The 72,089-nt window shown below is 43.7% G+C and overlaps 4 long non-coding RNA genes across 4 annotated transcripts; all 4 read left to right on the top strand.

Annotated features, from left to right (window-relative positions):
- Positions 1 to 35,182: 35,182 nt before the first annotated feature.
- LOC139836078 (uncharacterized) lies at positions 35,183 to 36,388 on the top strand. Its single transcript, XR_011752016.1, has 3 exons — positions 35,183 to 35,658; positions 35,726 to 36,057; positions 36,145 to 36,388. It is a non-coding gene; the product is annotated as an uncharacterized lncRNA (long non-coding RNA).
- Positions 36,389 to 38,434: 2,046 nt separating this feature from the next.
- Positions 38,435 to 39,237, top strand: LOC139835220 (uncharacterized). The gene is made up of 4 exons (XR_011750986.1): positions 38,435 to 38,571; positions 38,686 to 38,784; positions 38,893 to 39,037; positions 39,166 to 39,237. It is a non-coding gene; the product is annotated as an uncharacterized lncRNA (long non-coding RNA).
- Positions 39,238 to 39,255: 18 nt separating this feature from the next.
- On the top strand, positions 39,256 to 40,670 carry LOC139835219 (uncharacterized). The gene is made up of 5 exons (XR_011750985.1): positions 39,256 to 39,286; positions 39,385 to 39,471; positions 39,576 to 39,625; positions 39,925 to 40,029; positions 40,395 to 40,670. It is a non-coding gene; the product is annotated as an uncharacterized lncRNA (long non-coding RNA).
- A 526-nt stretch (positions 40,671 to 41,196) lies between these two features.
- Positions 41,197 to 42,619, top strand: LOC127321916 (uncharacterized). The gene is made up of 5 exons (XR_007864408.2): positions 41,197 to 41,293; positions 41,422 to 41,631; positions 41,733 to 41,808; positions 42,010 to 42,172; positions 42,320 to 42,619. It is a non-coding gene; the product is annotated as an uncharacterized lncRNA (long non-coding RNA).
- Positions 42,620 to 72,089: the final 29,470 nt, after the last annotated feature.

Below are 72,089 nucleotides of genomic sequence, written 5' to 3'. Positions count from 1 at the left end.
CGAGGATCCTGGCTGGCAACCTTCAGGGTAAGTGCATTCCACCATGTTAACGGCGGGGAAGGGTTGGGTGTCGACCTTCATGGCGTACTGGTTGAAAATCAGACGTCCTTTTTCTATCGCCATTTGGATCTGCTGACGCCACACCCTGCAGTCGTTGGTGGCATGGGAGAGCGAGTTATGCCATTTGCAGTATGGCTTTCCGTTCAGCTCTTGTACCGTGGGGAATTTGAGATCTTCGGGAATCGTCAACTGCTTCTCCTTGAGCAGGAGGTCGAAGATTTGCTCAGTTTTGGTCACGTCAAAATTAAACCCCCTGGGCGGGCCTGGTGGCTTTACCCATTTGCAGGACACGGGGGTTGCCCCCCGAGTCCATTCAGCAACTGCTACCTCTTGATCTCCCGCAGAAACTTCGTCTTCCTCTGCCTCGACCAGGACTACTGCACGCTTGAATTTGTCCTGGTACAGGTCCGGGTGGCGCTGTTCATATGCCGATAGTTTCTGAACCATGTGCGCCAGTGAGGGGTAGTACGCAGGAGGCCATGTCCTTGAGCGGTGTTGCAAGGCCCGCTCATCGCCAACTCGACTGCTTCCTTTTCAGTCACACGAACCGAATAACATCGGTTCCTAAGATTCCTGAAGCGCTGGATGTATTCTGTCACAGCTTCTCCACGCTTCTGACGTATTTGTGCTAGATCGGCAAGGCCAGACTCGGAAGCCTCTGAGTGATACTGCATATGGAACTGTTCTTCCAACTGCTTCCAAGTCCGGATCGAGTCTGGTGGCAACGAGGTGTACCACCCGAAAGCCGATCCCGTGAGGGACTGTGAGAAGAACCTCACGCATAGTGAATCCGACACTGAGGCCGTTCCTAGCTGTGCCAAATATCGGCCCACATGCTCGATGGAGCTGGAACCATCTGATCCACTGAATTTGGAGAAATCAGGGAGCCGATATTTAGGTGGTAGCGGGATCAACTCGTAGTCGTCGAGTACGGCTTGGAATAGCCGATTGCCCTCCTTTCGGCACCATGCCGAACTGGTCTCTCGTATGGTGCTGATCTGATCCGCCGTGTCTGGCTGCAGGAGTTGAACTACGAAGATTCGCCGGGGTGGCGTACTTAGCCAGCCATGTTTGCTTTTCCAGCTACGAGCCAACTGCAGGAGCTGAGCTGCGGAGGTTCGTCGGGGTGGCGTACTTAGTTAGCCACGTGCGCTTCTCAAGATCTGTCGGCGACGTCCCTCTGTTTTCCCAGAGGTCCCTGATGTTGTGGCCTGGTTTGTGAGCGCCCAGTTACCGCAATCTGGCACATACGTGCACGTGTACCCATGAGGGATCTCCTTAGGCGCCTCATGCAAGAACTGGCAGTCACTAGGGTCACCACCAATCTTGTAGACGACGAATGCCGGTGAATTCGGCACTTCTGGTGCTGCCAACGCAAATGGCAGTGGTGGACGGGACTGGAGTGGCAACTCTCCTTGATGCGTCCCGAGAGCTGGTCCTGACGGCGAGTACTGGTGCCTCATGATCTCCTGGATCACCCGAAGAGCGACACGCTCCAACGTGTTTACCAGGTTCTCGGAGTGGCGGTGTAGCGAGTGAGCCACCAAGAAGTTGATCTCTGCCCGCGGGGACCTGGTGCGTTCTTCGACGGGGCAGAGAGGTCTATCCCATCGAGTGCACCATCAGGCGAGAACCCCTTCCACCTGATGCCATGTGAACGGGTTCTGTGGAAAGAGCCGATGAGGTCGGCTTCGAGGATGGCTTTGACCTCGTCATACTTCTTCTTGAGCTCATCGGTCAGATCCTCGTACGTGACTGGAGTGCCGTCCGCCATCTCAGATGTAGATGGCGATGTGGTCGATGACGAAGCTTGTCCCACCGGGCGTGCCAGAATGTGTTGCGGTCAAAACCCACCGGCGGGCAGCGACGGGCAACACAGTAGAGCCGGGAACAACCTAGGGCTGCGGCTGGCCCTGGTCCCTCCGAGCGACGGCCCGCAAAGCCTCTGGTACACACGTCCGATGCTGATGCAAGGGCGTGCCACCTGACCTATACCTGGTCAGGAAGGTGATGGAGATGCCTCGCTTAGTTTCCTGCATGGCATACACGTAAACATTAAATACGAGCCTCGATCGGCTCTCAGGTTATCCTGTGAATCGGCTCAAGGAGCCGATCCACCCATGATTCGTACGAGGTGCACGAATATATGGTGGTCCTGCTTGATCAAGATAAAGCTAATGCGATCTACGATGATTTAGGGTTTTCACCGCATAATCGGATCATCCTACTCACGATTGGGCCTCGCGGCCACGCACGGTGATCGTAAGCCGATCCTTGATAGGGCCTAAAAACCAACACGAGGTTGATCCCCGGAACATCCTGTCTAGGACTAGCAAACGACACCCTACGTGCCGCTGGATCCTCCAACCCTTTGTAAGGCCTAACTATTGCAGATATTAAACTAATCCTTGTAGAACAAGGAGCAACCGTAACGGATCGGATCTACTAAATAATGATCAAGCGGGGTGCCGCCCCTACACCTAAGATAGGTGTAAGGGCGGCTAGATATGCAAGGGCTGCACTACGATAGCATGTTATACGAAGAACTATGCTAACCCTAACGCATCTATGATAACTACGTTGCTCGCCATCAAAAAGGCTTCAGTACGAGCAACGCATGAACAACATGAAGCTTATGCTGCCTAGATCGCAAGATGCGATCTAGGCAGCATGATGCTTACCGGTAGAAACCCTCGAGACGAAGGAGTTGGCGATGCACCGAGATTGATTTGTTGGTTGAACGTTGGTTGTTGTTTATTCCATAAACCCTAGATACATATTTATAGTCCAGGGGACTTTCTAACATGGGAATAATCCCCACCGTGCACGAGGCCAACTCTAACTTCTAATCTAAGATGCAATCTACTATAACTAAAGATACACGGGCAATCTAGCCCAAATTCTTCGTGCAAGGCCGCTTCAGAGATCTTCCACGTGTAATCTTCCAAGCCCATCTCCCTTACGGCCCACCTCCTGATTTGGCCAAAATCTGGTGATAACAACTGTTCTACTGTATTTGTACTGTCTGCAATATTACCACCATCAATCACACGCCAGTCCTGGACAGCAAAGCACTTTTCTGGTGCTGTTGCTACTGCTCATATTTATTCATACCACCTGTATTTCACTATCTCTTCGCCGAACTAGTGCACCTATTAGGTGTGTTGGGGACACAAGAGACTTCTTGCTTTGTGGTTGCAGGGTTGCATGAGAGGGTTATCTTTGACCTCTTCCTCCCTGAGATCGATAAACCTTGGGTGATCCACTTAAGGGAAACTTGCTGCTGTTCTACAAACCTCTGCTCTTGGAGGCCCAACACTGTCTACAAGAATAGAAGCACCCGTAGACATCACCCTTCCGCCTACAAATAGTCTTCGTCGCGAAACCCCCAGTACCGAGAGCCACGATACGGAAAACCTTCCAGAGACGCCGCCGCCGCCAATCCCATCTCGGGGGATTCAGGAGATCGCCTCCGGCACCCTGCCGGAGAGGGGATTCATCTCCCGGAGGACTCTACACCGCCATGGTCGCCTCCGGAGTGATGAGTGAGTAGTTCACCCCTGGACTATGGGTCCATAGAAGTAGCTAGATGGTTGTCTTCTCCTCATTATGCTTCATTGTCGGGTCTTGTGAGCTGCCTAACATGATCAAGATCATCTATCTGTAATGTTATATGTTGTGTTTGTTGGGATCCGATGGATAGAGAATACTATGTTATGTTGATTATCAATCTATGTGTTGTTTATGATCTTGCATGCTCTCCGTTACTAGTAGATGCTTTGGCCAAGTTGATGCTTGTAACTCCAAGAGGGAGTATTTATGCTCGATAGTGGGTTCATGTCTCCGTGAATCTGGGGGAGTGACAGAAGCCCCTAAGGTTATGGATGTGCCGTTGCCACTAGGGATAAAACATTGATGCTATGTCCGAGGATGTAGTTATTGATTACATTACACACCATACTTAATGCAATTGTCTGTTGTTTGCAACTTAATACTGGAAGGGGTTCGGATGATAACCTGAAGGTGGACTTTTTAGGCATAGATGCATGCTGGATAGCGGTCTATGTACTTTGTCGTAATGCCCAATTAAATCTCACAATACTCATCATATCATGTATGTGCATTGTCATGCCCTCTCTATTTGTCAATTGCCCAACTGTAATTTGTTCACCCAACATGCTATTTATCTTATGGAAGAGACACCTCTAGTGAACTGTGGACCCCGGTCCATTCTTTACATCCAATACAATCTACTGCAATACTTGTTCTACTGTTCTCTGTAAACAATCATCTTCCACACTATACATCTAATCCTTTGTTACAGTAAGCTGGTGAGATTGACAACCTCACTGTTACGTTGGGACAAAGTACTTTGGTTGTGTTGTGCAGGTTCCACGTTGGCGCCGGAATCCCTGGTGTTGCGTCGCACTACATCTCGCTGCCATCAACCTTCAACGTGCTTCTTGGCTCCTACTAGTTCGATAAACCTTGGTTTCTTACTGAGGAAAAACTTGCCGCTGTACGCATCACACCTTCCTCTTGGGGTTCCCAACGGTCGCGTGATGTACGCGTATCAAGACTGTTTTCTGGCGCCGTTGCCGGGGAGATCAAGACACGCTGCAAGGGGATTCTCCACATCCCAATCTCTTTACTTTGTTTTTGTCTTGCTTTATTTTATTTACTACTTTGTTTGCTGCATTATATCAAAATACAAAAAAATTAGTTGCTAGCTTTACTTTATTTACTGTCTTGTTTGCGCTCTATATTAAAAACACAAAAAAATTAGTTACTAGCATTTGCTTTACTTATTTCATCATGTTTCCTTTTAATTTTACTGTAAAAGATATACCGGTGGGGCAAGGGTCTATAATTGGAAGAGATAATATAGAAGAATTTTTCACCCATGTTAGTATGCATGAAGATCTTAAAGATATACCCCTTGCAAAAGCTGTCCCTACTTATGAAGATGCCTCTGTTTGTTTGGTACGCATGATGGAAGCTAGATTTATTAGTCTCAACCCCATGATACAACACATGTTTCTTACACTTTCTGATATGGAGAGGGGAGAGAAGAGAGATTTTGTTCTAAAAGTCCTAGTGCGAGAATTTGAGGATATAGCCAAAGAAGCTAGAAAAGTTTTTAGTAAGCATGAGAGGCTTGGTATGACCACCGACTTTAAAAGAACACTTGAAAAGATGGATATGGATAGAATTAAGTACACTAATAATGTTAACGAAGGTGGGGAGATTAAAGCACCAATACCTTGTAAGCTCCTAGCTATGCATGAAGCTCTAGATAATAATTATGCTTGGCTTGTTCCTGAAAATTTGTTTGATGAGAGTAGCAAGCCCAAGACTAATGAAAAGGGAGCCTCTGAAACTTATGTATCTAAAATACTATGCATGGTTGAGAAAACTCCACACCCCGCTGTAGATGCTCCATCTCTTGATAATACTTGATACACACTTTCTGCGCCTAGCTGAAAGGCGTTAAAGAAAAGCGCTTATGGGAGACAACCCATGTTTTTACTACAGTACCTTTGTTTTATATTTGAGTCTTGGAAGTTGTTACTACTGTAGCAACCTCTCCTTATCTTAGTTTTGTGCATTGTTGTGCCAAGTAAAGTCGTTGATAGTAAGGTTCATACTAGATTTGGATTACTGCACAGAAACAGATTTTTTTGCTGTCACAAATCTGGGCCTAATTCTCTGTAGGAAAATCATAAAATTATGCCAATTTACGTGAGTGATCCTCAGATATGTACGCAACTTTCATTAAATTTGATCATTTTCATTTGAGCAAGTCTGGTGCCTCAATAAAATTCGTCTTTATGAACTGTTCTGTTTTGACAGATTCTGCCTTTTATTTCACATTGCCTGTTTTGCTATGCTTGATGGATTTTTCGATTCCATTGACTTTCAGTAGCTTTGTGCAATGTCCAGAAGTGTTAAGAATGATCATGTCACCTCTGAACATGTAAATTTTGATTGTGCACTAACCCTCTAATGAGTTGTTTTGAGTTTGGTGTGGAGGAAGTTTTCAAGGATCAAGAGAGGGAGATGATACAATATGATCAAGGAGAGTGAAAGCTCTAAGCTTGGGGATGCCCCGGTGGTTCACCCCTGCATATATCAAGAAGACTCAAGCGTCTAAGCTTGGGGATTCCCAAGGCATCCCCTTCTTCATCGACAACATTATCAGGTTCCTCTAGTGAAACTATATTTTTATTCCATCACATCTTATGTACTTTGCTTGGAGCGTCTGTTTGTTTTTGTTTTTATTTTTGTTTTTGTTTGAATAAAATGGATCCTAGCATTCATTGTGTGGGAGAGAGACATGCTCCGCTGTTGCATATGGACAAATATGTCCTTAGGCTTTACTCATAATATTCATGGCGAAAGTTTCTTCTTCGTTAAATTGTTATATGGTTGGATTTGGAAAATGCTACATGTAGTAGTTGCTAAAATATCTTGGATAATGTGATACTTGGCAATTGTTGTGCTTATGTTTAAGCTCTTGCATCATATACTTTGCACCTATTAATGAAGAAATACATAGAGCATGCTAAAATTTGGTTTGCATAATTGGTCTCTCTAAGGTCTAGATAATTTCTAGTATTGAATTTGAACAACAAGGAAGACGGTGTAGAGTCTTATAATGTTTACAATATGTCTTTTATGTGAGTTTTGCTGCACCGCTTCATCCTTGTGTTTGTTTCAAATAGCCTTGCTAGCCTAAACCTTGTATCGAGATGGAATACTTCTCATGCATCAAAAATCCTTGAGCCAACCACTATGCCATTTGTGTCCACCATACCTACCTACTACATGGTATTTCTCCGCCATTCCAAAGTAAATTGCTTGAGTGCTACCTTTAAAATTTCTATCCTCTACCTTTACAATATATAGCTGATGGGACAAATAGCCTAAAAACTATTGTGGTATCGAATATGTACTTATGCACTTTATCTCTTATTAAGTTGCTTGTTGTGCGATAACCATTTTCCTGGGGACGCCATCAACTACTCTTTGTTGAATATCATGTGAGTTGCTATGCATGTCCGTCTTGTCTGAAGTAAGGGAGATTTACCACTAAAATGGTTAGAGCATGCATAATGTTAGAGAAGAACATTGGGCCGCTAACTAAAGCCATGATCCATGGTGGAAGTTTCAGTTTTGGACAAATATCCTCAAATCTCATATGAGAAAATTAATTGTTGCTACATGCTTATGCATAAAAGAGGAGTCCATTATCTGTTGTCTATGTTGTCCCGGTATGGATGTCTAAGTTGAGAATAATCAATAGCGAGAAATCCGATGTGAGCTTTCTCCTTAGACCTTTGTACAGGCGGCATAGAGGTACCCCTTTGTGACACTTGGTTAAAACATGTGCATTGCAATGATAATCCAGGTAATCCGAGCTAATTAGGACAAGGTGCGGGCACTATTAGTATACTATGCATGAGGCTTGCAACTTGTAGGATATAATTTACATAACACATATGCTTTATTACTACCGTTGACAAAATTGTTTCTTGTTTTCAAAATCAAAGCTCTAGCACAAATATAGCAATCAATGCTTTCCTCTTTGAAGGACCTTTCTTTTACTTTTATTGTTGAGTCAGTTCACCTATTTCTCTCCATCTCAAGAAGCAAACACTTGTGTGAACTGTGCATTGATTCCTACATACTTGCATATTGCACTTGTTATATTACTCTATGTTGACAATATCCATGAGATATACATGTTACAAGTTGAAAGCAACCGCTGAAACTTGATCTTCCTTTGTGTTGCTTCAATACCTCTACTATGAATTATTGCTTTATGAGTTAACTCTTATGCAAGACTTATTGATACTTGTCTTGAAGTACTATTCATGAAAAGTCTTTGCTATATGATTCATTTGTTTACTCATGTCATTTACATTGTTTGGATCGCTGCATTCATTACATATGCTTACAATAGTATGATCAAGGTTATGATGGCATGTCACTCCAGAAATTATCTTTGTTATCGTTTACCTGCTCGGGACGAGCAGAAACTAAGCTTGGGGATGCTGATACGTCTCCGATGTATCGATAATTTCTTATGTTCCATGTCACATTATTGATGATATCTACATGTTTTATGCATACTTTATGTCATATTTATGGATTTTCCGGCACTAACCTATTAACGAGATGCCGAAGAGCCAGTTCCTGTTTTCTGCTGTTTTTGGTTTCAAAAATCCTAGTAAGGAAATATTCTCGGAATTGGACGAAATCAACGCCCAGGGGCCTATTTTTACACGAAGCTTCCAGAAGACCGGAGGACTAACGAAGTGGGGCCACGAGGCGGCGCCACAGTAGGGCGGCGCGGCCCAAGCCCTGGCCGCGCCAGCCTAGCGTGTGGGCCCCTCGTGACTCTCCTGACTCTGCCCTTTCGCCTACAAATAGTCTTCGTCGCGAAACCCCCAGTACCGAGAGCCACGATACGAAAAACCTTCCAGAGACGCCGCCGCCGCCAATCCCATCTCGGGGGATTCAGGAGATCGCCTCCGGCACCCTGCCGGAGAGGGGATTCATCTCCCGGAGGACTCTACACCGCCATGGTCGCCTCCGGAGTGATGAGTGAGTAGTTCACCCCTGGACTATGGGTCCATAGCAGTAGCTAGATGGTTGTCTTCTCCTCATTATGCTTCATTGTCGGGTCTTGTGAGCTGCCTAACATGATCAAGATCATCTATCTGTAATGTTATATGTTGTGTTTGTTGGGATCCGATGGATAGAGAATACTATGTTATGTTGATTATCAATCTATGTGTTGTTTATGATCTTGCATGCTCTCCGTTACTAGTAGATGCTTTGGCGAAGTTGATGCTTGTAACTCCAAGAGGGAGTATTTATGCTCGATAGTGGGTTCATGTCTCCGTGAATGCGGGGAGTGTGAGAAGCCCCTAAGGTTATGGATGTCTTGTTGCCACTAGGGATAAAACATTGATGCTATGTCCGAGGATGTAGTTATTGATTACATTACGCACCATACTTAATGCAATTGTCTGTTGTTTGCAACTTAATACTGGAAGGGGTTCGGATGATAACCTGAAGGTGGACTTTTTAGGCATAGATGCATGCTGGATAGCGGTCTATGTACTTTGTCGTAATGCCCAATTAAATCTCACAATACTCATCATATCATGTATGTGTATTGTCATGCCCTCTCTATTTGTCAATTGCCCAACTGTAATTTGTTCACCCAACATGCTATTTATCTTATGGGAGAGACACCTCTAGTGAACTGTGGACCCCGGTCCATTCTTTACATCGAATACAATCTACTACAATACTTGTTCTACTGTTCTCTGCAAACAATCATCTTCCACACTATACATCTAATCCTTTGTTACAACAAGCCGATGAGATTGACAACCTCACTGTTATGTTGGGACAAAGTACTTTGGTTGTGTTGTGCAGGTTCCACGTTGGCGCTGGAATCCCTGGTGTTGCGCCGCACTACATCTCGCCGCCATCAACCTTCAACGTGCTTCTTGGCTCCTACTGGTTCGATAAACCTTAGTTTCTTACTGAGGGAAAACTTGCCGCTGTACGCATCACACCTTCCTCTTGGGGTTCCCAACGGTCGCGTGCTGTACGCGTATCAATCCCCGGAAATAATTGCAATGGGCCTATTTTTACAGAAGACCCACGGAGCCAGAAGACATGATGGAGGGGGGCCACGAGGCGCGCACACCACGTGGCGGCGCGGTGGGCCCATGGCCGCGCCGCCACATGGGGACGCCACCTCGGCTAGCCCTCGGCGCTCCCCTCTGGACTACTTAAAGCCCTTGACCTAAAAACGCACGGGGCTTCGACCAATTTTCCAGAAGACATCCAGAACTCCGCCGCTATCGAAAACCCTATTTCGGGATCAGAAACTCCGTTCTGGCACCCTGCCGGGACGGGGAATTGGAGGAGATCATCGCCATCATCGCCACCGACGCCTCTCCATCGACCATCCATGTTTCCCCCATCCATGTGTGAGTAAATCCCCGCTGTAGGCTGAAGGGGATGGTAGGGATTGGATGAGATTGTTCATGTAATAGCCATAAGATTGTTAGGGCATGGTGCCTAGTATCCGTTGTTGGTACTTTTATGATATTGTTGCAACTTGTTATGCTTAATGCTTGTCACTTAGGGCCCGAGTGCCATGATTTCAGATCTGAACATGTTATTGATTCATGATGATATTCATTGTTTTATGATCTTACCTGCAAGTTGTATACACATATTGCTGTCCGGAACCCGAGGCCCCAAAGTGACAGAAATTGGGACAACCGGAGGGGAAGGCTGTGATATGAGAATCACATGTGTTCACGGAGTGTTAATGCTTTGCTCTGGTACTCTATTAAAAGGAGTACCTTAATTACCAGTAGTTTCCCTAGAGGCCCGGCTGCCACTGGCTGGTAGGACAAAAGATGTTGTGCAAGTTTCTCATTGCGAGCACGTACGACTATATACGGAACACATGCCTATAGTTATTTAGTACTTGGATACTGTTTTATTATTATCTGCAAATGCCTTGTCTTGATTATTACATGAGTTATCTTATCCATGCAGAGCCCGTTCATCCATCCCTATGCCTACAGTATTTTAATCCTGCTGTTTACTATAATCACTACTGCTGTCTTTATTACACTGTTGCTTATATTTCACTACTACTACTGCTATAAAACTGTTGCTACTGATAAACTATTGTGAGCAAGTCTGTTTCCAGGTGCAGCTGAATTGACAACTCTGCTGTTAAGGCTTACAAATATTCTTTGGCTCCCCTTGTGTCGAATCAATAAATTGGGTTTTACTTCCCTCGAAGACTGTTGCGATCCCCTATACTTGTGGGTCATAAGTCCTTCCCATGGAGGTGAGAGTTTGTGGCGCCCTTCAGTGTGCTGCACTAGGCGTAGCACCAGGTCCCCTTCCCGGAACACTCTCGGATTAACTTTCCGGCTATGATAGCGTCTCAGGTTCTGTTGGTATATGGCTGTTCATGCTAGTGCCAGTTCTCTTGCTTCCTCGAGCAAGTCCACATCATTTTCCCGGGCCTCTTTTACCTCTTCTTAGGTATAGAGTTGAACCCTTGGCGAATCATGAATAATGTCGGTTGGGATCACGGCTTCCGCCCCATAAACCATGAAGAATGGAGTGTATCCGGTAGACCGGTTCGGTGTTGTTCTTATGCTCCACAACACTGATGGTAGCTCATCAAGCCAGCATCCCGGTGTCTTTTCAAGAGGTTCAATCAGCCTTGGCTTGATACCGGAAAGCACCAGAGCGTTGGTTCTTTCCACTTGGCCATTGCCCTATGGGTGTGCCACTGAACACAGATCCAACCGGATATTGTTATCCTCACAGAATCGTTTAAACTCCCCTTGGGCAAAGTTTATCCCATTGTCAGTGATGATGCTATGCGGATATCCATACCGCAAGATTACATCTTTCAGGAATTTCACCGCCGTATGCCCATCACACTTTGCGATAGGCTTTACCTCAAGCCACTTGGTGAACTTATCCACCATCACTAGGATGTGAGTCATGCTTCCCCTTGCGGTTTTGAATGGGCCAACCATGTCAAGGCACCAAACAGCAAATGGCCAAGTTAACGGTATAGTTTTCAGACCGGATGCTGGGGTATGATTTTGCTTGGCGTACCTCTGGCACCCGTTGCATTTTCGTACCAGATCCTCAGCATCTTCTAGTGCAGTGGGCCAGTAGAACTCATGCCGGAACACTTTTTCCACCAACGCCCTTGATGAAGCGTGATGTCCACATTCTCCTTGGTGAATCTCCACAAGCATCTCTTTTCCCTCTTCCGGTCCCACACATCTTTGGAGGACACCGGTAACACTTCTCTTGTATACCTCGCCGTTGATGATAGTATAGGCCTTGGACCTCATTTGGATCCTTCTTGATTCATTTTCGTCAACCGGCAGGGTGCCGTTGATCAGGAATTCCTTAATAGGTTCAACCCAAGCTGGTGCTTCCCGAACCAAAAATACCGGTACGTCTATCTCCATACTATCCACCAACATAGTTTCCTCCGGCTTCGACCCCGCAGTCCCCGGGTTTGTTGGAACAGTCCCCGGGTTTCCTTCGTCAATGTCCATTGGCACAACGTGTGACTCCGGTACGAAAATGGATTCAGATTCATGACTTGGCTTGATCGATGGCGCCCTTAGGTGAGCCAAAGCTATTCCGGGAGGAATTTCCTACCTGGAGGAGCCCAACTTAGAGAGCGTATCCACGGCCTCATTTTCCACTCGCGGCACATGGTTAAACTCGCATCCTTTGAAAAATCCGGCAATCTTTTGCACATTGAACCGGTATGAGGCCATGTTGGCATCTTTTGCGTCCCAATCTCCGGAACATTGCTGCACCACAAGATCCGAGTCACCGTAGCAAATGATCCGGTGCGCCCCGATTTCTTTCGCGACCTTGAGCCCGTGGATCAGAGCCTCATATCCAGCGACATTTTTTGACGCTCTGAAGTGTACTTGCAGAACATACCGGAGGTGATCTCCCTTAGGTGAAGTGAGAACCACACCGGCACCTAGACCCTCTTTGAGCTTGGATCCGTCAAAGTGCATCTTCCAGTATTCTATTTTTTGTTCCGGCGGTTTGTACTGCATCTTCGCCCAATCGACCAAAAAATCAGCCAAGGCTTGCGATTTTATGGCATCTCTTCTCTCGTATACCGGTACGTATGGTGATAGCTGAATTGCCCATTTGGCGATTCTGCTGCTAGCATCTTTGTCGCACATGATATCTGAAATGGGTGCCTCACTCACCACCTTCATGGGGGGCTCTTCAAAGTAATGCTTTAGTTTTGTGGCGGCCATGAACACGCCGTAGGTCATTTTCTGGAAGTGAGGGTAGTTTTGTTTTGAGAGGGAGAGCACCTCGCTCAGGTAGTATACCGGCCTCTGCACGGTTTTTCCTTCCTCTTATTTTTCTACCACCACCACAACACTCACGACCCGGTTCGTTGCTGCGATGTACAACAACATGGGTTCCCTTTCGAGAGGCGAAGCCAATACCGGTGCAGTCGCTAGCATCGTTTTCAGCTCTTTAAATGACGCGTCTGCCTAAGGTGTCCAGATGAAGGTATCAGATTTTTTCATCAAAGCATAGAGTGGCAGAGCCTTTTCTCCCAATCTTCTTATGAACCGGCTTAGCGACGCCAAGCTTCCGGTAAACTTTTGCACGTCTTTGAGATCTTGCGGTATAGTCATTCTTTCGATGGCCCGGATTTTTACCGGATTAACCTCTATACCGCGGCTTGATATGAGGAAACCAAGCAGTTTTCCGGCAGGAATGCCGAAAGTACATTTTGCCGGATTGAGTTTCATCCGGAACCTTCTCATATTGTCAAACGTTTGCCTCAGATCATCGATCAAGGTTTCTTTTACCTTAGTTTTTATCACGACATCGTCTACATAGACTTGCACATTTTTTCCAATTTGATCAAACAAACACTTTTGCATACAGCACTGGTACGTTGCACCAGCATTGCGCAAACCGAAAGGCATAGTGACATAGCAATAAGCCCCGTGCGGGGTAATGAACGCAGTTTTTATTTGATCTTCCTTTTTCAGGGGAATCTGGTGGAAGCCGGAATAAGCATCCAGGAAAGATAACAGCTCACAGCCCGCAGTAGAATCAATCACTTGATCGATCCGGGGTAAGGGGAAAGGATCTTTTGGGAAAGCCTTGTTCAGGTTGGTGTAGTCGATGCACATGCGCCACACCTTTGGAGCTTTGGGATCTTCCTCTTTTTTCTTCTCGACCAGCACCAGATTGGCTAGCCATTCGGTATGCAGTACCTCCATGATGAAACCGGCAACCAGTAACTTTGTCACCTCCTCTCCAATGATTTTTCTCCTGTCTTCATCGAACCGGTGTAACGGCTGCCTTACCGGCCTCGCATCCTTCCGGACATTCAGAGAGTGCTCAGCCAACTCCCTCGGAACACCTACCAAGTCATCAGTAGACCAGACAAAGATATTCCGATTCTCACGGAGGAAGTTGATGAGTGCGCTTTCCTATGCATCACTCAGGCCGGCACCGATACGACGGTACGCTCAGGGTAGGCCGGGTCCAACACGATGTCCTTTGTCTCCTTGGTCAGCTTGAATGCCGGTGTGCCCAAGTTGCCACTCATTGCCGCTAAGCTCAACTGTGAGGACTGAGCCAGCACAACTGCGGTTTGTATCCTTCTTTTTTCCTCTGCTATCACCAGCGATTCTGCCAGGTTTGACCCGGCGGAAGCGGTTTCGAGTGAGATCTTATAATTTCCCACCACGGTCAAGGGTCCACGGGGTGCCGGCATCTTCATTTTGTGATACGCCGCATGAGTTGAAGCCATGAACGCTGCCAATGCCGGTCTGCCCAGCAATGCATGGTAAGGACTGTCTAGGTCCACCACCTCGAACAAAAGATTTTCGACCCGGCAATTATCTCGCCCTCCAAACGATACATCCACCCGGACTTTTCCCATAGGCGAATAGGATAGGCCCGGAACGATTCCGTGGAAAGTGGTGTGAGTTGGCTCTAGCATGTTTTCTGTTATGCCCAGCGTATGCATGGTGTGTCGGTACATAATGTTTATGCTGCTCCCATTGTCTATAAGAACCTTGCTGAACTTGACTCGGGTTGCTGGCCCATGCATGATTGGGTCTACGACAAGAGCATAGCCACCCAGATTTGGCATTATCTTTGGGTGATCCTTGAACGACCATACCACAACATGTATTTTGGAATTGCCGGCATCACCGCGTTCACTTCCATGGAACGGCGATGCACACTTTGTCTGTCTGTTCGCTCAGTAACGAACACAACACAGCAGAGGTGCGGATCCTTGTAGACGTTCCAGCCCAAAGGTGCCGGCGGTGGTGGTTGGCCATTGCCATCTTCCACCTGATGAACTTGTTGTTGTTGCTGCCCGTTTGGCTGAGGCTGTACCGGTAACACATTTGCTCCAGTAAGAAGGGTGGTGGCGGTAGCCTTCCGGTACCTTGGTCCCTTGCATCTTTCATCATGCCTCTTTCCATTAACCTTTTGGTCCAAGTGCAATCTTTTGTCAAATGGTTCGCGGACCTTGCTGGGTTTGGCGTGTGCCAGCGGCACGGCTGGTCCATAGCGGACTCCATGGTGTACCTCTCGCCATTTTGCCACGGTTTCTTTTCAACCCATTATTTCTTAGGACCCGCCCATGGTTGCGATCCGGTTTTTTGCCTCTGACTCCCGCTGGCGCCAGAATTATCCTGCACCGCGGCCACTTGCTGCGGACCATACCTTCGATCCGGAAAATCTTCCCTTCTTTTGTTGTGCTGGTTGTCCCGGTATTGATCTTGGCGCGGTTGACTCGTTTGCGCCGGATTAGCTTGAACCACTGGTTGCATTGGGTCTAACAATGCGTAGCTATCTGCCACACGTATCATTTCTGCCAAAGTTGCCGGCATGTTTCTCTGCAGGTTTTGCCACAACGGCGAACCTCTTCTGCACCCATTACAAAACCAAGCAATGGCTTGTGCCTCGATCACTCCTTCACAGGAGTTCCTTGTGGAGTTCCATCGGGTTAGGTAATCCATGTCAGTTTCATTGGAGCTCTGCACGCACAAGGCGAGCTGTTGCGGCCTGTTTGGCCTCCGGTACTTACTGCTGAAGTTGCTTACGAAAGCTTCCTCAAAATTCAACCAGCCGTTTATGCTTCCCGCGGGCAAGTTGTTTAGCCAAATGCGTGCCGGTCCTACCAGGAACGATGGTACGATTCTCAGGGCCCAACGCCGGTTTCCTCCTCATGTCACGGTTCCTCCGCCGCCAGCGACGTATACTGTGGTCACATAGTCTGCAAACCAGTCTTCCGGCTTAGTGGTGCCATCATACGTTTTTGTGTCACGGGGCAACTGGAAGTTGCGAACCGGTGGTTCCTCTTTCATGAGCATTTTGGACCCGAAGGACCTTCTGCCTCGATCATCTCAGATAAGTACACCCTATCCAGCCTGTGCCTCGCATTCCGGTCTGGCAGGCATCTTTCTCCCATGCGTTCCCCCAAAGGGTTCCGGTAGGCTGCGATTCTTTCAGTTCCTGAATCAGCTTCATCATAATGTTCCGGTACCACGGCTCTTGCCTGCCGGTACCTTGGCGGAGGCATTTCCTCCTCAACATACGCTGCTCTTGCTGCGCGATAATTTTGCCCGGTTTCACCCTTACCGGCATAATCATTTCCAGCGTAGCCATTTCCGGCATAGCCACGAACAGCCCCTTGGCTTTTTCTTCCGGCCTCATGTCGCCCGGCTTGTTGTTTTCCGGAAAGAACCGGATCATACACAGTCATCTGCTGCGCATTCACTTCTTTTTCTTTTCTTCTGTCTGGATGGGGGGACGATGCCTGCCCATGGGACTTGCTTCCAGCATTCTTTACCGAACGCGCTGATTTTGATGCTGCTGCCGCTTTGTGTACCTTAGTGAGCTCAGCGTTTTGTTCCTGTATCATGTCAAGCAACTCCCTAACACGCTCTTGCTGTTTCGCCAAAGCATCTCCGGTAAGCGAGTCGCACAGCTCTACCGCAGCCCTAGCAGCTTTTATGGTATTATCTGGACTGCTGTACTTAGGTTTCTCTACAATGCTCAAGGATGCAGATATGCTTTTTTAGGCAAGAACTTCCTTACGCAGATCCTGGTCTAGGTTGTGATCCTTAAGCCGGTTTTCCGGTACTCTAGCAGGCTGAGCGCTAACAGAAGCAAAGCCATGGGCAGCGTTATACTCACGTAGGGTTAGGTTCAGCTCGCGCTGCGCCCGGATGATGTCCGCGCCATTCGCGAGCAGCTTTTGTCGTTGTGCCTCCAGCTCCGCCTGAGCCGCTGCTGGGTCGATGTTCTGCGCGATGGACGTCGCCAGCACGCTCATGGCCGCTTGAAGAGGAGTCTCCGGTAGTGCTGCAGATGCACCCGCAACCACCTGGTCACGCTCGGTCGGAGGCTTGGCCGTGCGCGCGGACTTTGTCGGTCCAGCGCCTTCCGCCGCGACCTCCTTGCCGGCGTCAGTTGCGCCAACCACCAGCACCTCCACGCTGCCGCCGGCGTGGCTGCTGTGAACTGCAGATCTTGGCGGGTCCGGCGCAACCAGCACCGGCGAGAGGCACTGGCGCTCGGGGACGGTGCCGTAGTAGACGCGGAGGCTGCCAAACTCGATGATGCGGCCGTTCTTGCGGAACTTACCGCCGTTGGCGAAGCAGCCTGTGTTGTCGTTGATGAAGTCCATGGAGAGGACGCTGTCGACGAGCGTAGTGACCACGCGCTCGCCGGAGATGGTGAGGAGGCCCGCCCGAATATGAACTCCAGCAAGCGCAGCTGCTGGCCCCACAGTGGGCGCCAACTGTCGTCGTGGTGAACAGACAGATGCCATAGGATGGCTTAAGTTGGGGCCGAATGTGCGCTAGAGGATTCGGGGGAGGGTTTTTGGTAACTACGGGATGGATTCCGGATGGATTGCCGGTATGTTTCCTGTCGAACTTGGCCTTGGCTAGAGGTTGAAGAAGAAGAACACCAGCTCTAACTCAACTTTGGATCTCTCTATTCCATGCTCGAATCAGGTTACAGGTTCTCAGACACTAGAGGGACGTACCCGCGTTAGGGTGTACGCCCTCTCCTTATATAGTGGAGAGGGTGGCTTACTGAGCAGGAAACCCTAATGGCATCTTTGACTAGACAAAGTACTTTACAAAGCCACTTTGGCCTAGGTGACACTGGTTATGACTTTAATCAGGAGGTGGTGACCTCTGCCGGTATCTTTTACTTCATCTTCAGCTTTAGCCTCAGAGCTTCGATTAAAGCTGAAGTGCTTCGCTCATCCTTGTCCTCTAGCTCTTGAGAGAATCTTTGACGAGCCTGCCGACGTGCTACAGTGTAGCCCATACCGGTAGTCCGGTACCTTCTTAGCCTATTCCGGTATACCCCTTCCGGGATACCGGCATAGATTCACTTAGCCACAAGCTTAACTCCATTGTCCGGAATAACCTTTAAACCGGTACCTAACCAGCCTAAACTAGGCAAGTTCGGCATGCCTTTGGCATACCGGGGGTCATCCCCCCAACAATGGGAACCGAATTTTTGTGATTATGACTTGATGTGACCCTAGGCCTTGGATTTTTGAACATATGTACTGGGCCGATGCACCTTTTTCTATTAGTATTATCATCATTTCCACTATAACCACGATCAAAATCAAAATCTCAGTGGAGCAGCAAAACCTCCCGCCAACTAAACCCGAAATATTTCAGACGCGTTTTTGGCTTGGAGTTTGGAGAACATGGAAGTAACTTATTTGATATCTGATGACTTGATGTGATTCCTGACCTAAAATTTATGAGTAGAGCTACTACCATGATCTACCATTTTTATATTAGTATTATTATATATTACTTTGGACCATAGCCATATTCGAAATCAACTCGCAGTTGAGAGGCCAAAACTCCCAGCAATTCTAAAATATTTCAGGCGCGTTTCTGAATTGGATTTCAAAGATAGATCATGATCATGGTAATAAATTTTCAACATGATGATGTTTTTATGTGAAAATTGGCATTCAATTAGTGAAGAGAGGTACTAGTACGGACTCACAATTTTTTATCATTATACTTGGACCGTAGCCATATTCAAAATCTCATTCCAGCGGCAAAACTTCCCGCCCACAAAATACAAATATTTCACACGCTTCCAAATTCCCATTCTACCCCTGTGGAGATGACATCAAAGTCGGTTGGTGGGGGTCTGCCCATCATTTTTTTGTTGACCACCTCCCTAGCCCCGGAAACCCTCTGAAAAAATTCATTTCCCTCAGTCTCTCCTTTGAGACCACCCACCAGAACTTCCCATGTCCCTCCCTTTCCCACCTCCACGAACACCGCATCGGAACATAACCGCCGCACTTCTCTGGCCTACACGAGGCTGCGTGATACCGCATCCTCCTCATCCGGCTGTCTGCCAGAGCCGCTTCATCGACGCCGTCATCAACCAGGCCGGATCATCCCAGCCAAACCTCGGAACCATATACTCATCCATCAGTCTACCGCAGTCGCTTCAGCTGCGGTATCGTCCACCCCACCAGAGCCGCTTTGCTGGATCCGTCGTCCACCGCATTGGATATAGCTCGTCGACTCCCTCCTCCACCACACCTGACCGGCTTCACCGGCACCGCCGTGCATGAACCGGATCTTCTTCACCAGTGCCGCGCCTGATGCTCAGATATCTAAACTCGTCTACTGTCGCTTTTCTATTGCTGCCTACAAGTTCTTGTTTAATCTTGGGGGAACCTGTTCGTGCTAATGATGTGCCGTTACGTTTTTGCTGATGAGATGAGTAACCATGAAGTGTAATGACTATCTCTCCAAACCCCAAGTAGCAGATGTAGTGTACTTCATCACCAGATCTATCAACCCCGAGAATATCTGCAGTGACACCCATAAAGTGCTTCTCCTAATGTAAGTCCCTTGTTTTAGCGCCATGTTCTGGGTTCAGATGCTTGTTTTTCTGAAGCTCTTTAAGTTCATTCCTAGCTATGACAGTAACACCCTGTTATTTTCTAGTACATTGCTTACTTTAAGCGACTGAATATTTTGGTTTGCATTCCCTGCTCTGAAGATGTAGTCATCATAAGTTCTATCTCGCTCAGTCATTGTTACAAAAATTATAGTCTGCTACTATTTTGTTCATGTCAATTTTGTACTCCCAGCATATGTTGGTTTGCATTCTCTGTACTACATGTGATGCCATTTTTATTTCTATCTACTAAGCTAACAAAGTAACCAACTACTATTAGCTCCTGCATGCTACCGCTCTGCTATCCTGCAGTACAAATTTATTTAAACTCGCCACACTAGCTACTTCGATAATAACATTGTGTGCCATCGGGTTCTTCAAAAGCTGCAACATTAGCTCGTTTCTCTTACTTTGCATGGCACTGATGTCCCACAAGTATAGGGGATCGTGTTTAGCCTTTTCGATAAGTAAGAGTGTCGAACCCAACGAGGAGCTAAAAGTAGGATAAGTATTCTCTCAAGTTCTATCAACCACTGATACAACTCTACGCGCACTAAACGTTTGCATTATCTAGGAAATAAAACTACGGTAACAATACAGGTATGAGAGATAGCTTTGCAAGGTAATAAATACATGAAAGTAAATGTTAGTGTTGCAGCAATAAAGTACACTAAGTAACCATATACTAACAGTACCGTGAGTGTGGAAAAGTGGTGGTAATTGTGGTGGCTTTGTCCAAGATTAATTAGTGAAGACATTTAGTTCATTGTCTTTGATGTAGTTTTCAATGTGGGAGAGGCTAAATATACAAGCGTTCCACTACTTGGGATTACAAGTACTATATGATTGGATTGTTAGCAAACATCCGTAAATACTAACAATGCATTAAGGTTTTCCCAACCATAGCCTTAAGTTTATGGTCCTCTAACTCCCATACATGCAACTAACCGGTTTGAGCCCTCAGGTTTCTGTCACTCCGGCAGGACTACCCCCTTCCTTTGCACATACTACTAACCCTATGGTGTTGATCCATGCGCGCACAAGTATAATGGACACCAAAGGACAATACCATATCAACATACAACTCTAATGAACCATAGACATTCAACAAAGCAATCAAAAGACAAATATACTACATAAACATGACATAGATCATATGATAAATATTATAGCATCAAACACCATGTTTACATAGGACGGTACAAAGGTTTATGAGAGGACGAACCACTGAATACAAGGAGAAGATGGTGACGGAGATGGCGGTGAAGACGTTGGAGAGGGGCAGCGCGGCGGCGCAGGGCGGCGGCGGCGCGGGGAACTCCTTTCCCCGCCGCCGACAAGCTTGGGGAGCGCTGCCCCTTAGCCTCCCTCCTTCATGGCTTCTTGGGAGCCCTCCCCCATGGAGAAGGGATCGATGGGCGAGGAAAAAACGTTGCTTTGGTGGCTGGAAATTCGTGGGTGGAGGTGTCCTCCACGAGTTAGGTTTCCTCCCTTTATATAGCTTCTCGGATTTCCGTCACCCCCTTTAGGGTTCCACCAAAACGGGCATACGGGCCGCGTCCGAACTCCGATTGGGACGAATTTTAACTCCAGAACGTTCAGCAGAAAATTATCTACAACTTCCTCTTCAGGCCCAACTCCGTTGGAGGTCGTCTTCGAGGCTCAAACAGACAATCTCCGAAAACATTTCTGGGACAGATTTCAGCAAAGTTCCAATTCGACTCCAACAAGGTTTCCTCTTGTATTCTTGATAATTCCTACACATCAAAGTGTAAAACAAGAACATTCTACACTTTTGCAACTATTAATATGTTAGTTCAAATAAATCATAAACTTAATACAAAAACAAGTGTCAAAGGCATAATATTAACATGAAACAATCAAAAATTATAGGTACGTTTTGGGCGTATCAACATCCCCAAGCTTAATTCCTGCTCGTCCTCGAGTAGGTAAATGATAACAAAATAATTTTTGATTGTAAATGCTGTGATCAGGTCTTTAACAATTGCGTGATGTATGTATAATAAAACTTAGCAATCATGTTACCTAATGAAAAGTATCAACCAACTAAGAGTTCATAATATGAAATTTATAAACATCAACAAGATTGTAATGATCATAGTAAATCATGGTAGAGCGGTATCTCGCTTGCCCTTGATTGTGGAGCAAAACATAAATGCCAAGGCGCCTCTGAAGTTCAAGTGAAGACTAGAAGTAAGAATATCAAAGATAAAATCATCAAAGTCAGTTAGCCGCGTTCTGGGACAAGCATATTACACTAAGAATGACAGTTATGCTCTAAAAAAGGTGCTCAAAGAAAGGATGGTGACTCAACATGAAAGTAAAAGATAGGCCCTTCGCAGAGGGAAGCAGGGATTAACATGTGCTAGAGCTTTTTATTTTTAAAACGGAAGTAAAATTGTTTTGGGAAGTGTTTGTTGTTGTCAACGAATGGTAGTGGGCACTCTAACCCCTTGTCAACCAGACTTTCAAGAGCGGCTCCCATGAAGGACGTTATCTCTACCAGCAAGGTAGATCATCCCTCTTCTCTTTTGTTTACACATGTACTTTAGTTTTATTTATAGGTGACACTCCTCCCAACCTTCGCTTTCACAAGCCATGGCTAACCGAATCCTCGGGTGCCTTCCAACATTCACATACCATGGAGGAGTGTCTATTTGCAAATTAAGTTTCTTACTGATAAATCAGGGCAAAACATATGAAGAGAATTATTAATGAAAGTTGTAATTAATTGGGGCTGGGCACCCCGTTGCCAGCTCTTTTTGCAAAATTATTGGATAAGCGGATGTATATGCCACTAGCCCATTGGTGAAAGTCTGTCAGGAGTAAATGACAAGGTTGAAAGATAAAACACCACATACTTCCTCATGAGCTATAAAACATTGACACAAATTGAGAAGTACTTTGAAGGTTTTAAAGGTAGCACATAAAAATTTACTTGGAATGGTTTGAAATGCCATGCATAGGTATTTATAATGGACACTTTGGAACAACTTAGTTTATAGGGATTTGGATGCACGAGCAGCATTTACGCTCAGTACAAGTGAAGGCTAGCAATAGACTGGGAAGCGACAATCAAGAGAGCAATAACCGTCATAATCATGCTTGCGGCAGAATAAAATTAACGGAGACATAAAAGTGATAGAAGAACTCTGAAACAAAGTAAATCATCGAGGCTTAATTGACTTTTGTCTTTCAGTCGTATGCATGCGTGAGCATGTGCCAAGTCAATTTCAAATGAATCATTCAAAGGAGGACACCGCAATACCATACCATCTTATGAACAGGACAATGCATGTTAACATCAAAATATCATAATATACACTATTAGCTAGTGGAGACTATCCATAAAAAAACATAACCACTAAACAATATCATTCACACATCTTTTTTAAGTTTCATCAAATATACATTAACCAAGTAAACGTTGAAAACAGAAGATAAGTAATATATGTGACGATCCACTTATTAATGTAACCGGTGTTTGATGCTAAGATAAATAGATAATAAAATACAGTCGCTTCAAGTTTAGTCAAATTCATATGTTGCTCAAAAAACAAACTTTGAAGGTTTGCAAACCGAGGGGTTATTGATGAGGAGGGATCCGGGGACATCCCCAAGCTTACGACTTTGGCCATTCTTCAATATTTCAGAGTTTGGTGTTCCTTCATTCTCTGTGAAAAACTTCAACACAAAAACTTTCCCATTCTTTTCTGTGGTTAGACATTAGTGCAATGGATAATATTTCCAAAGTGCTGCTATTAAACCAAATCAAATTTTTTTTTCAGTTACAGAAAGGTTGCTTAAATGGCCAAGTTATAAATGAAAGGTAAGAACCCATAAAAATCAAATGAAAACGAAAAGAGGCCACTCTTGCAACAAAAGTCAGAATCTGTCCAGAAAAACAGCAGCTAGAAAACGTAATTATTAGGTGCACTTAAACATGTCCGAAATTTTAGCCAATTTTTGTGCATGCATATAATTAGGTGATACATAATCAGTAATTTTTTCGTGATTTTCAGAACTACCAGTAAAACATGAAAAATCACGCAATGAGCAGTAGATTCAGAAAACAGAAAATCACTTTTTACAAATGTATCAACTAAGCTAAATGAATAAAATTTGGTATTTTATTTTTGATAAACTAATAGACCAGAGGCTAAACATGACCTAAACATGCTAGCTACAGCAAGGAAAACTCTAAAAGAAAACCAAAAGTAACAACCAAATAAAGAACCCAACAAAGAAGCAAAACAAAAGAAAATATTTTTGTTGTTTTAAAATTATAAGTGAAAGCAAATAAGCAATAAATACCAAATAAGAAGCCTAAGAAAACGAAAGAAGGTAAAACCAAGACATATAAAAGCAATTATAATACACCTTAAGACGATTCATATCATGTGGACGGGTAATATAGAGTATGAACGAGATAACCTCATGTTTGTTGATGAATAGGGGATGACTCGGGCATCCCCAAGCTTAGATGATTGTATGTTCTTGAATATGTTCTTGGGATGCACCTACACATCCCCAAGCTTGAGCTCTTGCGTCTTCTTGTTCATATCATATCGCCATATCGATTGGATTTTATAAGCTACATCCACATAAAACTTCACAAAACTCATTAGTAGGGTTAGTACTCATTAAATAAAATCCACTCATGTTCAAGCTTTGACAAGTTTAATTGAAGATTACCTACTGTTTACTAACCAATTTATAAAATTTAGTGATCAAATAAGATTATAAACATTGAGTATAAGTACAAAACTAAATAAGCATGACAATCTGCAAAAACCGAACAGTCTGTAAAGATGACACTTAACGAAGAAACTCAAAACTAATGAAAGACATGTAATAATATAAGGTTTATGCACAAAAAATTTCAGGTCAAAATAATAATCTAAGATTTATCACGATTTTATTTACAGAGAAGCACAAAATCTGTCTAAACAGAACAGTCAGTAAAGATCGAATTTTTCGACCTATATACGTACCTCAAATCAGAAAATTCAAAATTAATGAAAGTTGCATACACATCTGAGGATCACGCTTGAATTTTTTCAGAATGTTTCAATTTTTATGGAATCTATACAGCTCAAAACGGTGGACAGCAAAAATCTGTCTATGTGCAGAAATCCAAATCTAGCATCAACTTTCTACTAGAGATTGTTATAACCAATTTTATTGCTATGTACAGAGGCATATACACAATATTTACATGTTTTTGGATGAGAAGCTTCCATGGAAAGATTTGCTTTGATTTCATAGGCATGAACACAAGTGTTCAAGGTCGACCCCCACTTAATCATTGCTCATCTTTCCAATCACTCTCTTTTTGAAAACGTTTAGATAACAATTACAACTAATTTTTTTTTGTAATTCACATTCCCTATCCATACTAAGATAGAGAACAACTTAAAACTGAAAATAAAAACTACTTAGAGATAAAGCAAACAAGTGCACACAAGAACATTAACCTACGCTATGGCTCGCCGGCAACGGCGCAAGAAAAGGTCTTGATGTCCCACAAGTATAGGGGATCGTGTGTAGCCTTTTCGATAAGTAAGAGTGTCGAACCCAACGAGGAGCTAAAGGTAGGATAAGTATTCTCTCAAGTTCTATCAACCACTGATACAACTCTACGCGCACTAAACGTTTGCATTATCTAGGAAATAAAACTACGGTAGCAATACGGTTATGAGAGATAGCTTTGCAAGATAATAAATACATGAAAGTAAATGATAGTGTTGCAGCAATAAAGTACACTAAGTAACCATATACTAACAGTACCGTGAGTGTGGAAAAGTGGTGGTAATTGTGGTGGCTTTGTCCAAGATTAATTAGTGAAGACATTTAGTTCATTGTCTTTGATGTAGTTTTCAATGTGGGAGAGGCTAAATATACAAGCGTTCCACTACTTGGGATTACAAGTACTATATGATTGGATTGTTAGCAAACATCCGTAAATACTAACAATGCATTAAGGTTTTCCCAACCATAGCCTTAAATTTATGGTCCTCTTACTCCCATACATGCAACTAACCGGTTTGAACCCTCAGGTTTCTGTCACTCCGGCAGGACTACCCCCCTTCCTTTGCACATACTACTAACCCTATGGTGTTGATCCATGCGCGCACAAGTATAATGGACACCAAAGGACACTACCATATCAACATACAACTCTAATGAACCATAGACATTCAACAAAGCAATCAAAAGACAAATATACTACATAAACATGACATAGATCATAGGATAAATATTATAGCATCAAACACCATGTTTACATAGGACAGTACAAAGGTTTATGAGAGGATGAACCACTGAATACAAGGAAGATATGGTGATGGAGATGGCGGTGAAGACGTTGGAGAGGGGCAGCGCGGCGGCGCAGGGCGGCGGCGGCGCGGGGAACTCCTTTCCCCGCCGCCGGCAAGCTTGGGGAGTGCCGCCCCTTAGCCTCCCTCCTTCATGGCTTCTTGGGAGCCCTCCCCCATGGAGATGGGATCCATGGGGGAGGCAAAAACGTTGCTTTGGTGGCTGAAAATTCGTGGGTGGAGATGTTCTCCACGAGTTAGGTTTCCTCCCTTTATATAGCTTCTCGGATTTCCATCACCCCTTTTAGGGTTCCACCAAAACGGGCGTACAGGCCGCGTCCGAACTCCGATTGGACCAAATTTTAACTCCAGAACGTTCAGCAGAAAATTATCTACAACTTCCTCTTCATGCCCAACTCCGTTGGAGGTCGTTTTAGAGGTCAAACATACAATCTCCGAAAACAGTTCTGGGACAGATTTCAGCAAAGTTCCAATTCGACTCCAACAAGGTTTCCTCTTGTATTCTTGATAATTCCTACACATCAAAGTGTAAAACAAGAACATTGTGCACTTTTGCAACTATTAATAGGTTAGTCCAAATAAATCATAAACTTAATACAAAAACAAGTGCCAAAGGCATAATATTAACATGAAACAATCAAAAATTATAGATACGTTTTGGACGTATCAGACACTCACATATGGAATGCTGAACATATTGGTTTGCATTCCCTCTTCAGCTCTTTTACAAGTTCACAGGTGATCCCACTATATTCTGTATCTGGTAGATCCTTAGCTCCAACATTAACTATCCTCTACGTGTTGCTCATTACAAATTTATATCCCGAAACATATTGATTTGCATTCCCTTCACTACAAGTTCAGGAGTGGTGCTGTTATAATTCCTACATGATTCATTCCTATCTATTACAGTAACATCCTGCAATTATTTAGTTCATGACAAATTTTAAGTAATTGCACATGTTGGTTCGCATTCCCTGCTCTATAGCTTTTTCCATCTTAACTTCTATTTGGATCATTGTTTGTTAAAAAAGTAACAACCTCCTATTATGTAGTCCATGCCAAATTTAAGTCACTGAACATGTCACTAGCAATACAATGAAGGAATTCGGCAATCTTTTGTGTTTGCCTTGCCATTGTTGTTGTCTTTACTTGTAATGTCTTTGTTTCAGATATAGGTGGTGCACAGACAAGATAAAAGATGTATGAATCCCTTCATTGTATTGCTAGTAACATGTTTAGTGACTTCAATTTGGCATGAACTACGTAATAGGAGGTTGTTACTTTTGTAACAAACAATGAGCCAAATAGAAGTTAAGATAGCAAAAGCTATAGAGCAGGGAATGTGAACCAACATGTGCAATTACTTAAAATTGGCCATGAACTAAATGATTGCAGGATGTTAATGTAATAGATAGGAATGAACCAGGTAGGAATTATAACAGCATCACTCCTAAACTAGTAGTGAAGGGAATGCAAATCAATATGTTTTGGGATATAAATTTTTAATGAGCAACATGCACGAGGATAGTTAATGTTGGAGCTAAGGATGAACCAGATACAACATATAGTGGGATCACCTGTGAACTTTTGAAGCACCCGATGGCACACAAAGTTATTATCGAAGTAGCTAGTGTGACAAGTTTAAATAAATTTGTACTACAGGATTGCATAGGGACAGCATGCAAGAACTAATAGTAGTCAGTTACTTTGTTAGCTTACGAATAAATAGATAGAAATAACAATGGCATCACCTATAGTACAAGGAATGCAAACCAACATGTTTAGGGAGTACAAATTGACATGAGTAAAATAGTAGCAGCCTATAATTTTTGTAATAACGACTGAGGAAGATATAACTTATGATGGCTACATCTACAGAGTAGGGAATGCAAACCAAAATGTTCAATCCCTTAAAGTTAGCAATGAACTAGAAAATAGGAGGGTCTTACTGTCATAGCTAGGAATGAACTTAAAGAGCTTCAGACAAACAAGCATCTGAACCCAGAACATGGATCTAAAACAAGGGACTTACATTTGGAGAAGCACTTTGCGGGAGTCACTGCAGATCTTCCTGGGTTTGATAGATCTGGTGATTAAGTACACTACATCTGCTACTTGGGGTTGGAGAGACGTCCATTACACTTCATGGTTACTCATCTCATCTGCAAAAGTGTAACGGCGCGTCGTTAGCACAAACAGGTTCCCCCCAAGATTAAACAAGAACTTGCAGGAAGCAATAGAAAAGCCAAGGTAGAAGAGTTTAGATAGGTGTGGATCATGCACGGCGCCGATGAAGCAGATCCGTTTCATGCACATCGGTGTCGGTGAAGCCGGTCAGGTGTGGTGGAGGAGGGAGTCAGTGAGCTAGAGCCAATGCGATGGACGACAGATCCGGCAAAGAGGATCCGGTGGTGATGTGGGCATAACCCTTCGGGTAACCAACATTAGGCTACCTTCTACGACCCAACTAGGGACCAATGAAGACTTCCCAACGACCAAGGTGGGCCCGTACGTTGGTTCCAGTAAAGAAGGTTCATACAAAGAAGGGTTCTTGACGAACAAGGTAAGAAGACGTTAAACAAGGAAAAATTAGAGTAGATCTCTTTGTAACCTAGTCGAATCTGGACAGAACTCTTGAGACCTGGCCCGCAATATAAGGGCCAGGAGAGGGTATGTCGAAGGACAGAACTACAACAGATAGATTCGCCGCAAGTCAAGAGCTAGGACCTTAGAACCTTAGCCTCTCGACAAGATCACAACCATAGCCTTCGGCTACCCAATTGTAACCCGATATATTCGATAATCAAGATCAGACAAGTAGGAAGTAAGGGATTTACCTCATCGAGGGCCCCAAACCTGGGTAAATATCTCTCCCTGTCTGTTTGGTATCCTATGTCTCATGTCAGTCTGCAGGATTTCGTCAACCCTAAGCCCCTCATGGTGGGCATTGCCAGGGAGCACCCTCGTCAGGTGGGGTGGACGATACCGTAGCTGAATTGATTGCGGTAGACTGCTGGATGAGTATATGGTTTCGAGGTTCGGCGGGGATGGTCCGGTCCGGTTGATGACCGCGACGATGAAGTAGCTCCGACAAACAACCAGATGAGGAGGATGCGGTGTCGCGCGGCCTCGTGCAGGCTAGATAAGTGCGGCGGTGATGTTCTGGTGCGGTGGTCGGAGGTGGGAGAGAGAAGGACTTGGGAAGTTCCGGTGGGTGGTCTCAGAGAAGAGATTGAGGGAAATGAATTTTTTCCGGAGGGTTTCCGTGGCTAGGGATGTGGTGAATGAAAAAATGACGGGAAGCACCCCACCAAACAAGTTTGTTTTCATCTTCACAAGGGTAGAATGGGAATTTGGAAGCGTGTGAAATATTTGTATTTTGTTGGCAGGAAGTTTTACCGATGGGATGAGATTTTGAATTTGGCTACGGTTGAATGTTCTAGGACGTCGCCTAGATGGGGGTGAATAGGCGGTGTGGCAAGTTTTAGCCTTTTCCAATTTTAGCGCAATGGAAGGTAAATGTGATAGCTTTAGCAAAGATGATGTTCCTACAATGATACTAGGACAAGTGCAACAAGTAAAAGAATCAACAAGATAGTAAGAGTAAGGTGTGAGATAACCGGAGGACGCGGAGGCGAGGCGAGGTTTGTTTACCGCAGTTCCTTCCACAACAGGAAGTACGTCTGCGTTGAGGAGGTGCTAGTCTCACATAAGAGACTAGACGGCCACACCACGAAGGAAGGCCTCACCTTCTTCCTCGAGAGAGCTCCACGGAGGTGCTCTCCCTCTTCCACTAAGGCACCGGTCGAGGCGGTGATTCCTTCACAAGGTTGGGGCGAGCTCCACACACAAGGATGCTCCCAACACCCTATGGAGCTAGTATATCACCAAGCTAGCTTCCATAGCTGCACATCTCTAATGTCCCACAATAGGAACTCTTCCAATGCTCCACAAAAGGAACCCTTCCAATGCTCCACCAAAGGAATGCTACCAATGCCCCACCAAGGAACCCGTCCAATGCCCCACGAAGGAACCCTTCCAATGCCCCACCAAGGAACCCTTCCAATGCCCCACAAGAGGAACTCTTCCAATGCTCCACTAAAGGAACCCTATCACCAAGATCCACTAAGGAAGAACACACACACCCTACGAGATCGAAACCCCGGAGAGAGCACAACCGATGCACCTAATGCAATGGCTAAGAACACCACTAGGATGCCCAAGTTCTTCTCCCCCAAATTCCAACAAAGCTAGAAGAAGCTATTGGGGGAATAAGGGAGGAAGAACAAAGTGAGGAGAAACACCAAGAAACTCCAAGATCTAGATCTAGCAAGATCCTCTCACTTAGAGAATGATTCAATTGGTGAAGCTCTAGATCTAGATCTCCCCTCTCCTTTCCCCCCAAAAATATGCAACAAATAGTGGGGGGATCAAGAGGAGGAAGAAAGAACCCAAGGTTAACAATGGAGGAGAGAGAGTGGAGGTGCAGGGTTGGTTTGGTCGAAGGTGGAAGAGAGGTATAAATAGGGGCTGCAAAATATAGCTGTTGGGGCTGAGAAAACGGTCAGATCCACGCCCAAAGCGGTACTACCACTTGTTGAAGCGGTACTACCGCTTGCGCGTGAACTGTGCAGAAAACAGATCTGAATCGGGCCAAACCGGTAGTACAGCTTTGTGGAGCGGTACTACCGCTTGTGCAAAATGCAGAGCAAACTGAAACCATCGAGAATTGAGAGATAGAAAAGGTGCGGTGCAGGGTGGCAGGCAGCGAGCAGCAGCATGCATGCATGCATGATCGTATGCGGCAGCGCGACAGCAAGCGGGGCCAGGGAGAGCAGCGCGCATGCGGGCAGCGTGGGGGCGCAGCGAGTGGCTCGGCGTGGGGGCGCGCGGGATCGAGCGGAGCCTCTCCCGCGGGTCAACGCCTCGCCGATCGAGGCGGAAGCGAGCGGGTGCAGGCGGCCTAGCGCGGGAGCAGCGCATGCTGCGGCAGCGGCGGCAGCCTGCCAGGCGCAAATGGGCCACGTGGGGGCGGTGGCCCAGTGCGGGAGACGGAGAAGGCTAGGTGCGGAGGATGCTGGAAGAAGGCTGGGAAAAAGGAAAAGGGGGCCGGCCGGTAGTACCGGGCCTGGTACCGGTCTGGTACCGGCCCAGTTACGGTACTACCGGCCCAGTACCGCTCTGATACCGGGCTGGTCCAGTAAGCTTTGGAGGCTGATGCGGTACTGGGCCCGGTACCGCCAGCGGTAGTACCGGGCTGGCCCAAAACGTTTTTCTTTTGTTTTTCCAAATATGATGCACTATAAATTCCATAACTTGAGCTAGACAACTCCGAATGACATGAAACCAGTTTTGTTGGAAAGAGGGCGACAAGAGTTACATCTTTGCAAGGTGAAATCATGCAAATGAGTGAGTGATGATTTGCTCATGGTCATAGAGGTGTAACCTCTCAATATGGTATATCGGGAAAATCATCACTCTCGCATATGCAACATGCGATGCAACCGAAATCCGTTTCATGCATAAGAACCAAGAAGAACCAAGAACGCGATGCAATGCATGCAAGGTTTGAGCTCTCTCCGATGATACAACCCACTATCCTATCGAGCACAAACCTAGTCCTTGCGCGTTCTTCTCGAGTCGACAAGCTCCGCCTCCATACTCTTCATGATTGTACATGCCACCGTCTTCCTTCAACATACACGACACCGTCTTCTTCCATCTTGTACGCACACCACCATCTTCATCCATCTTCAACGCCGTCTTCTCTCTTCATCTTCTACGCCGTCTTCTCTCTTCATCTTCAACACCGTCTTTGTCTCTCTTCGACACCATCTTCATCATTGTACTCCGTCTTCTCCATCTTACAACCTTGAGTCCAACATGACTATGGACTTGACCTAAGATTGATTCTCAATGCAACCGTTAGTCCATAGGGATTGTCATCAATTACCAAAACCACACATGGGGTAAAGGACATGTTCTTACAATCTCCCCCATTTTGGTAATTGATGACAATCTCTTTGAGAGGCTTTAGATATGGAATATAGCGGACAACCCAAGTTGAATATTTAGAACAAACTCCCCCATAATATATGCATGTGTGAATGAACTTGAATTTCATTGCATATACCGGCAATTAAGGCCTAGCGGAGTATCCTCTAAATATTCAACCATGCAAAGCAACGAATGCAAGGCATGAAAGGCAAATGCTTAAGAAAAGCAATTCCCTTAAACCCTCCAAACTTCTCCCCCATTGGCATCGATGGCCAAAATGGACGAAAGGTTTGAAAGGCCAATATAGTGAGCGTTCCTCCATAAGTTGTGCATTTCTCATAATTGTGAGTGAAATCAAATGCACATATTCAATGATGAATATTCGGAGGAAATCAAACTATATTGAGGATCAAAGATTGCAAGAGGATATGAAGGTGAGACACTATGAAGCAAGCAATCAATGAACCAACACTATGCTCTAAGTAATATGTGGAAGCTCGCCAAAGTTTGTGCACAAGATAAACAATTTGCATTGAAGAATAAGGTGCACAAGCATGGCATCATTACTCCCACAAGACCACTCAAAGCATGTGCCAAAATCAACTATGAGTGCTTGAAGATGTAAATAGTAAAGGAACGAGCACTCATAGCACAATCTTTGTGGAGTCATCAACAGGTCAAATAAGAATGAAGGAATAGACTCCAACAAAGAGGGATATCAAAAGATATGCACCATCTCTTATGTATATAGGTTTCTCTAAGTGGATAACATCACAAAGATATTTGTCCACAAAGAAACATGCACACACAAGATATGTACAAGAGAGATAGAGCAAGATATCCAAAACAAGCATGCTCAAGGACTTATCTCATGTTAAGAATCTAAACCAAATATAAGAAATGAGATAACCCACTCCCAAAGAAAGCAAGGCTCTAAATAAACCAAACCCTCAACACTTTTCATGACGGCACAAATGTACCGAAAAGAAAAGGTTTGTCTTCCAAGGTCAAATTCTTGAAACAAGGGAGTGTTCTAGCAAACATAGGAGAGCTCCCCCAAAATTAGTGCACCATTTAGAATTTTGCATTTGAATACAAAATGCACAAATGTGGGATTTTCTCAATCATGTTTGTCAAAACACCAACAAGGTTCAAGTGAAATAAGGAGATCCAAAAGAAGCGAGGAAGACAAATGGGAGTATAACCCACAAGGACAAATTCTTGGCAAGAAATGAAGCCATTGAGCACAAGAGCCAAGTGTGTGGATGATCCGAAACAATACTACACAATTTATTACCAATTGTCAAAGGACAAGAGGTGTATAGGAAATATCCATATGGTAGTTTGTGAGTATGTCCAAGATCATCTCTACAACTAAGAAAGCAAATGGCAAAGTGGGATTTGTTTGAGCACACATGTCACATAGGAACAAGATAATCTATAATATCAACTCTATGTGACACAACCTCAAATATTCACATTTTATAGGTTTGTAAAATGCACGAGGCACAATACTCCCCCATAATGTGATAAAGACATTTTTCATGCAAGAGGCAAATAAGAACCAAGTGAGATAATTAATGGACATTATAGAATTTTAATTCATCACGTCACACATTTTAGGATTGTGAAATGCACGAAGCATATCACTCCCCCAAAATGGGATAGTCCATTAATTTCTCACATGAGCCCACAACTAAGATATGAACAAGATGCAATAGGCTCAACAAAGAACAATTGTACATGATGTGCCACCCAACATATAAGAAGCAAGATAAGCAAGTAGGAAGCACAACATACACAATCACATGCAAGGTACAAAACCCACACATGTAAAAGGGGAGCGAGTAACTTTTCAATGTAAAGGAGTTGAGGACTTGTTACCGCAAGGAGGTGCATGGGTAAAGGATAAGAGGAATACAACTTGACTTGAGGAAGTGAAAATGATGAAGATCCCCTAAGTCTTCATGAGCTAGTCAAGCCTCCATGCCCTCCACTTGTACCTATTGATCAAGTTTTGGCTTGTTGGTCCCCAACTAAGTTGGGTCCTAAGAAGTTAGTCACAATAGGCTTGGCAACCCAAATGGTTCTTTTTGCGAAACCACTTTGAGTGCCAACATATTTGGCAAACACATCGCCAACCTTATCCTTGTGTAGAGAGTAAGCACCATGGATCAAGATAGGGTTGGATGAGTTACCACTAGTGCAAAAGGAGGAGATGTGGCCCTTCTCATGGCATATGTAGCATCTTCTTCTCCTCCCCTTCTTCTCACTTGATTTCTCCGCAACGGGAGCCTTGGCTTGATCCTTCTCGGGTAGCGGCCCTTCTTCAAGTTGAGGTAGACCTTGAGCTTGGCCTTGAGGTAGACCATGAGCTCCATCTTGAGGCCACTTCCCTTGTTTCTTCACGCCAAGTGGCTTCTTCTTCAAGGGGCACAATCTAACATGATGCCCTTCAATCTTGCACTTGAAGCACACAATCTTGGCGGTGTCCTTCACATGCCCTTGGCCCTTCTTCCGCTTGTGCGAGGTGGACTTGTTCTTGTTGTAGGAGTTGAATCCAAGTCCACTCTTGTCATTGGGGAATTGCTTCCCTTCATGACCCTTTACCAAGTCCTTCTTTAAAGAAGTGACTTGGGCCTTGAGCTCTTCGATTTCCCTTGCATGGTTAGTAACAACACAAGTACTAGAGGAAGTGGAAGCTTTATTGTTAGAGCAACAAGGCAAGGTATGTAATTCACCACAAGATATAGCAATAGCATGGGTGGGTGAATTACTAGCACTAGCACATAGAATTTCTCCTATAAAAGTCCCAAGAAGACCCGCTCAACCAGGCCACTTCAAGGGGGCAAATTCATCTGGTGCGTCCGTTTCCACCATACAGTAAAATCTGATGTCCACTTTTGCCTGCAACCGTCGGATGTGGAAACTTTTTTCTCACTAGCTGCTTCTCTTGGTAGGTCGCTGATGGCTGGGACCAAGAGTCTGCGGGACCAGCGACCAGAGTCAGCGACACTCCTCGTTTCAGGTCGCTCAGATAGCACATCGCGGTGAAAACCTAGATCGAGCCAATCCACTCCTGAGCCCCGTAATCCCCTCCACTTCTAGCCCCTCCTCCTCTCCTCCCCGAGCCGCCGCCGTCGTGCCTCGCCCCTCCTCCAAGACCCCGAGCCGCCGTTGCGCCTCTCTCCCTTGACCTACCGAGCGCCGGAGGTGGATGAGCAGCGAGAGGCGGTCATGGAGGGCATCTCCTCCTCGTGCACAAGCGGTTATCCTCGATGGGGCCCTGAGGTGGAGGCATCGCTCTGCAATGCGCCGGCGGTGAGGACTGGACTTGGAGGAGTCGCGACCGCGCGGGGGAGGTGTTGCAGGAGCCAGTCCCGGTGGACCAGGTTCGTTTTTCTTCCAAAACTCGGTCGGGACGGGACAACCGTCGAGGTTGGCCGGGGAAAACGAAGCGCCGAAGGTGGTTGAGAGGGCCGACGGAGGTGGAGATAGGGAGATGATGCAGAAGGAGGAGGGTGTGAAAGGGGGCCGTGCTCTTCTTGGTTGGGAGGAGAGGATGCGGGAGGAGGATGACGAGAAGGGGTGAGGGCGCTCCATCCGCCGCCCAGCAACGCCGGCGGCCAACACCTCCAGCGATGCCGGCAACAACCACGCCAGCCAGGTACAGTTCCTGCGCGTGCCCTCTCTAGATTTCCCCCTCTCTAACTTAATTTGGATTTTGCATCTAGGGTTGGTTGTCCGTCTTCGCCACTGACATCCTGCATCGAAGGTTCTCATGGAATGGATAATCAGGACATGATGCGCATCGTATACACACTGCCTGTACGGTGCTCACACGAAATCGGCTTACCTGTTGCGGTCAGCGGTGCTACTATACTTGAAAGCTTGTTTCTTTTGGGTTAGATACCAACACCGCTTCGCTGCATGTTAAGCAGCTAGATAGCTCAATGTTTATCAGCGCAGAAGGAATGTGCATGTTCATTCTAAACATACAGAGATGCAACATCAAAGGATGAGTTGATGTTGGTTAAAGGGATGATTGTGCTTCCTCCTTGCTCAGGTATATATATTTTGCTCTATTTTACCTGTATGCATGTGCTGATTTTGTTGGCATCATCCTTGGTAACTCTGCCTTTTTTTTCTGCAGACATGTGTTCATTTCTCTGGACATTGGTTGAACATTGCCCATGTAGCACTCACCTGGGTGTGTATTGTGCTAATGTCTACCATGGTATAACTCATCTTCATGATACTGACGTGAATATGATATTGAGGATGTACTGAGTGGTATTCCAGGCAAAGCATGTGCAATACTTTTATTGGTTCAGCGCTGATTATTATTTCCTTACCTTTCAAAGCCATATTTGTAGAGGTAATTGATGTTTTTCTATCTCTCTTTTTCATTGTTGTTTGAATTATCTTGCTCTAATATGGCTTTACTTGTCGAAGGTACTTATTTGTTCCTTTTAGCACAACCCATTAATATTTTTACCATAAAATATGGTCTCTTTATTGCTTCTTGAGTAAACAAGTTCACTAGATGGTTGTAACCGTTTGGAGTGCAAAGTTCTGATTGGCCAAAATTATTGTTTCAATGCTACAGCTTGCCACTTGCCTCCAGACCAGCTAGCTATGTACATGTGCTTAATAATTTAACACACAGATAATTTTTTGCTGTCAATTAATTTCAGGAGCAAGGTTGATTCTATATCCCAGCTGTATGTTGTTTTACTTGACGAGATTGATCTAGAAAAAGAAAAGATATAAATGGATTTTTGTTTCCATACTCCATAAAGACATCAAATTTGCATGTACATAATTATGGATATTTCTTTATCACACCACACCAGACATGTCTTCAGAGCTTTGGAAATGGGCATAACTAATTATTTTGAAAAACCACTTTGTCAGTGATTAACGGTTAAAGGTGACTCCGTATGCTACATATATACATAGCATGTAGTTTAAATTAAACAGTGCCAAACTGTGTATGGTTTTCCTCTCCTTTTCATTTACTCTCTACTTTCAATCTTCATTTAAATAGGCATATGCAGAAAATATGAAGATATAAAAGCATAGCAAACTAGAGGGAGGTATTTGCGTAGTAAAACAGTGTTTTCCAAACTGCGGCACCACTTTCCAAATTCATCACGTTCTCGGTTCTCTTGTTCTGCTAGGTATAGTAACTAACATCTTGATTTCCTGTACGCTAGAGATTCTTGTGTTCATGTAACTGGAAACGTGTCATTAGTGAGGTATTGTTTCTAGAGCATTGTGCATAGGTTGTTTTAGTGCCAATTATAACCTTGGCCGCAGTGCATAGGTTGTGTTCTTTATCTGGAATCGCTCGGCTTGGATATCTACTTCTACCTCTATTTGATGGCATATCACTATATAGGCTAAGGCTGAATCACACAATGTTCCGGAGCTGCACCGGCCGCCCCGCACCTTCGCTCCCACCCTCGCTGGCTCCAGACGCCAGTCCTCCGCCGTTGATATTTTTTGGTGGTAATATGGATGCACTTGCCGTTGCTGGTATTGCCTAATAATACGACTACCCATGCACATGTCAGCTTCATCTGATATTATGTCTTTCATTTATATATCTTTTATTTGACCCTCCATCTTTCAACAACTTTCTTATGGAATACTAAACCAAACTCAGTTTACTTTGATGCTAATTTATTTAGCTCTTTGTTCCATTGCAGGAGATTATCAACTCACTTTTTGTTTACAGGAAAATTTATTGACACTCAAGAGTCAAGACAAAGGCAACACAATTTTGAAGGTGATAATATTTTGTGTTCCCATATGTGAATGAGTACTAACTGCTGCAAATCTGTACTAGGCATTAGATAGTTTGCAGATTCCTAGATTAAAGCATGGTTACTGCATAGTTTGAATTTATGGTCCTTATCCCTTCCATCCTTGAGTGCTCTAGCCATCAGTGTTTGAAACATCTTAAAGCCTATGTTCCTATGAAAAGATTCCCGTCTGGTTTGTTATTTGTTTATTTATTAAAATATTTTTCATATGTGTTATTTTCCTCCGGCTCTAATTACGGAACAGTTGAGGAGAATTATGGTTAAACTTAAATTATACATGCAAGTTTATGAATTATCTAGCTATGCTCACACTTATCTTGATTGGTTATTATTTAATCATACCATTAATGTTGTCCTCATTTTTTAATGTGGTTTTAATTCAAAGATAGGTTCTTGTTGGCGTTACAAGTTCTATTAAAAGTAATATCTTTTGTTCCTTACTCTTCTATTGATGCACATGTATGCTTGGTTACAGTGCGCGACTAGCCAGAATGTCATTTTTGTGAGATTCTGCCTTATGAAAACTTTGGAGATAGAGTTATGAAAAGATCATCTATCAAATTAAGATATATAAATTCCAACATGCATCTTTCTTTTCTTCTACATATCCAAATCCCTATTTTGAACATGCTCAGTTTGGCGATGCGCAGTTATTTGGTACTACAAAGACTGCGTTGATAAATATATTCTTGCTTGATCTGGTCCAGGTCGCTGTTTTGTGCGGCGGCGGAGCGACAAGGGACAGGAAGGTAGTCAGAAAGACTTGTGCTTGCTTTTAATCGTTTTCCGTTTCATATTAAATCTTAATTTACACCGGTAGGCTTCATCTGATCTCTAGACTTCTTTACTTTGTTTTCATGTAGGTAGGATTTTGTTACCATTATGCAGATGCGCACTGACTTCTGAAATTCATTAATCTAGACACCTTGGTGCTGGAGCTTTTGTGATGAATGACAAATGAGGTACCAAATGAATATAAAAGCATTGCATAAAGTATCTAGATAGCTATGCTTCAATTTAGATTGTTTTATTCTTATGATTTTCTCTATGAAATTTTCCTCTTAGTACAGGTTTTGATCGTTTGATCATGCTGGTAGTAGGCCATTGCCCCTTCAAGCCAGCAAGATACTTGTTGTACGTCAATGAATAAGAGCGTCCATCCAAGATACTAAGGTTAAACCCGATTCTTTCTCTGTCAAGGGGCATGTTTTCTTGGTGGGTATACTATTTTTCTCTTGTCTGAAAGTCATGCATAAATATTGATTTTGATTCTGCAGTTTCCGGCCATTTTATATATGTTTTTAAGCTAAAAGCTCTTAATCATTGTTTTTCCCTATTTGCAGCCGCTATTTCAGTAAACAATTTGATATGCTAAAGAATAATATGTAGAGAAGTAATATGCCTGATGGGAAAAATAGGTATAGCTACTTTTTGCTTGTGTTGTCAGTACCATTTCAGGCTTCGGTTAGCTCAAAAAGATAATTCAATGAGAAATTTTGTTTTTCCAGGCCAATGAAGTGACCGAGCCAAATTGATAATACCATGTGGTTTTTCTTTTTAAGGTCAATGAAGACTGCAATGCTTCGTCTGCTCAAATCACAACCTCGGGGGAACCAGGAACTGATTTTAGGCAGCCGATGGTGATGGACGTGAGTTTGTGGACCATCTGTTCTTGTTTCATTTGGTTTAGATTTTGTTGTTCTTCCCGTTCTCTCTATTGTTTAAGATTTAATCTTTTGTTTGTGCTATGCAGCAGGAAAGAAGCTCAACCACGGGATTATGAAGTTCATGCCGCTCAAGCAGGTGCACACCTCCTTCCAGTGCCATGCTCCTAGAGCTTCTCGTTTTTGTTTGTGGAAATTTGGTTTCTCTATGCCTACAGTGTTTGATGAAATTCCAAGGAGGCTGGGGGAGGATTGATCTTTATAGGCCACGTTATTTAATTATTAGAAAATATTAGTTCCAGTCAATCATGATGTGATGTGACTACTGTTGAAAATTAATTTTGTCTATAGCAAGGATTACATAATAAGCTTTGAATTTAGTTCTGTCCTGTAGCTGTATATTGTTCTTCTGACCTGATTGATATGATTTTGTTGAAGACCTTTGCGCTGCAATCCAAGTTAGAACCGCGCAATGGAGCATTTTGGGAAGAGCAGAACTCATTTTCCATTTCTCTAGCTCTGAATTCAGCGTTCCAGATCAAGGTATGGTCCAGCGAGCCATGCATCTGTTTTATGAAACATGGTATCCTTATTACTTCTCGAGTAGCATGTACCTAATAATTCCTAATAGTTGATTTTCCTCTCTGCTTTAGTAAAAGATTTTATGTGCTAAAAGAATAATGTGGAGAGAAGTTCTTTGTCCAATGGAAAATAGGTATAGCTATTATTTGTCTGTTTTTTGGGGTACAATTTCAGGCTTCAGTTAGCTGAAAGGTATTGCAATGAGAAATAATTTACAATGATTGTGTATTTTCTGTTCAATGAGGCGACTGAGCCAAATTATTAATACAACATGCATATGAGTTGCTTATTGTTGCAAGTAGATGAGGGTCTTCTTCTGCTTGCAGGACTGCCCTCTTGTCCGTCGCATACTCGCATGACGCATCCATTATAGATGCAAGTGTGGCAACATTAGGTAAATGCGTGAGGAGGACGAAGGCAGAGCTGCGCCGGCTAGGAGGAGAAGAGGCTGGGGCGCAGCGTGGAGGTGACTGTCGCCCCGGCTCTGGATGGGAGGCGCGGGAGTAGTGATGCGGGTAAGGACGCGGTGGTGGGTTCCTCCGCGCCGCCACTCCCCTTTTTCCAGCGACAGCTCGTCGGTGCCTCCTTCCGCGTGGTCGTATGGCGGCACGGCAACTTGCGCTCGACCACGCCTACTCGTCGAGCGTAACGGCGGCTGCTGTGTTGTCCTCGTTGACCGTGGAATTGCAGCATGGTTGACCCCGTGCGGGTGCTCTTTGCTTGGCCTCACGCAGCCCTTGACTGCACCCTTGCTCATCGCCCCATGGCGCTCAGAGTGTGTCAAATCAGGTGAGCACCTCCTCTACCCAGCAGGTGTCTTTCTTCTTTTCCAATCTCGTCATGACCATTTACCCCCCACCCCCACCCACAGCAGCGGTCGCGGGAGGAGATCAACCGGTGCTGCCGCCTCTTCTATACCACACCTATGGCCGGAGCTCCTAACCCCTCTCCCTATTTCGATTTGCGTGTGTTGGTCAAATGCGTTTGTGGTCTTCGAGTAATCGCCAGCCGTGGTCTGTCCAGGTGCGCCTGCTTCGTGCTCTTATGAGATGGTAGTGTTTGGTGAAAAGCCTGGCCTGATAAATTTTGCCGTTTAACATTTTGTTTTCTAACACGGTGGATTCTTTCTCCAGAGATCTCTGCAAGGAGCTGGTGGAAGGGTGCTCGTCTCTGGACAGCTCCTGCTTCTCCATCTCCACGGTCTCTGGTGGCATCACCAAGCTATGTGAGTTTTGGTCCCCTGTCACATCTCCTGATCCACCCCCTCATATGAGCTACATGTTCTAACAGACAAAATAGATGCTGCGTAATCATACATTCTTAGCAACTCACTTGCTTCAGTTGTCCACGCAGATTGTCATATAACTTAATGAATGCACCACTGTAAGATTGCTTGCTGGTACTATTTATCAAGGCGAGTGATGGCGGCGGTAGCGGGGTACAGCAGCGGCCTCGGGTGGTGAAGGATGGTGTCTGTCGAGGCACCAACAGGTGCAACTTGTTGGTTGTGGCTTGGCAAGCGTCGCCTCGGCGAGTGCCGGTGCGGCTTCTTTTTTCCTTCCGGTGAGCACCTTGTGCTGGTGCGGCTTCTTTTTTTCCTTCGGGTGAGCGCCTTGTATACGAAGTCGTATATCGTCTGTTGTTTACACTCTATTTTCCTGTAGGGCACTGGAGTATTGCATGCCCTTTTTGGATGAGATTTGTGTATCCACGTGCTGCTGCCCATCTACATGACTTGAGGTAAATGTGTCTTTGATGTGGATATCTGTGTTGTTCTTAATGTGCTAGAATAATTATTGGGTCGCTATTTCCGTGTGCTTAATTACAATCTCTTCTCACTTTTTTTGTATTAATGCCGAAATACTGCAACCGGGGCAAACGCAACATTTCTTCTGTTGGGATTGTGTCCATCATGTTCATCTCCCTATATTTGCCTTTCAGGTTGTCCCGTTTGTTCTAGCGGAGGCAGGTCTTCTGTGAGGATTGTAGCTGCAGGAGATAGGGTCAGTACACCAGATTTCAGCATCACAGTCATTGTACTGGTTGCCGCAGTGATGCTTCTCCGCACAGGTGCCGGTGGTTGCGACTGTCGACAATTGTGTGTGTATGCCTCTCCACTCGTGAACCCTTCTTGGTTATATTTGATTAATTTGATAGAATATCAGGCCATTTGTGAATGCTTTTGGTTAATTATGGTCTTGTGGAGGATTTATTTTCTGGAGTTATGACATTTTGTATTGTGGGTTTGCAGCATACAACATGTCCATCACATGTTTGATCAGGCTGCCTCAGTGACGGTTATGACCGTGGCGCAGGTATACTTATCCTACTCACATTTGTTTTCCCTCTCTCCTTGGTATTGTCATATGCTCTACTTTTTATTCCGCATTCTTAGAGGTATATACAGGTCATTTCATCATCAGTTTTTCGGGTCACTTATTGCTGCAATAGCTGGGGAGGTTGGAAAGGAGCGTGAATTGTATGGCCAGTCTCTTGTAATCATCCTCCCTAAACTTTGATTTGATATTTCTGCATCTGTTGTACTGCAATTTAATTTTAGTGTCCTCAGGTTTCCATTAATTCGGAAACCTAAATTATGTACATATGTGTGTTTGTTATGTGCTTCTTAGTGATGAACCCGATGCATCTTTACTGGGGAAAAAATACTACTTGATATGTGCTTCTTATCAAAGATGATCATGGTGCAAAAATGAATATTTACATATGGTATTATTAGCTTCTATATCGTGCTCATTTATTTGTGTTTGTCGTGAGATCATAATCCAGATTTTACTAGACTGTTTATGTTCTTTTCGATTACTTACATTTAAACTGTAGTGTAATTTTTTGGGGTAGGTAAGAGACTGGCGCTAGCGCAATTGAAGCGGGGCGAGGTGAGACCGCTGCTGTGCAGCAGCCTGGCAGGCGGTGAGGGTTGCAGGTAATTATTCTTCAAAACTATTTGATTTCCATTGAGTAGTCAAAATCTTCTCTCTTTATTTAGTCAAAGGAGGCTGAATAGAAAGCTCCATCATTATTTATTGTGTGGCCTTTTGTTCCCCGAGAAAAGAAAAGCATAGCTGATCACTCATATGGGGCATAGCTGATTATTACAGTGTGTTCCTTTTCCTTGCAAGTAACATATATTCACGTGCCAGCCTTGATCTATTTACTACTTAACACTGTTGTTAACTTACCCTAAGTTTTTAGAAATCTTTTCTATTTATTTGGGATATAGTCGCCTGTTTTGATGAGTTATATAAGAGATTGTCGGATCTGTTCGTTGCATTTTTCATCAGTTACAGCTACTGGATCGAACAACAACGGCTATTTCAAATTTAGGGGAATGGTTATTTCAAAAATTAGTGCACACCTGCGTGTTATGCATCCGTCAAAATAGTTCTGCAAAATAGAAATAACATCAGCTTTTTTAGTTTCTGTTGGTTGCCAAATAGCTATATGTATTCATTTCCTTTTAGCATGAACATAGAAGATCCCTTTCCTATTGCTTTTGTGCCTTTTTCCAATGTATACAAGGTAAGAAGGGCATGTTTTTTCAAATATCATTGCGGAGCAGCTCTACAAATTTGTTCACTGTCATGTACTTTATTTCTAGGTTTTGATTGCCTGCTTCTTTGTTTCTTCTCATTTGTTTGCCTTCTGCAGATGTACTGGCAGGTGTAACTCGCCATTCCAGGAAGAATTGGTGGGTTGTCTCCGCTCCTAAGACCCAACACTTCCGAGCGAGAAGAAGCTCATCTGTTCCCGTCACTTGCTGAAAATCTAACATAAAACTGTTTGTTCTTTGATGCCACAATACCATCTGGAGCAGGCTGTTGCCTGAGTGGTGCTACTTCTTCGAGCTCAAACACGAAAGAGCCATCTGGGCTTCTGCGATTTTCTGCCGGCAGGGCGGCGAAACTACAACCTCCACGGCGGAGGCCTTCTTCGAGTCTGCTGCTGGAGCTTGGCGCCTCCCCTTCATCAAGTGGTGTGTCCCCGGTGAACTGAAGGTGACCGACGGCTTCGACTCTTCGTCAGGAATGGAGCTGTCGAGCATACTGCTCTGGATCCTCGGCGGCGATGCTTGAGGACGCCAGCGAATGGTGGAGGCGGTGCCCAGGGACCCGATTGCTTTTCTATTTTTTGTCCCAAGATGTTTTTTGTTAATCTAGAGGTCCTTTCTTCAAATTCTAGGTTTCTCAGGGTGAGAGATGTAAAGGGTCCTCTTTGCAATTTCTACCGGCCACGTGTGGATTGAATGGATATCTGGGGCCTTCTAGGCCCTGTCCTCGTGCAATTTTTTTTATTTGACCCTTTTGATAGTTGTACCAATCTTTTTTCCAACGTTTTCATTTTCCTGCCATGTAAAGTGCTCTCTATGTTAGTTAGGCATAAAGTAGATGCCCAAGATATATTTAGAACATGTTTGGTAATGTGCAATGTCTCCATTCCAGGTTATAGATTTTGCTTTCAAACTTTTATCCTTCAAATGTATTTCGTTTTCTCCAACCTCTTTAATTGTGTCCATGGAGCTCGCTGAACTGTGGTTCTTATGTAACAGCGAGACCCTTCAGTTATGTTATAAAATCCTTAATTATTGGAGCGATTCATATGCATGCACCAGTGCATGAAGGAAGAAGATTGTCTTGTATTACTTTATGACTTATTCTCATTGACCATTGAATTGTGCACGCATATGCTGGTGTGTAATGCTTGTTCCGGTATATATTTGTTCTTCGGATACAGTGCACATAGAGATGAACCTCTTAGTGCATGATTCTTTGAAAATATACTTATATGGTTATGATATATTGAGTATTTCTATTATGCACTTATATTATTGTTTCCTCCGAGCATCAGAAAGTCTTATCTTGTTTTGTTGTTTTTTCCAGTTTACAAATGATCATCCATAAGGTTTAGCGAGCTCAAGCAGCAAGCAACCAATACGAGAAGACTTAGTAGTTCATCTTTGTTTTAAGATGCAACAAGCATCTGCTATGGTTCCTGAAACGACACCATTCTCTGCAACGCTGCAAAATAATCTGGACAAACTTTGCTGAGTTTGGATGGAAACAAATGAAGTAATGAGAATTTAGAATACTTTATTTTGTGGCAATCTTTGTGAATTTGGTATGTTTTCCCATGCCTAATCAGACTTTGGTATTTAGGTCTTTGGGCTTATGTGTTTTTGTGTGTGCACTGTCATGTGTAGTGAATCTAAACATCATCTCATTTAAGTGCCAAACTAACTGATTATTGACTTATGAACATGGGGCAACCAATTAGTGTAAAACTTATGGCTTGATTAATTTCCTGTACTGCCTTTGCGCCGGGGCACAACAGGTCATTTATTTTTTTTCGAAATGGGGGAAATATCGCTCCAGCTTCTGCATCCAAAGGATGCACACGGCTTTTTTTATTAGATTATTCACAACACCTTACAAGAGCAATACAAAAGATCAAACTCAAAGCCACCTCGCTAAACCTACAGAGGGATGAAGGGGGTGACAATTCACCAACTCATATCATCCAAAAACCAAATGCCTTCCCAGGCCGCCCAATAGCAGATGAGAAGCACATCCAGTCAAGCAGACTCTCAGCATACGCCAACGCACACGCCATAGAAGTTGCTACCGCCGTCTTCCTCGACTCCATCTTCAAGAGAGATCATCACATTGACAATGCCAGGCCTGCCATCGATGCCGTCACGACGCCAAACGACTCCACCATCCTGCGCATGTCCATCACACTGCATCCGTCCCGAGACACCACTGCACCATGCCGCGGCGACTCGACGACGCCGACACAGCAAAAGCACACCGCTCCACCTCAGCACCACCACCATCCGTTGTCTGCTCCGAAAACGATACCCCCCAACAGGGAGAAACGGCGTTGTGCGCCGCTATCGTCCGATCCGGGAGACCCGGGTCTAGGGTTTCCCCTGGAGCAGCCCAGGTGAAGAAACGCAGACTGTAGAGACAATGCCTTCAACAAGGTAACGACGAAAGGCGCCGCCATCATCCGCCATGACCGAAGTCCGGGCCGGCTTTCACCGGCACCTGCGCCTCGCCCTCAGGAGCTAGGCGACGGATCGCAAGATCCGCCACGCCTAGCCACACAACTAGCCGATCTCCTCCGGCGAGAGAGAAGACCACCACCGTGGTGCCACGGTCAGCGGCACCTGACGCCCGCCACCTGCCACCAGGTCGGCGCCGTCACCACCATCGCCATCCAGGGCCGCCGCCCTTGGTGCCGTGATCCCAGCTCTGGAGGAGGAGCAGCACGCGATCCACCCCCATCCCCACCCGCCCGGCCATGCCAAGGCGAGGAAGGAGGAGAGGACCGCGCCAGGGTCCGGGGCCGCGCCGCCGCCCCCAACACCACCCTCCCGATGAGGCCACGGCGAGGAACGGCGACGAGAGCTGCACCGCCATGGACAGGGCCGTGCCGCCATGGCCAGGGCCGCGCCGCCGCCCCCAACACCGCCCGCGCCGCGATCAACCAAAACCGGGACCATCCCCCCGGCGCGGAGGCGTGCCTCCTACCACCGCACCAGGGGACCACGCGAGGATCCCGCCGCCCCCATCACCGGCCGCGCCAGGCTTCGCCGGCGGCAGCCTCCGGGGACGACGAGGAGGGGAAGGGAGGGGGAGGGGAAGACGGCGGCGGCAGCTAGGGTTCGCCCGAGTCGCCCTTGGAGGAGGACGACCCGTGCGTCCTGTTTGTATTAGTTCCTGTAATTGTATTAGTGGCAGAATTTCTATCCTATAAGTTCCTGCCTTGAATTGCCATCCTATAAGTTCCTGGCTTGATTTGAAAATAACTGGTCAACTTTAGCACTATGGTTTTGGGTTTTTCATTGAAAAATATATGAGCTACTGTTTCGCTTTTGCCTTTGCGCTAAAATTGTCATATCTTATTGCAACATCTTGATAGAATGGTGTGTCTACAGTTATACTAATCAGTCAAATTTTAAGCTAATTATTAATACTAAAATATAAGCTAAAACTTATAATTTAATTTTTGCCTGCATTCCGCCATTTGCGCGATAGCGCAACGGGTCATCTAGTTGTAGAACAAGGCATAGAAGGTAGTTCACCACAAGATAAGTCAATAGCATGAGTGGATGAACTAAAAGCACTAGCACATGGCAAAATAGCATTTTGAGAGGTAGTGCTAGTACTCACATGAGGCTCACAAGATTTTACCTTTGACATGATAGCCTCATGGGCTAACTTTAGCAAATTATGAGAGACTAGAAGATCATCATGGGAGCTAGAAAGCTTTCCATAGTTTTCTTCCAATTTCTCATAATTGCTTGTTAGCGAAGCAAGTTGAGCCCTTAGCTCAACATTCTCCTTCAAGATGGAAGCTTCACAAGAGGTAGAGTTAGTAGCAAAAGCATTCTCCTTCAATTATAGCATTATCTATTTGGTTGAGAGCCTTAAATTGCTCAAGTGACTCGGTGAGTTTGATGAGCTCACTCTCCATGGTCCTAGAACCATTTTTGAGAAGCTCAAAATCCTCAAGGAGTTTACCATGAGCAATTACTAGCTCATCATTTTTAATTTGAAAATCATGTGCCACCTCTAAAGCTCTATCACGAGATTCCTTTACCCTAAGTATCTTTAGAGCAAAGTTCTCTTCAAGAGTTTCATTGGTGGTTTGTTGTTCTTTAAGAGCTTCTTTAAGAGTTGCAATCTCAATTGCATCCTCGCGCTCATACTCTTCCTTTTTCTAAATAAGTTTTGTGCTCTTAATGGCAAAATCGAAGATTTTCATGAAGTTAGAGCGAACAAATTTCTTCTTAGGAAGAGCATGATAAACCGACTCTCCCCACTTGTTTAAGGAAGCAACATTAAGTCCTTCCATATCATAATCCTCATCATCACTAGATAGATAGGGTTCGAAGGGAGGAGATACCTTAGAAGCCTTAGCCATAAGACAAATGTAGGAACCGTGCGACGATGAAGAAGATGAACTACTTGAAGCTCCATCCAAGATCTTGTCTTGGCCCATAGTATCTTTGGTTTCCTCTACATTGTTAGTCACACAAATACTAGAGGAAAGCAAAGTATCGTCATTATGGCAACAAGACAAGAGAAGCATATCATCATGGGATGAAGATATGCAAGGACTATCAACACTAGCATGTAAATCATTTATAGTGCTACAAGTGTTAAAGACCAAAGATGAGACATTGCAATGGGATAGAGATGAAGAATCATCAAGAGAGCGCTCACCATCAACAATGCAATGTTCATCACCACTCACCATACCGTTACCTTGTGTCTTACCACACGTTGGTGAAGTGGAAGGAGCGTGATCATCCTCAATGGTCTTGGATCCACCATATGTATCTCGAAGCTTTGTCCAAATCTCATGAGCACTCCGGAAAGGCGCAATGGATGAAATCACTACATGACTCACAACACGGCAAAGGACTTTAGTAGCTTGAGCATCTAGATAAGAGTTTTTCTTCTCCTCAAAAGTTGGATTTTGTGGATCCTTAGGAGGAGAAAAACCCATATCAAGAATTCGCTCCACATGTGGGTGCATGTCCCTAAAATAATCAAGCATGTAGAATTTCCAAGCATCATAATTAGTGCCATCAAATGTAAAGGAGGAAATGTGCACTAATCCTCTAGCTGACGTCATACTCTCTATGCGGTGAAGCCCAACAAGATAAGAGAGCCCTAGCTCTGATACCAATTGAATGTTCTAGGACGTCGCCTAGAGGGGGGGGGGGGGTGAATAGGTGGTGTGGCAAGTTTTAGCCTTTTCCAATTTTAGCGCAACGGAAGGTAAATGTGATAGCTTTAGCAAAGATGATGTTCCTACAATGATACTAGGACAAGTGCAACAAGTAAAGGAATCAACAAGATAGTAAGAGTAAGGTGCGAGATAACCGGAGGACGCGGAGGCGAGGCGAGGTTTGTTTACCGCAGTTCCTTCCACAATAGGAAGTACGTCTGCGTTGAGGAGGTGCTAGTCTCACACAAGAGACTAGACGGCCACACCACGAAGGAAGGCCTCACCTTCTTCCTCGAGAGAGCTCCACAGAGGTTCTCTCCCTCTTCCACTAAGGCACCGGTTGAGGCGATGATTCCTTCACAAGGTTGGGGCGAGCTCCACACACAAGGATGCTCCCAACACCCTATGGAGCTAGTACATCACCAAGCTAGCTTCCATAGCTGCACATCTCCAATGTCCCACAATAGGAAGTCTTCCAATGCTCCACAAAAGGAACCCTTCCAATGCTCCACCAAAGGAACGCTACCAATGCGCCACCAAGGAACCCGTCCAATGCCCCACGAAGGAACCCTTCCAATGCCCCACCAAGGAACCCTTCCAATGCCCCACAAGAGGAACTCTTCCAATGCTCCACTAAAGGAACCCTATCACCAAGATCCACTAAGGAAGAACACACACACCCTACGAGATCGAAAACCCGGAGAGAGCACAACCGATGCACCTAATGCAATGCTAAGAACACCACTAGGATGCCCAAGTTCTTTGTAACACCCCAAATTTCAAAATAAAGAGAAAATGAATTTCCTTTTTCCAAAAATGAGAACCAACAAAAACTTTTCTTAAATAGAGTGCTATGCTTAGTGCTCATACCTATTACTTGTGTTTTTGCCAGGATGAGTGTTATTGTGCTTATGTGATAAACCCTAAAACCCTGAAGTGATCAAGTGAAGATCACAAACCAAATAAAACTAAAAGAGAAAGAAATCCAATAAGAAAAACCCTAAACCCTAACCTTCTCAAAAATCATTTGGATCTATTTTGAGAAACCTAAAATAAAGGAAAAGCCATATGTGGGCCTATAGCCTTAATATGTAAATATTGAACCCTACCTTTTCTTATTTTGCTAAATGGTGGTGAACCATTGCAAAACTTATTAAACCCTAAACCACCTCCCTCTTGTCATCAATCTTTGAGAAATAAAATAAAAAGGAAAGATCTTATTTAAGAAAGAGGCATATATGCCTATGGCTATTTTGTAAAACTTTACCCTAGGCCTTTCTACTTTATTTAGAGGATTGGAAAACCTTCTTAAACCTTATCTAGTACTTCTCAAACCCAATCCAAAATGAAACAAAAGATTTTAAAAAGAAAGTAATAATGCCATAGAGGCATATGAGAGCAAAATATCAAATTTGTGAAATTGAGGATCTTGACCCTAAGACTTCTAGTGAATGGTTGGATCACTCCTATATACCATTCCAACACTCAACAACATCAGTTGGGGCAAGCCTAGTCAAATTAAGAATCAAATGCCACATATGCATAGAGGCATATGTGACACATAGCCATTTTCACCAATTCTTGTCATATGCACTTCTACCTTGACCAAATGGTGTGAAACCATCTCTAAACCTAATCTAACCCTGAATTGACCCTCAACCTTGCCCAAGTGAAGCAAGGGGAGCACTTTACAAGATTAAGAAGAATTGACATGTCACCTCTTATGTGTTTTGGCCAATTTTACAAATCTTTGAGCTAGACCTTTTGGAATGGTTTCAATGGTTGGGAAATGTTCCTAAACTAATAAGAATCACATTAGAGTCAAGAAAAGTCAATTCAAATGGAGAGAAATCAAATAGGGAGATAATTCCATTTTCACTCACATACACATAGGGCCAATTCATCAAATCTTGACCTAGCCACCTCCATTGCCTCAAAATGGTTTGAACCTTTCACATAACTCAATTTAACACCAAATAAACCTCACTCTTGTCAAAATGAAGCAAAGAGGAATAAAAGAATAAAAGTGAGAAAATCACAAAACCCTCACATATGGTGTATGCCATTTTTATAAATCTTGACCCTAGACCATTGTGGCCTTCACCCTTAGTTGAACAATGTTACTAAACACTTATTAAAACTTTTAGAATCAAAGAAACACAATTCAAATCAAATTCAAACTCAATTGGGGATCACATGTGATATTGGTCAAATCTGCCATTAATAGCCTGATCACTACTTTGAGCCCTTGCCATTCAATTTTATCAAACCAAATCTTGCTAACTCTTTGCACCATTTCAAAGTCAACATCAAGGTGAACACTTTTTGTAAAGAGCACCATGCCAAAATCATCTTTGATCAATAACTATGCTCAGGCAAAGTTGCAACTTTTAATTAAGTGGAACAATCTCCCACTTAGTGAACTTTGCAATATTTTGATTTTCTAAATTCCACCACCACCTCTCTTTGCCTCTGGTCATTTAGAACCAAACCAAACACACCCTTTTCAAATTGGTCAACCATTTGAACTAAATCAAATTTGGACAAAATTGATGAATTACAAGTAGGGAACTATGCCAACACTATTCTAAATAGTGTCCTAGCTAACCCTATTACCCCAAATCACTCTCTCTGGTTCCCTTGACCACTCTCACCCTAGCACACCCACAACAACTCTAGGAGGAGCTGCCCAAGCATGCATGCCATGGCCATGCCGGCCATGGTTACCATGGCCACCATCCCCTCTCTCCTCGCACCACCACCCCTGCCATCATGTCCCCTGGACCCCCTTTGCTCCCCTGCATCCAACCATAGCCGCCATTGCCGGAGAAGAGGACCCCACTGGTGGCACGCGTCGCGCCCAGGTCTGCCAGGGTATGCCGCCCGCGTCGCACAGCGCGCACGCCACGGCGACCCCTGGCCACGCGCGACGCCAATGGACGCCGCCTCCCCTGGACCACCGCGGAGCGCCTTGAGCTTCGCCGCCGCACCCTGACCCTGCCAGACACGCGCCGTGCCCCGCGCGAGCGCCGTCACCGATGACCAGGTCCCCATTTCCCGCAACTCTGCCGCCAGGACGCCGCCGTCGCGCGCACACACCAGACCGTCCCCCACCTCGCCGTCTAGCCTCCTAGCACCGCCTGGACGCCACCTACCTCGCCCTGCTCCCTCCTACCCCTCTCCATCGCCGGCAACGCCGCGCGCATGTCGCCACCACCACTGCCCCGCAGCACACCCCCGCAACTATAAATAGAGCCGTCCCCGCGCTATCTCCTCCACAGCAAAGTTCCTCCCCTCCTCTCCCTGATCCTCCTCGACCTCTTCCCCTCTTTGATTAGCCACCGGAGCCGCCCAATCGAACGCCGGAGCCCGCGGCGGACCTGAGATCGCCGCCGTCGATTCAGGCCACCATTCGAGCCGCCGTCTGCGCCATCTGCTTCCTCGTCCTCGACAACGCCGCCCTGCACCGTCGTTGATCCTCGCCGGAGCTCCAGCTCGCCGCCGACCCCCTGCCGTAGCCGCCAGCAAGCCCTTCCCCTCGACAGAGACGACGCGCCTCGACCGCACGATCTGCATCTAATCCAACCGCCCACATTCCTCTGTACCGTTTCGGTAAGTAGCGGTCACTGACGGGTGGGTCCTGCTGTCAACAGGCCCGCAGCATTAGCTGGGCTGGCCCTTCTGGCATTTAAATCTTTCGGCCCAGTTTCTTTCCAGCGCAGCCCAAATCATTTAAATTTTGATTTTCTGTTTAAACCAAATTGAATACTGACCCTGTTTTCAAAATTCAATAGAATCTGTTTGGCTTATCCAAATTTGATGAATTTTATATCGTTGGAAAGCTAGTTAAAAGTTCTACAATATGCCACTGGTCCCATCTCAAAATTATTTGTAGAATTAATCTGACAAAAAGAACAAGTCAGGGACTTTTGCACATTCAAATAAATCTTAAAAATCAACCAAAATAGATATTAAGTTAATTCCAACTCTAATAGCTCACATTTGACTTACACTAATTGTTTATGCAATAAAATGGTGTGGTCACTTTGCATGATCATGCCCTAGTTTAAGTAATGGATAATATGGCTAGTTTAACTAGTGGATATTGTCCAAAACTATTAAGTAATTCTTGTGAAGTCTTATACTTCATTTAAACTTTGTCTCAAATGAATTCATGTGAAGTTTGGACTGAAGGAGATATGCCCTAGAGGCAATAATAAAGTGGTTATTATTTATATCTTTATGTTTATGATAAATGTTTATATATCATGCTATAATTGTATTAACCGAAACATTAGTACATGTGTGATATATAGACAAACAAAGAAGTCCCTAGTATGCCTCTTAACTAGCTTGTTGATTAATGGATGATTAGTTTCATAATCATGAACATTGGATGTTATTAATAACAAGGTTATGTCATTGTATGAATGATGTAATGGACACACCCAATTAAGCATAGCATAAGATCTCGTCATTAAGTTATTTGCTATAAGCTTTCGATACATAGTTACCTAGTCCTTATGACCATGAGATCATGTAAATCACTTGTACCAGAAAGGTACTTTGATTACACCAAACACCACTGCGTAAATGGGTGGCTATAAAGGTGGGATTATGTATCCGGAAAGTATGAGTTGAGGCATATGGATCAACAGTGGGATTTGTCCATCCCGATGACGGATAGATATACTTTGGGCCCTCTCGGTGGAATGTCGTCTAATGTCTTGCAAGCATATGAATGAGTTCATAAGAGACCACATACCACGGTACGAGTAAAGAGTACTTGTCAGGAGACGAGGTTGAACAAGGTATAGAGTGATACCAAAGATCAAACCTCGGACAAGTAAAATATCGCGTGACAAAGGGAATTGGTATCATATGTGAATGGTTTATTCGATCACTAAAGTCATCGTTGAATATGTGGGAGCCATTATGGATCTCCAGATCCCGCTATTGGTTATTGGTCGGAGTGAGTACTCAACCATGTCCGCATAGTTCACGAACCGTAGGGTGACACACTTAAAGTTGGATGTTGAAATGGTAGAACTTGAATATGGAATGGAGTTCGAATATTTGTTTGGAGTCCCGGATGAGATCCAGGACATCACGAGGAGTTCCGGAATGGTCCGGAGAATAAGATTCATATATAGGAAGTCATATTCCAAGTTTGGAAATGATCCGATGCATTTATGGCAGGTTCTAGAAGGTTCTAGAAAAGTCCGGAAGAATGGCACTTTGGAAAGTGGAGTCCCGAAGAGACTCCACTTGCATGACCAGCCAACCCTAAAGGGGAGGAGTCCAAGGTGGACTCCCCTAGGGTGGCCGGCCAGCCCACCTCAAGGAACGGTGGGAGTCCCACCTTGGGTAGGACTCCCTCCTTGAGTAGTTTTCCCACATATGGGAGGTTTTAGTGTTGGGGTCTTATTCGAAGACTTGGACTAGAACTCTTGGGGCTTCCACCTATATAATGAGGGGCATAGAGAGGGGGCTGACCACTCTTTGGCTCAGCCTTGGCCGCACCCCTTAGAGGGCCGGCGCCCAACCCCCCTCTCTCCCCAAACCCTAGCGGTCTTTCTTCTCCACCACATCCCGCACGCTTAAGCGAAGCTCCGCCGGATTTCTCCACCACCACCAACACCACGCCGTCGTGCTGTCGGATTCAAGAGGAGCTACTACTTCCGCTGCCCGCTGGAACGGGGAGGTGGACGTCGTCTTCATCAACAACCGAACGTGTGACCGAGTACGGAGGTGCTGCCCGTTCGTGGCGCCGGAACCGATCGTGATCAAGATCTTCTACGCGCTTTTGCAAGCGGCAAGTGATCGTCTACCGCAGCAATAAGAGCCTACTCTTATAGGCTTTGGAATCTCTTCAAGGGTTAGTCTTGATCATCCCCTCGTTGCTACCGTCTTCTAGATTGCATCTTGGCTTGGATTGCGTGTTCGCGGTAGGAAAATTTTTGTTTTCTATGCAACGTTATCCTACAGTGGTATCAGAGCCGTGTCTATGCATAGATGGTTGCACGAGTAGAACACAATGGTTTTATGGGCGTTGATGCTCTTGTTATCTTTAGTTTGAGTACTTTGCATCTTTGTGGCATAGTGGGATGAAGCGGCTCGGACTAACTTTACATGACCGCGTTCATGAGACTTGTTCCTCGTTCGACATGCAACTTGTATTGCATAAGAGGCTTTGCGGGTGTCTGTCTCTCCTACTATAGTGAAGATTCAATTTACTCTTCTATTGATAACACTAGTATCACCGTTGTGGTTCATATTCGTAGGTAGATTTGATCTTACTCGAAAACCCTAAACCACGTAAAATATGCAAACCAAATTAGAGACGTCTAACTTGTTTTTGCAGGGTTTGGTGATGTGATATGGCCATAATGTGATGATGAATATGTATGAGATGATCATTATTGTATTGTGGCAACCGGCAGGAGCCTTATGGTTGTCTTTATATTTCATGTTGAGAGGTATTTCAAATTAGTTGTAATAGTTGCTACATGAGGTGAACAACCATGAAGACGGCGCCATGAACCTTGACGCTACACCGATGATGATGGAGATCATGCCCGAAGATGATGGAGATCATGTCCGTGCTTTGGAGATGAAGATCAAAGGCGCAAAGACAAAAGGGCCATATCATATCACATATGAACTGCATGTGATGTTTATCCTTTTATGCATCTTATTTTGCTTAGATCGCGACGGTAGCATTATAAGATGATCCCTCACATTAATATCAAGATAATAAAGTGTTCTCCCCTCGTATGCACCGTTGTAATAGTTCGTCGTTTCGAAGCATCTCGTGATTATCAGATGTGATAGATTCAACGATTCACATACAACGGGTGTAAGCCATGTTGCACACGCGGAATACTTGGGTTTGCTTGACGAGCCTAGCATGTACAGACATGGCCTCGGGACAACGGAAACCGAAAGGTTGAACACGAGTCATATGGATGATATGATCAACATGTTGATGTTCACCATTGAAGCTACATCATCTCACATGATGATCGGTTTTTGGTGTAGTGAATTTGGATTGTGTATTACTTAACAACTATGAGGGATGTTGTATTAAGTGGGAGTTCATTAGTAATTAGATTAAAACATGAACTAATTATCATAAACACGGTCTGAGTAGTATTTTGAATTAATTTTGTAGTATTGGCATCCGTTTACTACTATGCGCTAGTCTTATAATTGAGATAGAAATACTGTTAAAATCTGACAAGAAACTTTACGGATTAGTACCGTATTGTTAAAGAATCAAGAATTGATTAAGTCCTATTGCAAACTTTTAGTAAACCTCACTTTGTTGATTCAGAGAGCTATGGTTTCAATTAGTACCTAAAGTTATCTTGTCTCCATGAAACTTGAAGTTCAAATCTGTTTGAAAAGTAAGGAGCTGAAAATTTAGTTTTCAGAAATAATCAAGGTATGAGATATATGTGATATCTAAGATCTTATTGCAAGATGATTGAATATAATTTGGTGAGACTACATGAACTCATAAGTTTTATGGGAATGTACGAAGGTTGAAGACGCAAGGCGTCACAATCCTCCAACTATTGGAGCACTAACGATATTCGCATATCCATGAAGTGACCATCCTTAATATGCACCGTTACTAAAACTCGTCGTTTCGAAGCATCACGTGATGATCAGGTGTGATAGATTCTACGTGTGCATACAACGGGTGCAAGCTAGATTTGCACATGCAAATACCAAGGTTAAAACTTTACGAGCCTAGCATGTACAGACATGGTCTCGGAAAGTCGTCATGATATGATGGATAAAATTATGAGTGAAATTGTTCATCATATTACAAAGTTACTAATAGTGAAATCTGGAACACTTGTCATATGATGATCAACTTCAAAGTAAGAACCTCAAGGTTATTGGTATTTGACCAACAAACCTAGAAGTTATTAATGTTGAAGTGTTTTTCTGAATAATGAGGAAAGCTAAAAGAGAAACTGCAAAAGATATTTTGGCAAAAAGAAAAGAAAAGACTAGAAAGTCTAGCTCAGGTGTATATAAATGATATACATGTTATGGTTGTATTCCTAGTTAAGTCACACAATGAAACTCTTGGGTATTAGTACTATATTGGTTGGTATGAAGTGTCATACAAAACAACGCAATACAAGAATACAATGGCCTAAGTGACTGACAAGGAATATGATAGGGATGCACGTCTGGAACAAAATAAAGTGTTATTATGTTCGTCGTTGGCATTCTATCTAGCCCTTAGAATTTATAATAAAGAACTTAATAATTGTTATTTTGCTCTGGTCAAACGAAAACAATGAGTTGTTCAAATTATGACATTACTCCATGTATGATGGATAAGTTATTATAAATCTTAATGGTGAAACACACATACATAACACTGACGCTAAAATGCCATAAGGCAAATGATTTGAATTCCACTTATTTGTGGAACCGCCATTAAGGTCATATTAGAAAGGAACGCATGAAGAAACTCCATGTAAATGGATTTTTGGAGTCATTTGATTTTTGAATCATTTGGTGCTTGCAAATCTTTTCTAAAGGGAATGATTAAAATACCGTTCATAGGCCAAGAGTTGAACGGGCAACTAACTTAGTGAAAATATACATGATGATGTATGTGGTTCACTGGACATAGTTGTGTGCGGGAGATTCTTCTACTTCATGAAAACTTCAAATAATGAATTGAATATATATATGTGGATATATTCGATAAGGAAGAAGTTTGAAACATTTGAATAGATTCAAATAAATTTCAGCATGAAGTGGAAATCATCGTAATAGAAAAGTCAAATATCTATGATTGGATCATGGTGGAAATATTTGAATTACGAGTTTTAGCGAACATCTAAGAGAGTTATGAAGTTGTTCTACAACTCACGTTTCTTGGAGTATCATAGTGATGAAGAAGTATCCAAGAGATGTATCCAAAACTTGTTGGATTAATGATGAGATAAAATATTCTGACGCCATTATATTTTTTGTGGATTATGCTTTAGTGACTACCGCTTTTACACTTAATAGAGCATCATCATGATCCGTTGAAATGACACCATACGAGTTATGGCATGGGTATGAATCCTAATAGTCTTTTCTTAAAATTTTGGTATGCATAGCATAAGTAAATAAGTTTACAACCAAAATCGGATGAATGTCTTTGTTGGTTATTCCAGAAAATTGATTGGGAATTCTTCCCACTGTGTAGACAAAGACAAAAGTGTTTGTCAATGTTTCTTATTTCCGAGAAATTGTTTCTAGTGAATTATTTGAGTGGGAGGACAATATAATTTGATAAGGTTTATGAACCTGAGCATAATGATCAGAGTAGCGCAGCATCAGAATTGGTTTCGGAAGCGGCCACGACGATCATGGCTCCCATGACTACAAAGTGTTTTAGCCATGGAGATCAAAGTACATATTGAACCTTGTAGGTATGGTTTACTTTGTGATCAAATAAATGATTTGTGGACAAAGGATTGATTTAGAACAATGATAAACCAACTACAAACAAAGAAGTTATGATGGGCCCTGACTCCGTTAAAATGGCCATGCGCCATAAGATCCATAATAGATGAATACTTTTTGAAAGTAAATGGATCTATAGACTTGGATGAAATATCCTTGAAGAAGCTCGACTTGTCGAAAAGTTGTTTACGACAAAGTTCAAAGAGTTGACTACGATAAGATTAGATCTTCCGTAGCAATGCTTATAGTCTATGTGGATTATTCTAGTAATCACTACATATTTCTTTTATGAGATATGCTAGTAGGATGGCAAAATACATTACTTATCAGAAGTATGTATTAAAGGTGTATACAAGATACAACCAAGAGTTTTGCTGGTCTGTGGGATACTAGATAGGTATACGAACTTCAATTGGATGAAGTAAGTATCACGGAGTTGGAATCTTCACCAGATGAAATAGTCAAAGAGTTTTTGATTTCATCAGAGACGATGAAGAGGCTTGCATTTGCAAGAAATTAAGTGGGAGCGCTGAGACATATTTTTAATACTTTATGTAGATGACATATAGTTGGTTATAAATAATGTAATTATATACTTGATTAAAAGGTTTCATTGAGAAATTAACTTCAATGAAAGGATATGGACTGAAACATATTTAGTGTCAAGATCTATGAAGATAGATTGAAACACATAATAAGTTTAAGTCAAAGTACATAGAATGGATATTGAAGTAGTTCAATATAGAAATATTAAGAAAATGTTCTTGTCATGTGAAGGTTTAAACAAGACTTGAGTGTATCTGATACTCAATGAGTAAAAACACATGAGTGATTATAGATCACGAATAATATGTACAAAATCAGATATCTTGTGCTCTAAAATGTTATGAGCATATACCGGAATGATTCATAAGATGATCATGGGACGACAGTAAGAATATCCTTGAGTACTTTAGAAGAACTAAGGATATATATATATATATTTTTGTATGAAGAAATGACAAACAAATCGCTGTAAGGTGTTACACCGATATTGGTTTTGTCACATATAAAATATAATTTCAATCTCAAATTAAACTAAGTGTTGTTTAAAAGGTAGCACAATGAGCTAGAAGTTGTCTATGCTATATTTAGAAAAGTTCTAAATATTGTGACGGAATCTACAAAAGAAGGCAGAGTATGTTATTGTTTTGACAATGACAAAGGATGTTAAGTCAAGAGGTTCTTTGAGAACTTGGTGTATTTCCGACAGAGTCAGAACTTTGAAGCTATATTGTGTGTGACAATATTAGTGACATATTTCAGACCGCGGAATTAAGGTTCCACCAGAAGACCAAACATATTTAATGCCAACTCATTTGGAAATGAGTGATGCGTTGAGACGCAAATGAATTACAAAATACATACGGTTCTGAGCATGTCAGATCCGTTGACTAAAACTTCTCCTGTGAGCAAAACATGATAAAGCACCAGAAGGCCAAGGTGTTATATCTTTACAAATGTAAACTAGATTATTGACTCTAGTGCAAGTGGGAGACTGAAGGAGATATGCCCTAGAGGCAATAATAAAGTGGTTATTATTTATATCTTTATGTTTATGATAAATGTTTATATATCATGCTATAATTGTATTAACCGAAACATTAGTACATGTGTGATATGTAGACAAACAAAGAAGTCCCTAGTATGCCTCTTAACTAGCTTGTTGATTAATGGATGATTAGTTTCATAATCATGAACATTGGATGTTATTAATAACAAGGTTATGTCATTGTATGAATGATGTAATGGACACACCCAATTAAGCATAGCATAAGATCTCGTCATTAAGTTATTTGCTATAAGCTTTCGATACATAGTTACCTAGTCCTTATGACCATGAGATCATGTAAATCACTTGTACCGGAAAGGTACTTTGATTACACCAAACACCACTGCGTAAATGGGTGGCTATAAAGGTGGGATTAAGTATCCGGAAAGTATGAGTTGAGGCATATGGATCAACAGTGGGATTTGTCCATCCCGATGATGGATAGATATACTCTGGGCCCTCTCGGTGGAATGTCGTCTAATGTCTTGCAAGCATATGAATGAGTTCATAAGAGACCACATACCACGGTACGAGTAAAGAGTACTTGTCAGGAGACGAGGTTGAACAAGGTATAGAGTGATACCAAAGATCAAACCTCGAACAAGTAAAATATCGCGTGACAAAGGGAATTGGTATCGTATGTGAATGGTTCATTCGATCACTAAAGTCATCGTTGAATATGTGGGAGCCATTATGGATCTCCAGATCCCGGTATTGGTTATTGGTCGGAGTGAGTACTCAACCATGTCCGCATAGTTCACGAACCGTAGGGTGACACACTTAAAGTTGGATGTTGAAATGGTAGAACTTGAATATGGAATGGAGTTCGAATATTTGTTTGGAGTCCCGGATGAGATCCCGGACATCACGAGGAGTTCCGGAATGGTCCGGAGAATAAGATTCATATATAGGAAGTCATATTCCAAGTTTGGAAATGATCCGATGCATTTATGGCAGGTTCTAGAAGGTTCTAGAAAAGTCCGGAAGAATGGCACTTTGGAAAGTGGAGTCCCGAAGAGACTCCACTTGCATGACCAGCCAACCCTAAAGGGGAGGAGTCCAAGGTGGACTCCCCTAGGGTGGCCGGCCAGCCCACCTCAAGGAAAGGTGGGAGTCCCTCCTTGAGTAGTTTTCCCACATATGGGAGGTTTTAGTGTTGGGGTCTTATTCGAAGACTTGGACTAGAAATCTTGGGGCTTCCACCTATATAATGAGGGGCATAGAGAGGGGGCTGACCACTCTTTGGCTCAGCCTTGGCCGCACCCCTTAGAGGGCCGGCGCCCAACCCCCCTCTCTCCCCAAACCCTAGCGGTCTTTCTTCTCCACCACATCCCGCACGCTTAAGCGAAGCTCCGCCGGATTTCTCCACCACCACCAACACCACGCCGTCGTGCTGTCGGATTCAAGAGGAGCTACTACTTCCGCTGCCCGCTGGAACGGGGAGGTGGACGTCATCTTCATCAACAACCGAACGTGTGACCGAGTACGGAGGTGCTGCCCGTTCGTGGCGCCGGAACCGATCGTGATCAAGATCTTCTACGCGCTTTTGCAAGCGGCAAGTGATCGTCTACCGCAGCAATAAGAGCCTACTCTTATAGGCTTTGGAATCTCTTCAAGGGTTAGTCTTGATCATCCCCTCGTTGCTACCGTCTTCTAGATTGCATCTTGGCTTGGATTGCGTGTTCGCGGTAGGAAAATTTTTGTTTTCTATGCAACGTTATCCTACATGGACCCCTGGTCCAAACTCTCTTATATGAAGTACTTAGAGATTTTAAAGCCTATGTAGTGTTATTAAATGGTATGAGGTACTCTACCTCATTTAAATCAATTTCTCAAATGATGATGATGAATGGTTGACTTGGGTCAACATGATTTCATGTATGATTGTTTCAGAAATTAAATCTTAAGAAGATTTCAATGAGAGAAAAGTATTTCTCAAGAACCATATGGAAATTATCATTTACATAGGTAAGGAGAGGAAATTATTTCCCTCAAGCAACCCAACCAATGCACCCCAATTGTAGTATTTGTGTGAATAGAATAAATGGGTGTAAATACAAGTAATGTTAGAATAGCCAATGAATTGTTGATGATGTTAAATCACCTCAATGGTAGTTGTTAACCTAGTTACAACTATGTGATAAAACTTATGAAAGGTTTTCCTCTCATTTAAATCTTGGTCTCAAGTAATTCAACATGAGGTAGTGACCATGGTCCATACCATCTCATATTGAGTAGTTGGTGACATTAAATCACTACCATGTTAGTATTAAATTGCATGAGGTGTGGAACCTCATTTAAATCATTTTCTCAAATGATGAATATGAAGAGGTTGACTTTGGTCAACCTAGGTCATATATTGTTCATGAGAGAAATTAAATCTTAATAAGATAATAAGAGGAAACTATTTTCTCTAAGAAATTAAAAGTAACACCTAAGTTAGTATGAGAGGAAATTATTTTTCTTGAATAAGAAAAACACATTCACCAACTTAATAGTAAGGTGTGATGCTAGTTTAAGTTGTGTGAATCATGTGTGTGCTTAGTTTAGTATGTAAGTTTGGTATGATGATTGTGTACCCCGCATTCGTATTTTAGACGCTAGTACCGGAGACCATCAGGAGGAGGAGGACTTCTACAAAGAGGAAGGAGAAGAGAACTTGGACCCCCACTTCAACCAAGGCAAGCTGATATTATTGCAAGCTATTACCCATGCAAGCTAATATTCTTGCAAGCCAATACCAATGCAAGCTAATATTCTTGCAAAGTGCAAAGCCCCTTTGGGGCAAGGCACCATGAATCTTACCTTTTCTTACATAAGCCTATCCCAAGTTTATACATTACCAGTTTTTACTTGTTTGCTCAATAAGTTGCTTTTATAGTTAACTTTGGTCAAAGTAAAAAAGTTTACTAGAGTAGTAAAGTCAGCAAGCTATCACCAATGCAAGCTAGAATTTTGCAAGTTAACCCCAATGCAAGATAATACTCTTGCAAATTGCAAAGCTCACTATGAGCAAGGCATTACCCTATTTACTTTATGCTTATGATCCTATTCCCCAGTTTTTACTTTACAAGCTTTATTTACTTTTGTTTTATCAAAGTACTTTTTGATTCATGATTCACTTGGTTAGTATTGGATTAGTACAAGAGTATCAAAGCTAGCCTATAAGCAAAGCAAAATACTTAGCACCCCTCATACATAGATGCTAGTGCTAATTTGGAAGTGACTACTCCATTTGGGAACTTGGGAATTGAAATGACTTTGAAAACCTTGGAATGATGAGTCATTCTATTGAGAGATTTTGAAGGTGAATATGACTGGTGAATGACTTGGTGAATTTTACAAAAACACTGATGGTTGGGTTCGGATGCGATACCATTCCAATTTTACAAGTACCCCCACAATACCTGAATCTGGGTAGGGCTTAACCGGAAGTTTGTGTGTCTTAGTATGGGTTCCCTCTAAAAAAGCGTCATCGGGGTTATGCCGAAAGCTGCCTCTACAACAAACGAAATGAGATGATATGATATGATGCGAAATGAGGTGAATGTCCGGCCCAAGCCCTGTGCAGTTCCCAGGCTGACCGTCTGTCTTCACTGGGAGGCCAAGCTCATGGGGAGAGGTGCCTATACTAGGGTATGTAAATGAAGGGTTATGATTGGTAGTTCGTGTACTGCGTACGATAAATCAGGGCCAGTTACCCCTGACGAGCTATTGCAATTGTTGTGGCACAAGTGTACAACCTCTGCAGAGTTAAACCTATTCGAATAGCCGCGTCCTCGGTTATGGACAGTTGGAAAGGCCATACTGTTCCGTCATCAGAACTTTTTGAAAACTATGAATGGTGAAGGGTGACTTGTGGATTTGAACTTGAAAGGTGACATTGACTTGGAATCACAATGGAGTTGTGGAAATGACACTAATGTTCCCACTTGAGTTAGTTAGCACATGAAGAGTTGTTTACTAAAATGTTTGTGAACTAAAATTGGCTTTATGCAAAATAAACTAGAGCTTAGCACCCCTTACTAGAATTGTTAGCACTTACATTAGTATTAGTTTGCGAGTACCTTAAAGTACTCACGGCTGTGTCCCTGGCTATTCAAATGGCCAGACTATGAAGAGGAGCAGAACTATCAAGGTGACGACCAGCAGGACGCCTACGACAACTAGGGAATCTTCTGACGTTAGACGTTGGCCTGTGGACTACATAGTCCCTTCTATTTACGCTTCCGCTATGAAACTATGAACTTTGTGTATGTTGATCAATATATCAACTATTTGTGTAATATGGATCATGTGATCTCTATTTGTAAGACGACTATGGTATGTAATGGATGATGACTTATGATATTCAACTGTTATGTCTCGCAACAACAATATTCCTGGGATTTCGATGTATGGCATAACAGGCATCTGGACTTAAAAATCCGGGTGTTGACAAGTTGGTATCAGAGCCATTGTTTGACCTTAGGAGACCCTAGTTAGAATGGACGTCTGAAAAACTTAGTTTCAAAAACCGATGAAGTGAATATTTGTGAAAACTTGTTCTTACTCTTATCCTGGAGATCTTTTGCAAAAATGAGAAATCTATACTTTACTTTCTTTACAAGCCTACCTAAAATGTTGCACACTTGACTACTTCTTTAACTTACTTATCCTAATTGCTCACAGATGAAGTACCAATGGGAGTCCTATCAGCTTGGTCCCGGAGGCGACCTAAGGTTCGAAAAGGAGTTGAAGCAACTAGTGGACTATCTAGGACACCCGTATCCCGAATTCTTCGGAATACCCCTCAAAACTCAGTTAGGAGAACCACCTCGGTGGGACGTTTCTACTGATCTACGAAGGAAGCTGGATGCCCCGGTATGGGAAACCATATGGTTTTCTGTAACGGGAAACACTTGGAAGGAAGGACTAGTCAACGCTATGCAAGAAGCAATTTCCCGTCTGTGTGGACAAAATGAGGACAAGATCAAGAACACTCGCTTCATCTACTACCCAAGACATGACTCCATGGGAAGACCGATGACCATGCCCCCAACCCCGGAGATGAACCCCTATGTAGCCCATCAGGACTTCAGGCAGTACAAAACCCGCAGGGATTTGGACAACGCCCTCGTCTCTCGCCAAGCACATCACCCGTGAAGACGAAGAATCCACCCGGAAGAGTAGTATCACCCCAGCACTTAAGTAGGTGTGAGTTGTACCAGGATCCCCTTGTATCGTAGCGTGAATGAATGGTTCTTCAAACCAACGGTGTGTTAGATTTGTAATGTGTGATGTTTGGTATGAATGAAAAAGTGTTGCTGGTTTTTACCCCCTCAACACTACTCAAGTTTTCAAGCTTTGAACTTTTTGAACTATTAACTCAAACAAACCATAGAAATTTCCCCTCTTATCTCATCATCTACCTCAATCTTCAGATGGCCCCTCCGACCCGCAACAACTCCCGTGCCCAGGCCAACCGGATGCACATTGAGCACACTAAGATGACTGACGCCATCAAAATCCTTGCAATGGAGCGCAAGGCACTTCGCCATCAGCACGCCAAGAAGGACTACCTCATCGCTCGCCTCCGCGTAAAGATAGCATCACTAGAGCAGCTCATCCCAATACCCAACCATGCCCCCAGAGGCAAGTCCACCGTGACTTGCTATGAATGTGGTGTTACCGGGCATTACTATAATAAGTGCCCGATGAAAGCCGCCAACGATGCCCCAAGGACTGGAAGCAATGCTGTACCCATTGCTCAAAAAGACAAGTCAACGGTAACCTGCTATGAATGTCGAACTGTGGGTCATTACTCCAATGGATGCCCCAAGAAGGCTTGCCAAGATTGCCGCCAACCCCGCTGCACCTGCACAGCAGCAGCGCCGTATCGCAACTAGAGGAAAGTATGCTCCAAACTACCCGAACAACCGCAACGGTCGCTACTACAACCTGACGGCCACCAAAGCGCAAGAAGCACCTCAGAACATGCCATGTATGTTTCCTGCTAAATCATATCGCCCAATCTCTCTTAGGAACCTAACTTCTCTTAAAATCTCGGGACGAGATTTGTTTAAGGGGGAAGGGTTTGTAACACCCCAAATTTCAAAATAAAGAGAAAATGAATTTCCTTTTTCCAAAAATGAGAACCAACAAAAACTTTTCTTAAATAGAGTGCTATGCTCAGTGCTCATACCTATTACTTGTGTTTTTGCCAGGATGAGTGTTATTGTGCTTATGTGATAAACCCTAAAACCCTGAAGTGATCAAGTGAAGATCACAAACCAAATAAAACTAAAAGAGAAAGAAATCCAATAAGAAAAACCCTAAACCCTAACCTTCTCAAAAATCATTTGGATCTATTTTGAGAAACCTAAAATAAAGGAAAAGCCATATGTGGGCCTATAGCCTTAATATGTAAATATTGAACCCTACCTTTTCTTATTTTGCTAAATGGTGGTGAACCATTGCAAAACTTATTAAACCCTAAACCACCTCCCTCTTGTCATCAATCTTTGAGAAATAAAATAAAAAGGAAAGATCTTATTTAAGAAAGAGGCATATATGCCTATGGCTATTTTGTAAAACTTTACCCTAGGCCTTTCTACTTTATTTAGAGGATTGGAAAACCTTCTTAAACCTTATCTAGTACTTCTCAAACCCAATCCAAAATGAAACAAAAGATTTTAAAAAGAAAGTAATAATGCCATAGAGGCATATGAGAGCAAAATATCAAATTTGTGAAATTGAGGATCTTGACCCTAAGACTTCTAGTGAATGGTTGGATCACTCCTATATACCATTCCAACACTCAACAACATCAATTGGGGCAAGCCTAGTCAAATTAAGAATCAAATGCCACATATGCATAGAGGCATATGTGACACATAGCCATTTTCACCAATTCTTGTCATATGCACTTCTACCTTGACCAAATGGTGTGAAACCATCTCTAAACCTAATCTAACCCTGAATTGACCCTCAACCTTGCCCAAGTGAAGCAAGGGGAGCACTTTACAAGATTAAGAAGAATTGACATGTCCCCTCTTATGTGTTTTGGCCAATTTTACAAATCTTTGAGCTAGACCTTTTGGAATGGTTTCAATGGTTGGGAAATGTTCCTAAACTAATAAGAATCACATTAGAGTCAAGAAAAGTCAATTCAAATGGAGAGAAATCAAATAGGGAGATAATTCCATTTTCACTCACATACACATAGGGCCAATTTATCAAATCTTGACCTAGCCACCTCCATTGCCTTAAAATGGTTTGAACCTTTCACCTAACTCAATTTAACACCAAATAAACCTCACTCTTGTCAAAATGAAGCAAAGAGGAATAAAAGAATAAAAGAGAGAAAATCACAAAACCCTCACATATGGTGTATGCCATTTTTATAAATCTTGACCCTAGACCATTGTGGCCTTCACCCTTAGTTGAACAATGTTATTAAACACTTATTACAACTTTTAGAATCAAAGAAACACAATTCAAATCAAATTCAAACTCAATTGGGGATCACATGTGATATTGGTCAAATCTGCCATTAATAGCCTGATCACTACTTTGAGCCCTTGCCATTCAATTTTCTCAAACCAAATCTTGCTAACTCTTTGCACCATTTCAAAGTCAACATCAAGGTGAACACTTTTTGTAAAGAGCACCATGCCAAAATCATCTTTGATCAATAACTATGCTCAGGCAAAGTTGCAACTTTTAATTAAGTGGAACAATCTCCCACTTGGTGAACTTTGCAATATTTTGATTTTCTAAATTCCACCACCACCTCTCTTTGCCTCTGGTCATTTAGAACCAAACCAAACACACCCTTTTCAAATTGGTCAACCATTTGAACTAAATCAAATTTGGACAAAATTGATGAATTACAAGTAGGGAACTATGCCAACACTATTCTAAATAGTGTCCTAGCTAACCCTATTACCCCAAATCACTCTCTCTGGTTCCCTTGACCACTCTCACCCTAGCACACCCACAGCAACTCTAGGAGGAGCTGCCCAAGCATGCATGCCATGGCCATGCCGGCCATGGTTACCATGGCCACCATCCCCTCTCTCCTCGCACCACCACCCCCTGCCATCATGTCCCCTGGACCCCCTTTGCTCCCCTGCATCCAACCATAGCCGCCATTGCCGGAGAAGAGGACCCCACTGGTGGCACGCGTCGCGCCCAGGTCTGCCAGGGTATGCCGCCCGTGTCGCACAGCGCGCACGCCACGGCGACCCCTGGCCACGCGCGACGCCAATGGACGCCGCCTCCCCTGGACCACCGCGGAGCGCCTTGAGCTTCGCCGCCGCACCCTGACCCCGCCAGACACGCGCCGTGCCCCGCGCGAGCGCCGTCACCGATGACCAGGTCCCCATTTCCCGCAACTCTGCCGCCAGGACGCCGCCGTCGCGCGCACACACCAGACCGTCCCCCACCTCGCCGTCTAGCCTCCTAGCACCGCCTGGACGCCACCTACCTCGCCCTGCTCCCTCCTACCCCTCTCCATCACCGGCAATGCCACGCGCATGTTGCCACCACCACTGCCCCGCAGCACACCCCCGCAACTATAAATAGAGCCGTCCCCGCGCTATCTCCTCCACAGCAAAGTTCCTCCCCTCCTCTCCCTGATCCTCCTCGACCTCTTCCCCTCTTTGATTAGCCACCGGAGCCGCCCAATCGAACGCCGGAGCCCGCGGCGGACCTGAGATCGTCGCCGTCGATTCAGGCCACCATTCGAGCCGCCGTCTGCGCCATCTGCTTCCTCGTCCTCGACAACGCCGCCCTGCACCATCGCTGATCCTCGCCGGAGCTCCAGCTTGCCGCCGACCCCCTGCCGTAGCCGCCAGCAAGCCCTTCCCCTCGACGGAGACGATGCGCCTCGACCGCACGATCTGCATCTAATCCAACCGCCCACATTCCTCTGTACCGTTTCGGTAAGTAGCGGTCACTGACGGGTGGGTCCTGCTGTCAGCAGGCCCGCAGCGTTAGCTGGGCTGGCCCTTCTGGCATTTAAATCTTTCGGCCCAGTTTCTTTCCCGCGCAGCCCAAATCATTTAAATTTTGATTTTCTGTTTAAACCAAATTGAATACTGACCCTGTTTTCAAAATTCAATAGAATCTGTTTGGCTTATCCAAATTTGATGAATTTTATATCCTTGGAAAGCTAGTTAAAAGTTCTACAATATGCCACTGGTCCCATCTCAAAATTATTTGTAGAATTAATCTGACAAAAAGAACAAGTCATGGACTTTTGCACATTCAAATAAATCTTAAAAATCAACCAAAATAGATATTAAGTTAATTCCAACTCTAATAGCTCACATTTGACTTACACTAATTGTTTATGCAATAAAATGGTGTGGTCACTTTGCATGATCATGCCCTAGTTTAAGTAATGGATAATATGGCTAGTTTAACTAGTGGATATTGTCCAAAACTATTAAGTAATTCTTGTGAAGTCTTATACTTCATTTAATCTTTGTCTCAAATGAATTCATGTGAAGTTTGGACCCCTGGTCCAAACTCTCTTATATGAAGTACTTAGAGATTTTAAAGCCTATGTAGTGTTATTAAATGGTATGAGGTACTCTACCTCATTTAAATCAATTTCTCAAATGATGATGATGAATGGTTGATTTGGGTCAACATGATTTCATGTATGATTGTTTGAGAAATTAAATCTTAAGAAGATTTCAATGAGAGAAAAGTATTTCTCAAGAACCATACGGAAATTATCATTTACATAGGCAAGGAGAGGAAATTATTTCCCTCAAGCAACCCAACCAATGCACCCCAATTGTAGTATTTGTGTGAATAGAATAAATGGGTGTAAATACAAGTAATGTTAGAATAGCCAATGAATTGTTGATGATGTTAAATCACCTCAATGGTAGTTGTTAACCTAGTTACAACTATGTGATAAAACTTATGAGAGGTTTTCCTCTCATTTAAATCTTGGTCTCAAGTAATTCAACATGAGGTAGTGACCATGGTCTATACCATCTCATATTGAGTAGTTGGTGACATTAAATCACTACCATGTTAGTATTAAATTGCATGAGGTATGGAACCTCATTTAAATCATTTTCTCAAATGATGAATATGAAGAGGTTGACTTTGGTCAACCTAGGTCATATATTGTTAATGAGAGAAATTAAATCTTAATAAGATAATAAGAGGAAACTATTTTCTCTAAGAAATTAAAAGTAACACCTAAGTTAGTATGAGAGGAAATTATTTTTCTTGAATAAGAAAAACACATTCACCAACTTAATAGTAAGGTGTGATGCTAGTTTAAGTTGTGTGAATCATGTGTGTGCTTAGTTTAGTATGTAAGTTTGGTATGATGATTGTATACCCCGCATTCGTATTTTAGACGCTAGTACCGGAGACCATCAGGAGGAGGAGGACTTCTACAAAGAGGAAGGAGAAGAGAACTTGGACCCCCACTTCAACCAAGGCAAGCTGATATTATTGCAAGCTATTACCCATGCAAGCTAATATTCTTGCAAGCCAATACCAATGCAAGCTAATATTCTTGCAAAGTGCAAAGCCCCTTTGGGGCAAGGCACCATGAATCTTACCTTTTCTTACATAAGCCTATCCCAAGTTTATACATTACCAGTTTTTACTTGTTTGCTCAATAAGTTGCTTTTATAGTTAACTTTGGTCAAAGTAAAAAAGTTTACTAGAGTAGTAAAGTCAGCAAGCTATCACCAATGCAAGCTAGACTTTTGCAAGTTAACCCCAATGCAAGATAATACTCTTGCAAATTGCAAAGCTCACTATGAGCAAGGCATTACCCTATTTACTTTATGCTTATGATCCTATTCCCCAGTTTTTACTTTACAAGCTTTATTTACTTTTGTTTTATCAAAGTACTTTTTGATTCATGATTCACTTGGTTAGTATTGGATTAGTACAAGAGTATCAAAGCTAGCCTAGAAGCAAAGCAAAATACTTAGCACCCCTCATACATAGATACTAGTGCTAATTTGGAAGTGACTACTCCATTTGGGAACTTGGGAATTGAAATGACTTTGAAAACCTTGGAATGATGAGTCATTCTATTGAGAGATTTTGAAGGTGAATATGACTGGTGAATGACTTGGTGAATTTTACAAAAACACTGATGGTTGGGTTCGGATGCGATACCATTCCAATTTTACAAGTACCCCCACAATACCTGAATCTGGGTAGGGCTTAACCGGAAGTTTGTGTGTCTTAGTATGGGTTCCCTCTAAACAAGCGTCATCGGGGTTATGTCGAAAGCTGCCTCTACAACAAACGAAATGAGATGATATGATATGATGCGAAATGAGGTGAATGTCCGGCCCAAGCCCTGTGCAGTTCCCAGGCTGACCGTCTGTCTTCACTGGGAGGCCAAGCTCATGGGGAGAGGTGCCTATACTAGGGTATGTAAATGAAGGGTTATGGTTGGTAGTTCGCGTACTGCGTACGATAAATCAGGGCCAGTTACCCCTGACGAGCTATTGCAATTGTTGTGGCACAAGTGTACAACCTCTGCAGAGTTAAACCTATTCGAATAGCCGCGTCCTCGGTTATGGACAGTTGGAAAGGCCATACTGTTCCGTCATCAGAACTTTTTGAAAACTATGAATGGTGAAGGGTGACTTGTGGATTTTAACTTGAAAGGTGACCTTGACTTGGAATCACAACGGAGTTGTGGGAATGACACTAATGTTCCCACTTGAGTTAGTTAGCACATGAAGAGTTGTTTACTAAAATGTTTGTGAACTAAAATTGGCTTTATGCAAAATAAACTAGAGCTTAGCACCCCTTACTAGAATTGTTAGCACTTACATTAGTATTAGTTTGCGAGTACCTTAAAGTACTCACGGCTGTGTCCCTGGCTATTCAAATGGCCAGACTATGAAGAGGAGCAGAACTATCAAGGTGACGACCAGCAGGACGCCTACGACAACTAGGGAATCTTCTGACGTCAGACGTTGGCCTGTGGACTACAGAGTCCCTTCTATTTACGCTTCCGCTATGAAACTATGAACTTTGTGTATGTTGATCAATAGATCAACTATTTGTGTAATATGGATCATGTGATCTCTATTTGTAAGACGACTATGGTATGTAATGGATGATGACTTATGATATTCAACTGTTATGTCTCGCAACAACAATATTCCTGGGATTGCGATGTATGGCATAACAGGCA

Source organism: Lolium perenne, chromosome 2, assembly GCF_019359855.2.
Source record: "Lolium perenne isolate Kyuss_39 chromosome 2, Kyuss_2.0, whole genome shotgun sequence".
In the NCBI taxonomy this organism is placed as follows: domain Eukaryota; kingdom Viridiplantae; phylum Streptophyta; class Magnoliopsida; order Poales; family Poaceae; genus Lolium; species Lolium perenne.
Note: the sequence above shows the minus strand (reverse complement) of the source record. Positions and strands in the feature narration are given on the sequence as shown.